Source organism: Alnus glutinosa, chromosome 1 (assembly GCF_958979055.1).
Source record: "Alnus glutinosa chromosome 1, dhAlnGlut1.1, whole genome shotgun sequence".
Lineage (NCBI taxonomy): Eukaryota > Viridiplantae > Streptophyta > Magnoliopsida > Fagales > Betulaceae > Alnus > Alnus glutinosa.
In genome coordinates, this window is record NC_084886.1 from 19,228,459 (window position 1) to 19,292,015 (window position 63,557).

The 63,557-nt window shown below is 39.3% G+C and overlaps 3 protein-coding genes across 4 annotated transcripts; 1 reads left to right on the forward strand and 2 right to left on the reverse strand.

The window, feature by feature from the left end:
- Positions 1–9,603: 9,603 nt before the first annotated feature.
- LOC133854283 (uncharacterized) lies at positions 9,604–16,888 on the reverse strand. Of its 2 annotated transcripts, none has more exons than XM_062290522.1 (2): positions 16,553–16,888; positions 9,604–10,496 (listed from the first exon to the last, which is right to left on the reverse strand). In XM_062290522.1, the coding sequence occupies exons 1-2, from the start codon at positions 16,579–16,581 to the stop codon at positions 10,004–10,006; spliced, it is 522 nt and encodes a 173-aa protein (XP_062146506.1). In that variant the 5' UTR covers positions 16,582–16,888; the 3' UTR covers positions 9,604–10,003. The 2 variants fall into 2 exon arrangements, with proteins under 2 accessions (XP_062146506.1, XP_062146425.1); XM_062290441.1 differs by having other exon boundaries at positions 9,604–10,511.
- A 12,869-nt stretch (positions 16,889–29,757) lies between these two features.
- Positions 29,758–30,357, reverse strand: LOC133882538 (uncharacterized). The gene has a single exon (XM_062321772.1). It carries the CDS (start codon positions 30,355–30,357, stop codon positions 29,758–29,760), a length of 600 nt encoding a protein of 199 aa, XP_062177756.1.
- Positions 30,358–36,442: 6,085 nt separating this feature from the next.
- LOC133876263 (UDP-glycosyltransferase 92A1-like) lies at positions 36,443–39,050 on the forward strand. The gene has a single exon (XM_062314546.1). The coding sequence runs from the start codon at positions 36,499–36,501 to the stop codon at positions 38,038–38,040; it is 1,542 nt and encodes a 513-aa protein (XP_062170530.1). The 5' UTR covers positions 36,443–36,498; the 3' UTR covers positions 38,041–39,050.
- Positions 39,051–63,557: the final 24,507 nt, after the last annotated feature.

A 63,557-nucleotide genomic window follows, 5' to 3' on the forward strand; every position in this document is an offset into this window, starting at 1 on the left:
TCGGAGCTGGGTTTCCGGCGTGAAGACGCCCATCTCTCAACCTCGATCTCTTCATTTCATTGCAAAGAAATTGGGTGTTTTGCATCTATTTGATTTTTTTGCTTCAAGCTTACATGTCAACTTCTCATTGACAGGCAAAAAAAGCTTAGTTTTTACCACGACCGAATTGAAGTTATCCCCTATATATATATATACAAATATACAAATTACATAGTGTGGCTGTTCAATTGTAAATCCAAATACATTGCAAATCTAGAGAACATAAAAAAAATAAAAATAAAAATTCAAAATTCAAAATGATGTCGTTTTGGTGAATTTATTATATATAAGGTATGCAGATACAATTAATAACCCCAACCGCATATGCGGAGAGTGAATAGTTGCGGTTAATATCTACTCACAAGTACAACCCTAGATACATGCACCACTTTGACTCACCATATGAGGATTTTCCATTTTAAATAGAAATAGTGTAAAATAAACTAAAGAAAAATATATGGAATTGACTCAATATTTCTGTAATGATTTAACTTCATACAAGTCAGGCCTCTTCATCGTTGAATGAGGCTCATCAGGCTAGGAAATACAATAAAGCTAGAAGATGTTAGGTTTTATCTTAGTGTTGAAAAATTCCAGTGTCAAAACATGGAATTTGGGTTGTAATATATGTTTAAGTTTGAGTTAAGGATCAAGTTGGGATTAAAGTTCGTCCAAGAAGACCAAGTCAGAGTAAAACAACCATATCTTTTGATTTCTACATCAGATGAAGCCAAATTTAGTGGCGTTGGAAAGCCAATTCAAAGGGATACAACTAATTTGTATTTCGTGAACATTTTTCAATTCTAATGTTTACTACATCAAAACATGACTTAAAATAGAAGTCTGAAATTCTGGTACAAAGAGCCTCGTTCCTAGTCTTGTTCGAATGATAGGACCTTAGAATGCCTCGATCACAATCTCGATTGAACCTCATTTTGTAACACGCAAATCTTGTGATTTACAATCTTTTGCCAATCTTTCGCAAATCTTGTGTTTTCTTGAGACTTTTTTCATATACTTTACTGCTTGTGATTTACAATCTTTTGTTAAACAACTGAGTTCACTGCAAGATAACCTATAGACCACGTGTATTATTACTCACTAAGTCGTGCACTTACGCTTGTATCTTTTCCACCTATGAAATATATATTGTTTTATAGTTTGATTACCTTTATATGTCAGATTTGAGATGGACCTCTAGGTTGATGCGGCTGTTTTGCGTCGTGATATCGATCTGGTTAATGTTTTAGGACTAAATGTAGGATTTTGAATGCCACTCATGGTAATTAGTACTTTTGGGTGATGTTGTGGGTTTAGCATTTGAGGCTTGATTGCATATTTAAGGTTTAGTTTGGATATTTTGTAACGTTGATGTGTATGGTAATTTCAGTTAATGTGATGGTTCTTAATAGATGCTCTAGTTGTAATTATTTATAATAGAATATTTTATGTTTCCAGTGCATAGTACTCATTTTTTAAGGAGTAGAGATTCCTGGGTCTTATTCCTTGTGGAATGAGACTGGGAGGCCATGCGAACCGTGAAGTTAATTACCAATTAATTAATTTATCGAGGTTACACTGAGTTTGTACTGATGATAAATTATGTTGTTAATATATATTTTAGGGGTTAAATATGTATTAAAAAAAAAAAAAAAGCCCCCTAAATTAACAGTCAATTTTTGAATAGCCCATTGAATTTTCAAGTGTGCTCAAATGACCCATCAAACTACCACCGTGTTCTAAAAATGTCACTTTTTCGATAATATCATTTTCCTCTAAAAAAAAATATAATAATAAAAATCTATTTTTTAAACAAAAAAAATGGGCTTTTTTATATTTAACTCATATTTTAGCTATCTCAGATAATTTATTTCTACTTTTCAATATAGTATAGTCTAATAGATTAGTGTTGTGTACATAGTGATTCTAGCTAATTATCAGTTAATTAGTTTGAAGGCACTACGAGTAACACTCCAAGTTAATTAAATTTAATTATTTAAGGAAAAAAATATAAAAAACTGTTTAAACAAACAACCGATTTTAAAATAGCCCCATGAATTTTCAAATGTGCTAAAGCCACCCATCAAACCGCCAAGGTGTGCCAAAAAATGCAACTTTTTTTTTTTCCCAATAATACCCTTATTCTCTTAAAAATTAAAATAAAAAATCAATAAAAAAAAAATTCTTTTTTAAAAAAAAAATCTTAACAGTTAAAGAAATTAAAAACTTTAAAATTTAATTTTTTTAATTAAAAAACAAAACAAAACAAAACAAAACAATAATAATAATAATAATAATAATAATAATAATAATAATAATAATAATAAAAAAATAATAATTAAAAAAAAAAAAAAGAGAAGAAGAAGAAGAAGAAAAAACCAATTAGTGGTGGCTCGGCAATTACCCCTTGGCTGGCGTGGCTTGTGAGCCACCCGAAGCAGGGAGTGGCCCGTGAGTCACCCCTAGTGGTGGATCTCGGGTGGCTTGAAGGCCACCCCAGAGGAAGTTGGGGGTGGCGCATTCAGCCACCCACATGGGCTAGCGACACTCATGGGTTGCGTGTACCACTCCTGGCTTCTTCTAGGGTGGCCTTCTGGCCACCCTAGAGCCACCACTGGTGTGGCTCAAAAGCCACTTCCCACCCTGGGTGGCCCATGAGCCACCCTAGAGGTGACTGGGAATGGCGCGCGACCACCTCGTGGGCTAGGGTCGATGGTAGCTCACCCCAGCCACCCCTTGGCCAACTCCTAGCCAAGGTCTTGTAATACAGAAAGGTGATATCCACAAATCCATTGTATAATTGATGCCAAACATGAACATTTTCGATGGTGAGGACATAAAGGCAAGCATCGACACATGGTTGACGACAGAAGATCAGGTAATTATATCAACAAGTGTCACGTACATCATATCGTATGTCTTTAAACTTTCAACAATGAATGATCTAATTTGTTAATAACAACAATTGTATAGGCGAGAGCCGAAAAGAACAGGCAATACCAAACAAATCACAAGTTTATTCACACATCTAAGTCGAAGAGCTACGACAGAGTTACGAAAGAGCTTGTATGTTGCTTTCATTCACAATAATATATATATTTATTCAGTTTCTAACATTTGTGACTAACTTTGTTTATATTGTTTGTTTTTGTAGGAGATACAAAAATGGGCACCACCAACCCGAGTTGAACATTTTGTGGCAACCCACACAAGAGGGGATGGGACGGGCAGCACTCCACAATCTTTGGAGACAATTGTATGTACTTAACTTAAGGATTTAACTTGTGTGTTGTTGTATTTACTATATTGAAATAATATAAGTATTTATTGAGGCAAATAGATGTTTAATTAACACATTTAATATTTTACAAGATAAGGTTAGGAAGTTCATGTAACACACTGAGAAATTAATTAACTGGTAATTAACTTTACGGTTCGTCTTCCAGTCCCATTCCAATAGGATCAAGACTCAAGGATCTACTACTCTTCAAGAAGAGAATACTACACAGCTGAAACATAAGATATTCTATCAACATTAATTACAACCAGAGTATCTACCAAGAGTCATTACATAAACTAAAATCACGCTATGCATGTTATTGATATAAAAGATCAAAGCTAAACCTTAATACACAATCGAACCTCAAATTCTAACCCTATAACATCACCCAAAAGTACTAATTACCATGAATGATCTTTAGAATCCTGCAAATCAGTCCTCAAGCGTAACCAGATCGATATCACTAAGTCAAATGGCCACATCTACCTCGAGGTCCATCTCGAATCCAATATCTAAAGGTAGCTCAACTATAAAACAACACATATTTTATAGGTTGAAAAGATACAAGCAAAATCATGTCGTAGTTCAATTCCATATTGAAAAGAAATATTGACTTCTAACAATTTGTGTGCAACAAAAATATCTTTAAATGTGGAAAATAAAAAGACAAGATATTTGTTGACGAAGTGAAAACTTTGTGAAGAGAAAAACCACTCCAGGGCAGCCAAACCCAGGAAATCCACTATCCAAAGACAAAGCAAGTTACAAAGCACTCATACTCACAAAACCCATTGTAGTAGTCATACCTTTAACTACAACACGCAGCCCATCGTGAACGCTTCCCAACCAAGTCTCCTACTTGAAGGGGTCTTTGATGGAATCATTTACCTTAGGGCTGACCCTTAAGATAGACTTCACACAAACTGTTGAGCACGTACCGACAATGGCTAGAGAGCTAGCGGATATTCGATTCTCCCTAAACACCCTCTCTAAGCACTATGGAATTCATTACAGAATTCATACAAATTATAAGCCTAGAGCCCTCTATTTATAGGCTTACAGAAATCTTAAATCTGCTCAAATTCGAACTCTGGCTATTGAGCGTCAGGACAGAAGTTAGCCTCGTCCGGACGGTCTTCTGTACCGCCTTCCAGAATAGCGCAAATCTTTCCATAACAGGTATATGTCCAGACGGCTTGGCCGAGCGTCCGGACGGTCTTCGCTAAAACTCATTTCTGCAATCGAACGGAAGTTCGGAATATTCTGAAAAGTTGGACAGCGTTTGAACGTGTTGCCACATTGTCCGGACGACTTGCATAAACTTCCCAAACAATGTCAACGACTGAAATCCAACTCCGTGTAGAAATTAGAAAAGCTTGACCTAGCGTCCGAATGGTGTTGCTCTGATGTCCGGGCGTCTTCAATGCTGAAGCTTCTGGACACTACAGAGCGTCCAGACGGTTGCATAGGAACCGGTTTTTCTGTCTTAGAATTTGCAAGGAGTCTTCATGGACATCTTCTAGAAACTTGTGATCCGTCACATGTTTTGAAATGAACACTGTCCATATACATGAAGACTCTGAATAAGAACCGATCATCCTGTTAATTTGGAACCATTACATAAAGTATTTTTGTCATCCAGAATGTAGCCAACATAAAATACTAACAAACTCCCCCTTTGGCCATTCTGGGACAAAAAATACTTGACCAATTTGAAAATACATTTCCAGTCCAAAAACAAAAAAAAAAAATATACTCCCCATTTTTGTCACAAAATGACTAAGGGTAAACAGAGTATTTAAGAAAAACCATAAGTGTTTAAGAAATACACAAAGTCTTATAACAAATTAAAATTGTTTTCAAAACACAACAAGAATAAAAAATGTCAATCCTCATCATCAGGCTTGGGGTGATGATATTGCAGGCACTCCTTTATGTCAATCTAACACTGTTCGACACACTCTCCGATAAGATTAACTTCCCGCTGGAGAGCTTCCATAGAAGACATAAGCTGAGTAAATGTAGCTTCAATGTCAAAGGAAGGAGGCATAGCCTATGATGATGATGATGCAGCTGTTGTGGGGGTAACTGGTGGAGGCTGAGGAACATCGCCTTGAGCCTCATGCCGCAACTGCGCATTGGACTTCATGAGTGTCTATATGCCAAGAGGATCTGGAATCTGTGATCTGGGTCAGAGTGTGAAATATCTGTCCCGACCTGAAGACAGATTTGAGTGATTGAACACCCAAAAGACAGACTGGTGTTCTTCTCATCACGGACCTCGAGCATAGTATGCAAGATGTGCTTGCACAAGCATAAAGGAGTCTTCATCACTATGGCATAAAGAAGGGTGGCCTTCTTGAGAGTAAGCTCACTCCGACGAGTTTGAGGCCAAAGGTTGGTTACAACAACCTTTGCTAAGAATCAGTGCATAGGAGCAAAAACACCAATATTGATATAAGAGTGTGACTTCTCCTCTCTCTGTGGTCTTGTGCCAAATAAATCATGCAAAAAGTCAATGCTGGGAGCCTCAACACTAGGAGAAAAGGGAACTCCTGAGACTGATAAGATAGGTACTCCGATCATAGGACTGATAAGCTGTGGATCAATCTGAATTGTCTGTCCTTTGACCATAGTTTGCATGATCAGTCCTCTCTCATCATCCTGGATGATGAATGTGATGACCCGTTTTTTTTTTTTTATTTATTTTTTTACAAATCATTTGCATAAACATTAATCTCATAAAATATAAACGGATCTTCACAGTGGTACGACGACGTGTCGCAAAGCCAACATATAGTACATGCCCCATCTCATGTACCTGATAATCAGAGTATAACATATATCTATTTATGCAGCGGAAGACATAAACCCGAATAGTGGACATCCCAACATACATATACATCTATCACAAATAACTACATCAAAGAGCCATTTAACATATATCTGTTTTTAAGTCTTATCAACACAATAATTACATAACAATAATGGCTTGACAATACAAGCGTCACAGGCGACACGAGCCGTAAACAAAGTCTACCAAAAGGCGGACAACCCTTGGTCCAACCATTATAACTGTCGCGTTGGGCTTCAGTCATAACATCCCAAGTACTATGCTACGACGTCATTCATTAGATCCACTGAACTTGCATTCAAAGCATCAAAGTCTGTATGGTTGTAGGGTTAACCACATCCGTATAGGTGAAAGTATGAGTTCACCACCTCAGTAGTATAAGACTCACTACAGAGTAAACAATGCACGCAAACGTACATACATACAAGATTCAACAATATTATTCTCAAATCATTAAGTCCACACAGCAACACACCATTAAGTACAAGTCACACCATTCATCACACACATATATTATTATGGTTTCTACTAACAATATTCCACGCATACCATAAACAATATTCCACACATCTCACGAGTTCTAGCACTTCAACGCTAGACTTACCGTCAACACCGCCCGTAAAGCTACGACCCGCAGGGCACACATCTCACGTGTGTTAGCACTTCAATGCTAGGCTTACCACACATCTCACAAGTGCTAGCATTTCAATGCTAGGCTTACTATCAACACTGCTCGTAAAGCTTCGACCCGCAGGGCTCACATCTCACGTGTGCTAGCACTTCAATGCTAGGCTTACCACACATCTCACAATTGTTAGCACTTCAATGCTAGGCTTACCGTCAACACTACTTGTAAAGCTTCGACCCGCAGGGCTCACATCTCACGTGTGCTAGCACTTCAATGCTAGGTTTACCACACATCTCACAAGTGCTGGCACTTCAATGCTAGGCTTACCATCAACACCGCCCGTAAAGCTTCGACCCGCAAGGCACACATCTCACGTGTGCTAGCACTTCAATGCTAGGCTTACCACACTTTTCACAAGTGCTAGCACTTCAATGCTAGACTTACCGTCAACACCGCCTGTAAAGCTACGACCCGCAGGGCACACATCTCATGTGTGCTAGCACTTCAATGCTAAGCTTACCACACATCTAACAAGTGCTAGCACTTCAATGCTAGACTTACAGTCAACACCGCCTGTAAAGCTACGACCCCCAGGGCACACATCTCACGTGTGCTAGCACTTTAATGCTAGGCTTACCACACATCTCAGCCAAGAGCTACTACCCTTTGACCTACCACTATGCCAGATACCACAACACTGGACTTACCATCTATCAACTAAAAGTTCTCATTAATCCAAATTACCACATCATATCCCTATTGTTACACACACACACACACACACACACACACACACACACATATATATATGCATTCAACATCATGTTATTCAATCCCTAATAATTCCCACATATCAATTTAAACCATCTTAACATAATTCTTAATTCAACAGTTCACAACTCATTCATCAATACATATCTCCATCAAAATTCCGCAACTATATACAACCAAGATTTATCCACATTCATTTATCCATACAATCTACAATCCAATATATCCCAACTCAATCACAAACAATTTTATCAACAAATTCCATAATCATAAATACGACCGAGATTCATCAACATCCATTTATCCATACAATTTACAATCCAATATATCTCAACTTAATCACAAACAATTTTATCAACAAATTCCATAATCATAAATACAACCATGGTTCATCAACATCCATTTATCCATACAATTTACAATCCAATATATCCCAACTCAATCACAAACAATTTTATCAACAAATTCTATAATCATAAACAACCAAGATTCATCAACATCCATTTATCCATACAATTTATAATCCAATATATCCCTACTCAATCACAAGCAATTTTATCAACAAATTCCATAATCATAAACAACCAAACACTATCAATATCAACTTATCATCACAATTCCCAATTCAAATTACATATATCTTCACCAACAAATTCTATAATCATAAATGCAATCAAACATAACAATACGTAAATCTAAGTTCCCAGGGTTTCTCAGTGAGTAGAATACTCACCTTGGCTACATTAGGCCCATGACTCGAATATCCCCACGTTCTAGTTACCTTGAACTCACCGTTGGAGAATGAAAAATAAAATTGAATTCTAAAAGTAATGGCAAGTGTGTGCTTAAAGTGTCAACAAAAATAACAATGCGGAAAATAAATGACACAAGGATTTTTGTTAACGAAGTGGAAACTCAGTTAAGAGAAAAACCACTCCGGGGCAGCCAAACCCAGGATATCCACTATTCAGAAGACAAAGCTAGATACAAGATAGTAACACTCACATATACCCGATGCAGTGGTCGTACCTTGCTCTCTAACGTGTAACCCAACACGAATGCTTCCCAACCAGGTCTCCTACCTGAAAGGGTCTTCAATGGAATCCTTTACCTTAGGACCAACCCCTAAGATAGACTTCAGTTGTAGCCCAACAACAACACACTTGCAATGGCTTCATAGGAAATTAAATCAGCTCAACAATCTCTCAAAATAACTTCTCTGAGCACTTGTGGAATTAAATACCAAATTCTTGTAGTTCTCAATGCCCAAGGGCCTCTATTTATAGGCTGAGGTACAGAATGGGCGACTCCAGTGATATATGCGGGTGCCGTCCAGACGGACAACTGTGCGACAGATTTTTTCGAAAAATTTCCCTGAGAAATCTTTCCTGTTTAAGAGCAGCGTCCGGACGGTCGCATGTCCGCTGCAAGTAATTTCCTTATAAGGCTTCGCGTGTCCGGACCAAGGGGGATGGCCATCCGGACGGTTGATCTTCAACACGCAATTTCCATATTTACTGTGTGCGCGTCCGGACCATGATAGGCAGTCGTCCGGACGGTTGAAGTCGAATCGGCAATTTCCTTAACTGTTGAACGCGCGTCCGGACCAAGGCTGACTGACGTCCGGACGGTGGTATTTGAATTGCAATTCTTGCCTTAAGGAGAAGTACGTCAGGATGGTGATGCAAGCTGGAATAGAAGCTTCTCGATGCAGTAGAGGGTCCAGACGGAATTCCACGTCGTCCGGATTGATGATACTGGTCTGTCGGGTGTCCGGACCGTATGGCACGTCGTCTGGGCGGCTGACAGGGAACTGGAAATCTTCTGAATAACGGGATCCTTTGTAAAACAGCATCTTTACAAACAAGTGATTTTGTCCAAACACAGAATGAGGCCAATAATACTAACAAACTCCCCCTTTGGCCATTCTGGGACAAAAATCACTTGACCAGTTTGGAAATACATTCTTGATCCAAAAATAAAAAGTACTCCCCCTTTTTGTCACAAAGGGACAAAGGGTAAACATAGTAATAAAAGAACACAACTTGAATAAAATTACTCCCCCTAACGGTCTCAGAAGGACCAGGGTAAACAGAGTAATATAAGTCAAAGAGTTTTAACATAGCAAAATATAAGTCAAATGTCTCAAACAAAAAAACACAACAACACAGTAAAATAAAAGGAGCTCAATCATCCTCTGCCATAGGTGTAGTCCTAGGCGCATCATCCTCATCATCACTACTGCCAGGATGATGATACTTGAGGCACTCCCTGAGATCCAGCTGGTTCTGCTCCACCCGCTTGTTGATGGAGTGCACCTCCTGCTGCATGGAGGTGATGGACTGCTGCATGGTGTTCATGCCTCCCTGAATAGCAGCTAAGCTTGCATGATTTGTGAAAAATTGATCTCCGGCTCTGAAGGCGGGATTGTCTAAGAGGATGAGGCCATGTCTGGAAAGCCGACAGGCATGGCAGCAGGAATGGGCACCTCATCATCGGAGTCATCTCTCTGCAGCTGTGCATTAGACTTCATCAAAGTTTGCTTGCCGATGGGCTGTTGAATCTTCATCTTCGGTTCTCCAGTAACGTTGATGCCTGACTGAAGAATGATCTGAGTGAGCAGGCAGCCAAAAGGGAGACCGGTATTACTCTCATCACGGGCCTCCAGCATGACGCTCATAATATGCTTGCATAAGCAGAAAGGCAAGCGGAGGTGGATAACATACACGAACTGGGCCTTCTTCAGAGTCAGGTCACTGCGCCTGACAACTGGCCATAGGTTGTGCTGCACTATCTTGGCCAACAAGCGATGAGTGGTCCGGACGACTAAGCTCCGCCCGTCCGGACTCCATAAAAAAAATATCGTCTGGACACCAAAAATCGACTCCCCCGGACGCCAAGAGAGATCGTCCGAACGCTTCACACTGAAAAATAGAAAACTGAGAAAAATTCACAGAAATCAATTTTTCTCAAGTCAATTTCAGAACACGCATGTATAATCCACTAATAACACAATCAGAGAGCATCTCCAAACTGAACAGAGATATAAAAGAGAGTTGAGATTTCGGTCGACACAAATATTTTCCTGGACAAAGAAAATTCAGATAGACAACTCAACTTATGCATTGCGTGTGTGTCTGAAGACTTAACCTGTAAGGTATGACTATCATAGATATGACAAAGAGCAACTAGATTTCTCAGACAAGAGAGAAAATCAATGCAAGATTAGTCAAAAGTCAAACCTTATAACTTACTAGGGCCTAGCCACCCTCATCTGATACACTCCCCCTGAGATGCAGCACCTAATAGTTTTACTTGTACCATGAAGGACAAAGTAAATGTTTTACTTGCACGTAGAGGGAAAGGCATAAATTCAGTGCATAAGCAGTGAATAATTAAAGCACATAATTCATATGATTTACTACTTGATTCTTATGATGCTGCAATCTAGAGGGAATGCCAGAGTTTTTAGGTTCTAGGTTCAACTAGCATGTGGTCAATTTGGCCATCTTAACAAAGACCTCTTCTCTTGTTCAAAATTTCTAGAAACACAAAGTCAGAAAAAGAAAGATGTACCTTTTAGGGGAATCGTAGATAGTGCTCATTTTTTTTGGCATGAGGAAAGAAGCTATCATACTTTTGCATATACAGGAAAACACTTGGTAGATATAGTCAAAAACTCTCAATTATATCTAAGCAAAGTAGATTAATGCTCAAAGAATTGAGATATCAGGTGAAAATACATGCCATATCTCTGATATGCCAAGAAAAATAGAAATCCTGCAAGTTCTCCCCAAATTTTTTTTTTTTATTATTATTAAAAAAAATGCAATATGGAAAAGAAACATCATATGCAAGGCAAGATCAAACCTGATGATACCAATACAGAAAAACAGTCACTCGACCTGCTTTTTCTGTCTTCCTCTAACAAATACCTACAAAGTTCTCTTAAGAGAAATAGGGGGTAAAAGCACTACTGGTTCCTAGATTGCATATAAAATGTAGCAAGAGAAATACGCAATCAAACCTGATGCCGTAGGATTAGGAACCAAATCCTAGACATGAACACCCGAACCTACTAGGTGCGTCTGTTCCCCCTCATGGGGTGACTGTCCTTCTTGACCCAAGCCTGCCTTCCTGTGGGTGGTTGCTGGCAGGACTGCATCATCCACTCCGTCATATTCTACATCCAGATAGGTGGCTCACTGAGGTACTGCTCTTCTTTCACCTTCTGAGGCCTCCTAAATTTCTTGGATTTGTTCTTGGAGTTGCCACTGTGATTGGCAGGTACAAATCGTTGCTGAGGCTGCTGATGTTGGGATGCCTGGTATCGTGGTTCATGAGACCAAGGAGCTTGATATCTTGGTGCTCGATGGTATGGGGCTTGATACCATGGAGTCTGGAACTGGGCCGCAGGTCTAGTGCCATAATTAGCCTGTCGGGGCTCTTCTTTCTTGGCCTTGGCTTTCTGAGCCTTCAGAAGGGAGCATTGAGGACGAACATGCCCACTTAGACCATAGTGATGGCATATGGGAGGTCTTCTGATGGAATGAGGCTTCTGAGTGCCTGGAACATCATCGTTGACCTTTTCCTTCCCTTTATCTTCAACAGTGGGAGGAGGCTCTGTGACTATAGCTTTCACAAATACAGTCTTTGAAGTAGAGGGAGCATCAGAAGAGAGAGCTACATACCTGAGACCAATCTTGTTAGTTGGGCTCTTCTGGATAGACAGCATACGAGTCAGCTTCTCATCAGTGACTCTTTCTAGCTGGAGCTGCGTCTCTAGTAGCTTCTCCTCGAGCTCTTGTATTCTGAACAGCAAAGAGCTCTTCTCAGTCTGCAAATTGTTCAGATCATAGAGGTGCTGCTTTTGGCCTTCCCTCAGCTTCCCATACTCTATGTAGAGTGTCTTGTAAGCCTCTTTGAGCTCTTCCCCATTATCACTATTCTCCAAATAATAAGAGTCTTCTTCTTCAACATGTGGGGCTACAAAGGCCAGAAATTTCTCAGACTCTGGAGCTTCTTCTTCTGACTCATCACCGAGAGTCACATTGTATGCCTTCCCTTTTCCCTTCTTCAGATTCCCACAATCGGCTCGGATATGCCTAAAACCTGAGCATTCAAAGCATCTGGGCCCTCTAGGATGCTTTTTTTCTTCTTCCTCTGGTTCAGCTTCTCTGGGAGCTTTCTTCACTTTTTCAGAAAACTTCTTTTTGAACCGGTCATCTCTCATAAGTCTTCTGAAATTTTTGGCTAGCATAGCCACAACTTTTTCTTCCTCCTCAGAGTCATCTTCAGATGAAACTTCTACCTTCTTCTTGGAAGCTTTCAAGGCAATGGTCTTCAACTTCTTGATCGGGGGCAGAGATAGCTCATACGTTTGAAGAGATCCCACCAACTCTTCAATCTTCATCTCTTCTAGATCTTTGCTTTCTTCAATGGTGGTTACCTTGATCCTGAAACGCTCAAGCAAAGATCTTAGAATTTTTCGGATGAGTTTTACATCCGAGATAGGCTTCCCAAGACTCACCATGGAGTTTCTCAGGTCACTCATCTTGGAGTAAAACTCTCCAAATGTCTCATCTTCCAACATCTTAATTTCTTCAAATTTTGAAATCAACATTTGAAGTTTGGCAGATTTTACAAGTTTTGTGCCTTCATATGTTGTTTCCAAAATTTGCCATGCTTCTTTGGCTGATTCGCAATTTGAAATTTTTGCGAATTCTGATGGAGAAAGTGCTTGGCACAGAGCATGGAGGGCTTTATCATTTGAAAGACGTGCATTTTTCTGAGGGACTAGTTCGAGTGCTGCATCCTCTGGTTTGGTCCAACCAGTTTCAACAATACTCCAACAGTCAATAGATTTAAGAAAGAAACGCATACGTGCCTTCCAATAGCCATAGTTCGTACCATCAAAGGCAGGAACAGAATTAAGAGTTTGAGACATTATAATAAATAGAAGTAAAAAATAACACTCAAGAAATTAATCTTCTCAGAGTGTACCAAACTTTGATACCAATTGAAAAATAAAATTGACTTCTAAAAGTAATGGCAAGTGTGTGCTTAACGTGTCAACAAAAATAACAATGCGGAAAATAAATGGCACAAGGATTTTTGTTAACGAAGTGGAAACTCAGTTAAGAGAAAAACCACTCCGAGGCAGCCAAACCCAGGATATCCAATATTCAGTAGACAAAGCTAGATACAAAATAGTAACACTCACATATACCCGATGCATTGGTCGTACCTTGCTCTCTAACGTGTAACCCAACACGAACGCTTTCTAACTAGGTCTCCTACCTGAAGGGGTCTTAATTGGAATCATTTACCTTAGGGCCAACCCCTAAGATAGATTTCAATTGTAGCGCAGCAATAGCACACTTGCAATGGCTTCAGAGGAAACTGAATCAACTCAACAATCTCTCAAAATAACTTCTCTGAGAACTTGTAGAATTCAATACCGAATTCTTGCAGTTCTCAATGCCTAGGGGCCTCTATTTATAGGCTGAGGTACAGAATGGGCGACTGCAGTGATATATGCGGGTGCTGTCCGGACGGTAAGACACCGTCGTCCGGACGGACAACTGTGCGACAGATTTTTTTGAAAATTTCGCTAAGGAATCTTTCCTTTTTAAGAGCTGCGTTCGGACGGTGAGACAACATCGTCCAAACGGTCGCATGTCCGCTGCAAGTAATTTCCTTATAAGACTTCGCGCGTCCGGACCAAAGGGGATGGCCGTCCGGACGGTTGATCTTTAACACGCAATTTCCATATTTGCTGTGCGCACGTCCGGACCATGATAGGCAGTCGTCCGGACGGTTGAAGTCGAATCGGCAATTTCCTTAATTGTTGGACGTGCGTTCGGACCAAGGCTGACTGACGTCCGGACGGTGATATTTGAATTGTGATTCTTTCCTTAAGGAGAAGTGTATCCGAACGGGAATCCACGTCGTCCGGACAGTTGCATCAATCTTCCCATAAATGAGTTTGGAAAGAATTTGAAGCTTGGTCGAGTACTGAGAGGCTTCCAGACGAGCTGCTGAGACATCCAGACGGATGCAAGCTGGAACAGAAGCTTCTCCATGCAGTAGAGGGTCCGGACGGAATTCCACGTCGTCCGGACTGATGATGCTGGTCTGTCGGGCGTCCGGACGGTATGGCACGTCGTCCAGACGGATGGAACAGTAGACAGATGGGCGTCCGGACGGGATGGCACGATCCTCCGGACGGCTGACAGGGAACTGGAAATCTTCTGAATAGCGAAATCCCTTGTAAAATAGCATCTTTACAAACAAGTGATTTTGTCCAAACACAGAATGAGGCCAATAATACTAACAGAGAACAATTGAAGTCACCACCTTACGTGCCTGCAAACATTTATGATATTAGACTAAGCTATTGAACTCTATACTCTATGAAACATAAACTACTCGCGTGCTCACACGTCACATCTCACGCTTCTAACTCTAGCTAGGTACCTTAAGCTATTATTAGGTATACCATTGGTTCTAGGTTTATACTTTACCTTGTTTATTAATTTCAGGATGTATTTACTATTTTTATTAGCTTATACATTATTGTTGTATCACATTATTATTGTTAACCCTTTTATAGTTTGTCATTTATTTACTAAGTTAACAATATACATGTATATGTATACATATATACATATACACATACAACACTTAAACCTAATCTATTGATACCCATAATTATCATGTGTGCATGGATAGGTGAATTTGTTACTAAGTTTTCACATAATGGACACATAAAACATTTATGTGTTTCTATTAGCCTATTAACTTATACATATTAAATTAGGGTTATTTGAGTAATTTACATCGTAACAGTTGTCTCATATGATATTAACCTTAGGCTTTAGGTTTATAACTTATTTCATTTCTTATCCATTAAATACAATTACTAACATATTCAACACTTTACTCTTATTAGCTACTAACCATCTAGGTAATTTAGATTATGGAACTTATCCTATTTAACATACTAATTTAATAGCTCCTTTATCATGAACTATAATGTCCATACTATAATCCTTACGTATTTCATTTTATTCTATTAGACTCTTCCTTTAGTTCACCTCAAACCATTAGCCATGAGCTACCATGATTAACCTTCAATTTACATAACCCAATCAACAATAACTTCTACCAACATCTCATAACAATTATCATCCTTAAATCACCATTCACTTTCAAGGTCCCACATGGCTCATAATCCAATTTCACCGAGGCCTAACACATACTCATTAATTTTCTATAAAAATCAATCTTCAACCAATCTACACAATTCAACCCATACATCACTTAGCCATAGAAATCAAGAGTTACTAAATCAACAACATAATACTAATCAATCAACCATAAAAATTAACTTCAATCCCCAACAAATATTCACTAACCATTTATCATTAAACTACCATTCCAAACCAGATTTAAATTCCCTAAAAACACTCGTCAACAATTTCATTCATCTCTCCATTTACAAACACAAAATCAGGTTTGAATTTACATCATTCAACCACTAGACCCAGATTTACTTCCATAATTACATAACAATATTCAATAGAGAAACAACAATATCATCTCAAAACTAACTCCCAAATCAGTAGCTATCTTACCCAACATAGGACCTACATCTTCCAATTCAAGAGACTCAAATCAAGCTTCCAAAACAATCAAAATATAACACCAATCCAGAATTTCCAGCACCGAAGTCAACAATAAATCTCTAAGATACAAATCCAAAACCTATTATAGAATCATCAAATACATCATAAAGTCACAAAACCGAAATCCCAAGAAAACACACCATTCGGCCATCACTTCCAAAAATCACCATAAACCCTAGATTTTCTTCTTAAACAAAACCCAAATCAAAGCTTTAACAATATCATACGATTTTCATGCTATTTAGGCAATGGGTAATCCAAAAATACAAGAAAAGGTTAAGGATTTTTACCTCAAAAACACCCCATGGCCGGAACCCATTTATTTCACTCTTCTTCTCTTCAATGGTCGGATCTCTCCTCTTAATCTCTGCATCACTGTGTGTGATGGGGTGAGATGAAAAGAAGAGGAAAGGGAAAGGGTTGCTGTGGATCTGAGAGAGAAAGAGGAGAAAGAAAGGAAAAGGAAAGAAAGGGAAGAGAAGAAAGGAAATGAAGAGGAAGGAGGTCGGGTTGCTGCTGGTTTGGGTGACTGAAGGAAAGGAAAGGAGAAGAAGAGAAAAGAAGGAAAAGGGTTACTATGGTGCGGCAACAGAGAAGGGAGAAAGAAGAAAAGAGAAAGAAAAGGAAAAGAGAAGAAAAGGAAAGGAAAGAAAAGAAAGAGGAAAAGGAAGAGGGAGAAAGAATGGGACACATGTCACCATGTAGATGGTTGGGAGAAGATGAGGTTATCTTCTCCAAGCCAATTCGATGATGACATGTGGCAGGGTGAGATTTCTTTTTTTATTCAAATGCCTAGCCTTCCATTAATTACATTAGGAACCCACTATATTAAAACTCTATCTTTTAACAATTAATTTATAACCCCAAATTTAATTTAACCACATTCTACCTATATAAATAATTATTTATTACTCCAGGACCTATAGTTATTATTATTTATTATTTTCTAAAGACCCATTAGTAGTATTTTATTATTTCAATTTTCATTATTTTATCTTAGACTCATTTTATTTACATAATATAAATATTATCACCTAGAATATAATTATTAGTCTCATCGATTTAATAAATATAATTTATTAAATGCTAAATCCCTTACTTATTTTATTGGTCTTTACAATAATTATGTTCCATAGAATTTTCGCACCAGTCTGGGAAAGGCCGGGCAAGCATAATTGTACAGGTACTCCCACTGGTTCTCTAGAAGCATCTGACCAATAGGGAGTAGGACTGGATCCCTCAGATTGACGCGGAGAAGATTCGGCTCCGATAGGACCTGCCGCTTTTGCATGCGGAGCTGCTTGTCAGCAACTGATTCTTCAATTCTTTGCCTGACTCGAGGTGGAGAGTCGTCTGAAGACATATTTCCTGGGCTAAAAAAATTCACAGAAAAATCCATGAAAACATTAAATCCTGTTAGTCCATAAAAAATTTGGGCATCATGACGGCAGTAAAAAGTATTATCCCAAAAATTACAAACACATAGAAAACCACAATAAAACATCACAACTCAGATAAAAACAGTCTCTCAACCCAACAACAGAGAATATGAGCATATAATCCACATGCTAAACCACAGTCTAAATATGTGAAAAACCTTAAAAATAATCATTATTTTAAGCATAAAAACTTAAAGAAAACAGTAAAAGGGTAGAGAAACATACCTGGGTTGGAGAGAAAATGAAAATAGGACAAGTGCACGTGAGAAGTACACATAAAAAGAGCAAAGAAAAACGCATAAACCGACAAAAAATCAAAGAGAAAGAAAATAATGTTAGGCGGCGCAGGGGGAATGCGATTTAACCCTAGAGGGTTCACTGTCCGGACGGAACATAATCGTCGTCCGGACGTAGTGCCACGTAAGTGATCACACTAACACGCCCGTTTGGACAAGGAGAAGGAACATTTGGACGAAACAACTGCACCGTCCAGACAACCAGAAATAATTTCCAGAACATGCATGTATAAAAAGCTGATAACACAGGTCAAAAGTATTTTAACACAAATGCTAAAATATAATAAAGAGTTAAGAAATTTATTGAGCAAAAATTTTCCTGCATAAGAATTTTTTAAACAGACTACTTAACTCATGCAATGCGTGTGTGTGTGAAGACTTTCACAGTAATGTATGATCTTTGCTGATATGATTTAAAGCAAATGAAATTACTTAAAGAGAGAATTTTCACAGTTGGATCAGTCAAAAGTCAAACCTTATTTTACTAGGGCCTAGCCACCCTCATCTGATACACTCCCCCTAAGCTGCAGCACTTTTCTTTTACTTCGCCCTTTAGTGACCATCTATTTTCGCAATGATTTGGTCACTGACTGTTTCTATAGGGACGAGTTCAAGAATAGATTTATAGCACAAAAGCAGTTGATCTTTTTAGCAGTGGATCTTTTTATTTATCCATATTTAATCAGTTTTGAATTTTTTTATCACTTGGTGCTGCAACCTAGAAAGAATGCCAGAATTTATGGGTTCTAGGTTCAACTAGCAAGTTGGTCAATTTGACAATCCTAGCACATAAAATCTCTCAAAAAGACTTGTCAGAAGCAAAAAAAATCAGAGGAGAAAAAAACGTACCTTAGGAGAGCCTTGGATAGTGCATAATTTCATTGCATGAGAAAAGTAACTATCTATCAAATAGATGCAGCAGGGAAACTTTGTAGATATCAAACAGGAACTCTTATTTATATAGAAGCAAAAAGAGTAATGCACCAGGAACTGAGACATCAGGTAAAATTACATAAGATATCTGAAAGGCTAAAACTAGGAATAAATGTCTGCATCTTTCTCCCCCCCTCCCCCCCCCCCCCCCTTTTTTTTTATAAAAAAGATATAAGCAGAAAAAAAAAAAAAAAAAACATGCTTCACAGTAAAGAAGATAGCATAGTCCAAGCATGTAAGGTAAAAGCAAACCTGAGATCAGAGAGAGAGGTTTGATAGTACCAAGATAGAAATGCAGCTGCTCGACGTGCTATTTCTATCATCCCTATTTTTTACCTGCAGAATTTTCTCAAGACAAACAAGAGGAAATATAGGGATAGAAAAAATGGTTCCAAAACAACATGCAAAGATTTCATAAGATGATATAAAAATGCTATGCAAGTGTACTTGTCATGCTCTCGGATTTAGGAACCAAAATTCTAGGCATGTGTGACCTCACCTACTAGGTAGGTCCGCTCCCCCTTGGGGGGTGGGTGTCCTCTTTCTTTTCTAGTCCTTCCTTCTTTAGCTGTAGTGTCAGATATTTGACCAGATCTTGCATGAAAGAACTAACAGAAGATGTTCCTTCATAGAAGATTTCTTTTTCTGCAGTCTTCTGTTTCTCCACATACAGCTTCTTGGGGACCCAAGTCCTTTTTGCTTGAGTAGGCTTCTGCAGCTGCTGATGCCTTGGAACATGATTTCTGGGCAGAGATCCATGATTCCTGGGTGGCTTAGGTGGAGGACACCTAGGCCGGACATGACTACTAACTCCACATTGGTGACACATGGGAGTTTTAGGAGCCTGCCAATTTATCTTCCTCTGAACTTGCCAATGTGGGCACTTAAGTCTGATGTTTCCTAGTTCGCCACAGTGATGGCACGTGGGAGGCTTTCTTCTGATTGGAAGCTTGGCCAGAGGCTAAAGGATGACTGGTACTTCCCCATCCATAATAGTTTTTTCCTTATCCACACTTGAGGGTGGAGACTCGGGAATAACCGGTTTCATAAAAAAGTCTGGGAGGTAGAAGGCGTATCAGAAGTAGAATGAGGAACATACCCGAGTCTGGTCTTGTCAGTTGGGCACTTCTGAATGGAGAGCATGTGAATTAGCTTCTCGTCTGAAACTCTCTCTAGTTGCAACTGTGTCTCCATAAGCCTCTCTTCTAAATCATTGATTTTTATTAGCATAGCGGTCTTCTCAGTCCTGAGGCTGTTTAGCTCTAGTACCTGCTGCTTGTATTTATCCCTCAGCTTTAAGAACTCTACATATTGAAGTTGATAAGCTAACTGCATATCTTCTTCTTCACTATTCTCATAGTAGTAGGACTGAGAATCCTCATTTTCTTCATGTGGGGCCACGAAGGCCAGAAATATTTCTTCCTCAGGAGTTTCTTCTTCCTTTTCAGACTCATTGCTGAGAGTTGTATTAAAGGTTTTCCCTTTTAGTTTCTTCAGATTTGCACATTCGGTCCTGATGTGCTCGAAGCCTAAACATTCGAAGCATTGGGGACCCCTTGTATCTTTCTTCCCTGTTTCTTCTGACTCAGCTGTGTGGGGAACCTTTCTTAGTCTGTCAGAGAACTTCTTGCATTTATTATTCTTCATGAACTGCTCAAAGTTCTTGGCTAACATTGCCACTGCATCTTCATCAATGTCAGAGTCTTCGTCAGATGAGACTCTGGATTTCTTCTTAGATGCCTTAGTTGCTTTGAAGGCAATTGTCTTTGCCTTTTTGACTAGAGGTAAGGAGTATTCATATGTCTGAAGAGATCCTACCAGCTCTTCAATCTTCATCTCCTTCAGATCTTTGCTTTCTTCTATAGTTGTCACCTTAATCCTGAAACGCTCAGGCAAAGATCTTAGTATCTTTCGGATGAGTTTTACATCCGAGATTTACTTCCCAAGACTCACCATCGAGTTTCTTAGGTCGCTAATCTTGGTGTAAAACTCTCTGAAGGTCTCTTCCTCTTGCATCTTAATTTCTTCAAATTTAGAAATCAATATTTGGAGCTTGGGAGATTTTACCAGTTTTGCGCCTTCATATGTTGTTTCTAAAATTTCCCATGCATCTTTAGCAACTTCACAATTTGAAATTCTTGCAAATTCAGATGGTGAAAGTGCTTGACATAGTGCATGGAGGGCTTTTTCATTGAAGAGTCGCGCGCTTGTTTGAGTAATAGTAATTTCATCTGTTTCTTCTGGATTAATCCAACCAGTTTCAACAATTTTCCAGACGTCAATTGATTTTAAAAAGAAGCGCATGCGGGCTTTCCAATAGCCATAGTTCGTCGCATCAAAGGGCAGAACTGAATTAAGATTTTGAGACATTATAAAAATAAACAAAACAGAAGTTAAGAGATTACACGCAAGAAATAAATCTAAAACAGAGTGTATCAAGCTCTTATACCAATTGAAAATAAATATTGACTTCTAAGAACCAAGTGTGTGTGTGTTTGTGTGCAACAAAAATATCTTTAAATGCGGAAAATAAAAAGACAAGATATTTGTTGATGAAGTGGAAACTCTGTGAAGAGAAAAACCACTCCGGGGCAGCCAAACCCAGGAAATCTACTATCCAAAGACAAAGCAAGTTACAAAGCACTCGTACTCACAAAACTCATTACAGTAGTCATACCTTTAACTATAACATGAAGCTCATTGTGAACGCTTCCCAACCAAGTCTCCTACTTAAAGGGGTCTTTGATAGAATCTTTACCTTAGGGCCGACTCCTAAGATAGACTTCACATGAACTGTTGAGCACACACCGGCAACGGCTAGAGAGCTAGCGGATCTTTGATTCTCCCTAAACACCCTCTCTAAGTACTATGGAATTCGTTACAGAATTCATACAAATTATAAGCCTAGAGCCCTCTATTTATAGGCTTACAGAAATCCTATATCTGCTTAAATTCGAACTCTGGCTATTGAGCGTTCGGATGGAAGTTAGCTCATCCGGACGGTCTTCTGCGACCGCCTTCCAGAATAGCGCAAATCTTTCCATAATAGGTATACGTCCGTACAGCTTGGCCAAGCGTCTGAACAGTCTTCGTTATAACTCCTTTCCACGTTCGAACGGAAGTCCGGAATATTCTGAAAAGCTGGACATCGTCCGGACTTGTTGCCACATCGTTCGGACGACTTGCCGAAACTTCCCAAACAGAGTCAACTATTGAAATCTGATTCCGTGTAGAAATTGGAGAAGCTTGACCTAGTGCCCGGACGGTGTTGCTTTGACGTCCGGACATCTTCAACGCTGAAGCTTCTGGAAACTGCGAAGTGTCTGGACGCCTTCAAGGCTCGTCCGGACGGTTGCACAAGAACCGGTTTTTCTATCTTGAAATTTGCAAGGAGTCTTCATGGACATCTTCTAGAAACTTGTGATCCGTCACATGTTTTGAAATGAACACTGTCCATATACATGAAGACTCTGAATAAGAACCTATCATCCTATTAATTTGCAACCCTTACATAAAGTGTTTTTGTCATCCAGAATATAGCCAACGTAAAATACAAACACATATGATCTACCCAAGATATTAACTCCTTCCCAGCAGGGTTGCCGCTGTTTTGAGGGACCTGTAATATAACACTGGTGCCCTAGATAAGTATTCTACTGTCCATCATTAGCAGCCTGACCGAGTCCGACCTCAGGTGGCCCACGCTACTAATAATGTCCATAACCGTGACCCCCATTCAAGCATGATGCGCGGGTCATAAAAAACCCATTAGATTTAAGGCCAAACATGAAAATAAATAAACCTTTGACCATAGAGAACAACCTGTATAATAATAAGCTCATGGCCGTTATCCCGCACGTATCGGTGTATCATCTCATACGATGCAATTTAATATTAACCGTCTTTTACACATATGTTTTTTTATAAATTCATCATTTTCATTAATCACACATTTTCACAAAATAGAGTTCGCAGTAAGAAAAATAACATTTGATGTGAGTTGTAAACATGCATGTTTTGATACACAAAATATTCATGCTATGCGAAAAAAATAATAATAAGTATCCATGTGAGTTTTACTCACTTTTATCGTGAGGCTCATCCAAAAAATCTTTTGAGGCTCCACAACCTCGAATTCTGATAAAAACATATCATCAATCTTAAACTCGAGCAAAACAAGTTTTTAAGTCCTAAACAACTCCAAATAGATTTTCTGCCCGTATGCCGATCGTTCATCCAGGAGGGTCGAGTGTTCGGCTTTGACATCGATTCTCCACAACCTCGAAATCTGATAAAAACATATCATCAATCTTAAACTCGAGCTAAAACAAGTTTTTAAGTCCTAAACAACTCCAAATAGATTTTATGCCCGTATGCCGATCGTTCGTCCAGGAGGGTCGAGCGTTCGACTTTGACATCGATCATTTGTCGAGTAAAGGGCGAAAATTTGGTGCTTGGACATAATCCAAAATGCGAACCTAAAAGCCACAAAGCAACTTCTAAGCCAGTCCTAAAGCCTTAACAACACTTCTAATACGGTCCTAAGCTATATGAATATATGATGCAATAATTACAATGTCTAATAGCATCAAAACGCTAAACCTAAACTAAACTATCATTTAGACCATAATAACGACTAGATAATTAAACCTATGATTAAGAGCTACAAAGATAAACTAACAACATAACGGCTAGAAAAGAATGGTTTAAGGTAAGGGCATTACCTCCTTAATGCGAAATGTCTCCCTCACACCGAAACAACCTCAACGCTTTCAACAGAGTAAGATCAGCTCCAAGGGTTGGAATATACGAAATAAAACGAAGGGGTGGGGGTATCTATAGGGGAAGGGTCGTAGGTGGATAAGGATCATCTGATCTGCCCTCTTGCGAACATTCTTTAAGCGATTGCGAACGTTCGTGTAATATCTATAGTTAGTCGATCGTTCGGTGTACAACTACGATTGTTCATGGTATGGCCTGACATACATGCTAAATGCGTGAGATGTACCTTCCGACATATAGTACAATACGTTAATGATTATTTGTGGTGGGGACCACAAATGTTGCTGGTGGGGGGGACCACGATCGTTCTCGGTGGGAATTATGATCGTTCGTGAGGGAAGAGCGAATGTTCGTGACTCTCAGCAAATGTTCGGTCGACATAGAAAATGAAAAAGTCTTAATTTCCAATTAAGACATACTTAATCCTATTAATAATCGGGGGGACTACAATTCATGACCGGTGACACTACAAAAACGAACCTGGTATCTCCACGGGATTTCAATACTGTGGACCGATAATGATGCATATGCAAGGCCAATGGGGAGCCCAGAATACTCGGGTGGTGTCTGCAAAACAGGGATTGGGCCACTAGTTGTCGCCCATCTATGTCAATGTCACGCATGTCACAAGACCCTACATTAGTCTCTGAAATTAGTACACTGAATTCATAGATGAATGAACTGCTGCAAGAGAAGAGACTCACTCATGAACGGATGGCATTACAGGATCAAATTATAGCGAACTTGCAAAGGATTACCGAAAGTGTTGTGGAGAGTACAGGAGTGGGCAACACTTTAGCTACACAAGACACAGAGTCACCTAGTTCCGTGAGGTCAAGATCTTCGGTAGCCAATCGTCTAGATTAGCTCAACATGATTAACTAACAAAGTGTATTTTTGTCTCATTATATGGTTGAAAATGTTACCTATATCGATACTAGATTCTCATAGTTATGTAATCTCAAACATTTTGTAACAGCATCTATAAGAGCACTCACATTGGATCATCTAAAACTCCCTCTAAATCTATTATAGATAACATACTCACAAAAAACACTCTCCATCCGATTATGCAATCTATCCTTTTTTTTTATTATTATTATTGTATCTTTCGGCGCGAAACTGGCGGATGGGTTCCTTTTCCTCTCCTCTCCCGCTGCTTCCTCTCGTCTGCGTCTCTGTCTCTCAAGGTCTGTTGTTTGTTTTTATTTTTCATTTTCCTCTCCTCTCCCCTTTTCCCTCTACCTTTTCCTTTTCCTCTCCTCTCCCGCTGCTTCATCTGCGTCTCTGTCTCTCAAGGTCTGCTCTTTCCCTCATCCTCTCTCTCTCTCTCTCTCTCTCTCTCTCTCTCTCTCTCTCTCTCTCTCGATTTACGGTCTCTCTTCTCTATTTTCATCTAGGACTCGTGACGAAATCGTCTAGTTTGTGAACTTAGTTCTTAGCCGCACAACCCATCCCCTTCCCGGCCCCTGCTTCCCATCGCACCAGAGAGAGAGAGAGAGGGGAGAGAGAGCCAAGAGTCTGGGAAGAAGAAGAAGAAGAAGAAGAAGAAGGTGAAAGGAGTGGGTGTCTTCAAAAAAGCACATGGCTTAGAGAAACGACAAAGCTAGCTAGGTAAGATTCTTCGTTTTTCTTCCCTTGTGAAATTTTTGTTATGATGGGTCCATACTCTTAATGTTAATTGATTTTAAATTTTAGTGGAATTTGGGTGTTGATTTCATTGGATGTATAAGCTGGTGGCCAAAATTTTAGAAGGGTTTTTGATTTGCTCTTTGATATTTGGATTGAGTTTGCTTGTTTTGATGGGTAAATGATTTGTTGGGTTTCTGTGATTTGTTCAACTAATAGAGATATGTGTGTTTGTGGAAGTGTTTGTTTAATTTTTTGGTTCTTAATATTTCTGAATTAGTAGGTTGTCCACTTTTCGTTGCTTTGTTCCAGAATTTTCCTCTGTTCATGCTTATTTAATCATTTCCTTCCATTTCCACACTCCAACGCTTAGGCAGAGATAATTTGAATAACTGCAACTGATTTGGCCCAGCCAATAAGCTCTTGAATAGATATGAATTACCATGAAATGTTTCTCAATTCATATTAGTTTGAGTAATGGGTTGAACCAATTAATGGATTGATTCTAGCAAGAGGTAAAGTTTTAATAGGCAGAGAGCTATAGAATACTGTGAGAGACTATCAATGCATGTGAGCCACTTCTAGTGGTCAAGCTGCTCCTTGTGCAGCCAATAAGTGAATCACGACATTTCTTTTATTTGAAGATAGCCTAGAAAGTGTGAGGAGTAAGTTGACAGTCCAACTTATCTTTGAAATCATTTCCTTTTTTCCTTAGGATTTTGCTTGGAAGCACGAAATCCAAGTGAGGCAGTATGTTTTCGATATCAAAACATCAATTGTTGTGTCTATGATTTCTGAAATCTCAAATCCAAAATTTCCAAATTTCCATAGATGTATTTAACATTTTTGCAGTAAGTTGCTAATATTCTCCTTTGCCGTATAAGGTTAAGAGATTAAAACACCATTTTGATTATCATTTATAACTTTGGAGGGTAAGATATAATGCAGGAAATACTAGGACAGCCAACAACTGCATTTTAAGCAATCCTTCTACACTTTATCAGTCAACCTCCATGATCCCTTTAAATTTTAGTAAAGCTTGATCCTAGACCCAACTTCTTTACTTAATAAAAGAGAAAACCAAAACCTTTCCACCCTTCTGTAATTCGAGAATCATAACACATAAATTTTGTTAAATCTGCGATTAATTTATATATAAAGAAACTAAAATTTACAAATTCATCGTGAGCCTCTGATTTGTTTTCAAAAAATCATCTTTTGTTTATTTTGTTTGAGCTCTTCCACCCTCTAATAGCCGCTTTTATTCACAACTAAAATCAATATAAAATACACAAATCCAGTTTATAGGCTCATAAAGCATAATCTAAATACACAAATTCAGACATGCAGAGGATACAATAAATAAATAAAACTACAGCTCGAGTTAAATGATTGTCATTTATTTATTCATCTATTCAAGAAACTTATACTTGGAGTGCTTTTATTTATTGTCATTTCATTACATCCTTGTAATAATTGATTGCCCTTTTATTGCCTTGTGTTGTATTTTTGAAGGATGGATTTGAATGATGATGTATTCTTCGCCCCTCTCATACATGAGGAAGATTATGGTTACAATGCATATACGCCAACTTCTTTTTCACGAGAACATTGATTCCCAAAACACTCAACTCCAACCTCAAACTGAATTCACTACTAAAAAAAGTTCGTGGAAAGGAAACTTTGGTGTAGAAGAAGACAACATACTAGTATCAGCTTGGCTCACTACTAGTATGGATGCAATTCATGGTATTGATCAAAAAGCCTCAAGGTTTTGGATGAGGGTTCGTGTAGAGTATGATGAACATAAGAAGCCTACATTTTGTGAACGTTCTGTGAACTCTTTAACGAATCGGTGGTCAACAATCCAAGTTGCCACCAATAAGTTTTGTGGATGCATAGCTCAAATTGAAGCAAGGCATCCGAGTGGAGTTACCGAACAAGACAAGGTATGAATGGATTCTTATACCTTAAAGTCAATGAGCCAATTATTAATTAGTATGAATATTTTAATTATCGAATATTTGTTAATTTTTCAGATTAAGGAAGTGAAGGTAATGTATCACAGCATTCACGTGGCTCATTTAATTTTGAACACTGTTGGAATACATTGAGATTTCATCCAAAATGGAAACGAACTATGTCCGGAGGAGTTAAAAAAAAAGAAAAGAAAATCACTTGTACAAGAACCTTCTTGTACTTCAGATTCAGTACATCTAGGGGATGACAATGGGTCTCCATCAATGGTTGTAAACTTGGAGAGGCCAATTGGCAACAAGGCCCAAAAAGAGAGAGAGAAGACACAAAAGAGGCAAGACCATATGTCTGCGAATCTCGCGGAGGTAGTTAATGATATCAAGGAAGAGAAGAAAAAATCTCGTGATCAAAGAATTGAAGAACGACAAGAGTATATTCGTCTTACAAAAGAAAGGCTTGTGTTTGAGCAATTGAGAGAGGAAATGGAAAAAGAGGCTAATCTTCTTAGGAAAAAAAGGCTTGAGATGGAGCAATTGAGAGAGGAAATAGAAAAAGAGGCTAATCTTATTAGTAAAAAAGGGCTTGAGATGGAGCAATCGAGAGAGGTAAGGGAACAAGAGGCTAATCTACTTCGTAAAAAAAAGCTTGAGATGGAGCAATCAAGAGAGGACAGGGAAATTATGGGTATGGATACAAGCAATATATCTCCAATGAAAAAAGCATATTTTCATTCACGTCAAATGGAAATCATTGAAAAATGTATGGTCATTCCCATTTGAGTTTGATTAAATGTTTTTACATGTGTTTTATGTATTTTGTGGGTTGTATTTTGTTGAAAGTCTATTTTGTGGACTAAATAGTTTGTGAACATGGTCCAATAGTTCGTTTGGTTAGTTAGTGAAAGATGTATTTTGTGGGTAGTAATTTGTTGAAAGTATATTTTGTGGACTAAGTAGTTAGTATATTTTGTGGACTAAATATTTTGTTGGAAGATGTATTTTGTGGGGCTTTCTTTTATCCCCATTTGAAGCTTGATAGGATGCTTTATTTAATAGAGATTGTTGTACTCCATAAGAGAAAGATGTGATTAAATTTTCATTTCTATGGGTCCCTTGTTTGGCTTCTTCTTTGTGGGTTTTTTGGGTGGGATGCAGGTGAAGGTTGTGCAAAAGGTTATGAATCAAATGTTGGAGGCATGTTTCATTTCGGTGATGATTAGTTTACTGAAGATTGGAGGCCAAGAAAATAGCACTAAGTAGTGGTATTTGTTTTGTTAAATTCTAGAAGCTTGTAGATGGTCCAGCACAAGGTTGCTTTAATAGAGAAGGGACTTGGCATTTTACTCTTTGTTGTGGTGTTGTCACGGATTGGCCGAACAGAATTTTGAATTGATTTTTTTCCGGACTAACATATTTGAGTTGCTGAAATGAGTTATTTACTGAGTATTGACTTGATCAATTGGTTTTGTTGGCAACTCATCATCTTCAACAAACTGCAGACTGTGTGCGTATTTCCTGACTACAATATGTACCTTTGTACCTAATCCAATTAAACAAGCAACCAAGACCTTTATTCCATCTTCAGTAAAGAAAATTGCAGTTTCTAGTATGAAGAGAGGTAAGCCCCACCCAATCACTGAAGCTACTACATAGGCAATAAATGAAAAAATAAAACTTGAGAAACAAAGGAGATGGGGATCGATCCCCTTGCAAATGAAGAGTAACATAACATAATGCGATAATATGAAATTTAAAATTACGATTGGCTATGTATTTGCCAGAAATGCTCGACGAGGTCTAATTGCAGCTGAGAATGAGTCACTCTGTCTCTAATGCGATGATGACGTTCAATGAAGTTCGTAAGTTGTTGATTCGCAGTGTGCGGCACTCGTTCATAGAGACTCTCATCGAGTTGATCATAAACAAAATCATCTGCTCCAAGGTATAGATGTCGCTAATCTTCAACAATCATGTTATGCAATATTATGCACGCTATCATGATGTTTTTAAGCATTTCGTGATCGAAAGAACGCACAGATCCTCGCACAATTGCAAATCGTGCTTGAAGCACCCCAAATGCACATTCTACATCTTTTCGTACTGACTCTTGAGTTTTTGAAAAATGTTTTCTCTTATTTCCTTGCGGAGCATGAATTGTTTTTACAAATGTTGACCATGAAGGATATATACCATCATCGAGATAATATCCCATTGTATAATCATTACCGTTGATTGAGTAGTTCACCGAAGGAGCACGCCTTCCAGCGAGCTCCGTAAATAAAAAAGAATGTTCTAGCACGTTGATATCGTTATGAGATCCTGGCAACCCAAAAAATGCTTGCCATATCCAAAGATCATATGATGCTACGGCTTCCAAAATTATTGTTGGTTCATGAATATGACCAGAACACATACATGCCCATGCTTTTGGACAATTGTTCTATTTCCAATGCATGCAATCGATACTCCCCAACATCCCTGGAAATCCACGTCTTGTGTTCACCTCTAGCAATCTAGTAATGTCATTGCTGTTTGATGACCTCAAGTACTTGTCAGAATAAATTGAAATAACTGATTTAACAAATTTTCGCAAACACTTTGTTGCAATGTTTTCTGCAATTCCCAAATATTCATTCATAAAGTCACCTGATACTCCATAAGCAAGCATCCTAAGTGCGGCAGTTATCTTTTGAAGGGAAGAATGTCCGAGCTTTTTAGCAGCATCTCTTCTTTGGACAAAATATGGTTCATGAGCTTCTATCTCAATTTGAATACGATTAAACAGAGAACGTTGCATTCGAAACCTCCTTCGACATTTATTAAGGGGATAGACTAGTGGTTCTGCAAAATAGTCCAAGAAAAGGCGTTGGTGCCCTTCCAAAGAATTTCGCTGGACGAACCTACGACGTTGAACAGGACCAAGGTGCGATGTTGAGCCTATTTCATTACATAACCATTCTTCTTCAGCAGCAAAAGCTAAAATGATATCCAACTCGTCATCAGAGGATGAAAAGTCAAAAATTGTAAAATAACGATCCATAAAGAGTGTAGAAAAAAAAGAAAAAAAAGAAGCTTCAAGTGTTTTTTTTGTGTGAATATTGTAGTCAATCAGAGAGAATGAGAAGAAGTGAACTTTGAAACCAATGCATGCAGGAACTTACATAACTCTTATTTGGATGTACAGAGACGCCTTCAAAAATCATAGTATTTCTCCTCATCCATATCTTCTTAGCAATAGCAGCAAAGAGAGCCATCTCAAACCTGTCAAAGCGATTTAAACCTTGCTGAAAAATATCCAAAAAAGATTGTTCAACAAAAGCACATTTATGAAAAATAGAATGGTCAGCATTCCACGCATCTTTTGCAGCTGGACAAAACCAAATTGCATGGGCTGTGGATTCCTCCTCTAAATTACACCAGGGACATCTTCCATCATCAATCACTCTCCGTTTGAGAAGATTCAATCTAGTAGGAAGGATGTCATTACACGCACGCCACATAAACACCTTAACAGAATTTGGGATTGGAAGATTCCAAAGAAAACTCCAAACCGCAGAGGCCTTCTCAGCCTTTGATGATTGACCTCTGTCCCTTTCCATAATTTTCAAACCTAAATGGTAAGCACTTCTAACAGAAAAAATTCCATTATTAGTACCTAACCAAATAAGGCGATCCGGAGGTAGGTTAGGGCTCAGAGGAATCGATGTTATCACCCTAGCTTCTTCAGGATTGAAAGTTGCCTGAATCAAAGGCACATTCCACCACTTTGAATCCTTATCAATAAGTGCTTCCACTCGGCTACTTGCAAGCTGCGGCACTGGGATAGATTGGACTGAAAAAGAAATGGGTGTGGGGATCCATCTATCCCCCCCAAATTTTAACAGTAGCACCATTTCCAATTCTCCAAAGATGACCATGTTTCAAAAGATTTCGAGCTACAAAAATACTTCTCCAGGCATATGAAGGACGTTTCCCTAGGGAAGCTTCCAAAAAAGAGGAATTAGGAAAATATTTGGCCTTTAAGATGCTACCCAATAAGGAAGAAGGATTTTGACAAAGCCTCCAACCTTGCTTAGCTAAAAGAGCCTTATTGAAACAATTTAGGTCTCTAAAACCCATAACTCCAATCCTTTTAGATCTACCCATCTTTTCCCAAGACATCCAATGAATCCCTGATGAGTTAGACATAAATTTCCACCAAAATTGTTGCATCATTTTGTTAAGATCCTTACAAAGATTGGCTGGCAACAAAAAAATACTCATACAATAAGTGGGGATCGCCTGAACTATTGCCTTCAACAAGATTTCTTTACCAGCTTGTGTAAGAAACTTAAACTTCCAATTTGCAAGTTTTTTCCCTACTTTCTCCTTAATACTGTTGAAAGCTTGCATCTTGGACCTTCCAACCAAGGTAGGTAAACCCAAATAAGAATCAAAATGACTAGACTCAGTCAGGCCCGAGAGTTTTAAAATCTCATCTCTTCTCTCTTTACTAGTATTTCTACTAAAAAAGATAGAAGTTTTCATCAAATTAACCTTATGACCAGACCCAGATTCATAAGTCCCCAAAATCCTCAAAACTCTCCTCCATTCCACCAAATTAGCCTTACAGAAGATCATCCTATCATCAGCAAAAAAGAGATGACTAATTCTAGGACCTTTAGGAGAGGTAGGAACACCAAAAATAACACCCTTCCTTTCAGCCTGAAAAAGTAAAGAACTCAACACTTCTACACAAATCAAAAACAAGTAAGGCGACATAGGATCACCCTGGCGAAGCCCTCTAGAAGGTTGAAAAAATTTTCCTAGGTTGCCATTCACAATAATAGCATACTGGACAGAGGTCACACAGGCCATTGTAAGCCTAACCCACTTAGCATCAAATCCCATTTTCAACATCACAGCCTCTAAAAAACTCCACTTTACCCGATCATATGCTTTAGACATATCCAATTTAAATCCCATGAAACCAATCTTACTCCACATACATGTTTGCATAGAATACATAGTCTCATATGCAGCTAAAACATTATCAGAAATTAATCTACCTGGGATGAAAGCACTTTGGGAAGAAGAAATAATATAAGGCATCACAGATTTAAGCCTATTAGCCAAAACCTTTGAAATAATTTTGTAAATGACATTGCAAAGACTAATAGGTCTAAAATCAGTAACTTTTACAGGAGAAGGAGTCTTAGGGATAAGAGCCATATAAGTCTTGTTAATGGTAACATCAAGAGTACCAGTATTAAAAAATTGCAAAATAGCTGCACTGACCTCTTTTTGAACAACAGTCCAGTTCTGCTAAAAAAATCAGCTGGGAAGCCATCTGGTCCAGGAGCTTTAAGAGGGGCCATTTGACTCAAAGCTTTAGAGATTTCTTCCAGACTCAGATCAGCCATTAAACTCTCATTCATTTGGGGAGAGACCTTTCTTTCAATAGCTTCCACACATTGTTCAATCTCCAAATTAGCTCCAACCGTAAAAGGATCCTTAAAATAAGCATTGAAAGCTTCCTCAATCTCATCTTGGGTAGAACAGAGTCTGCCACCTTATCCACGATTTTAGAGATTTGCTTCTTTCAATTTTTATGATTTGCACATGCTTGAAAAAACTTCGTATTACGGTCCCCAAACTTAAGCCAATCCTCCCTCGCCCTTTGCTTCCATTTAAATTCCTCTTGCTCCAACAGAGAATAAAGCTCATATTGTAGATTGTTCTCCTCCTCAACATTAACCTCAGCCTCTGCCATTTGTAAAAGATGTATCTTCTGAGAGACCTCTCGAATTTTACTTTCCACATGATTATCCTCTTTTCTCACCCACTGCTGCAAGTATTTTTTACATTTCTTTAGTCCACCCTGCACCTTGCACCATTGACTCCCCTGCTGAGGTCTATCCCGCCAAGCTTTCTTGATTAACTCCCCAAAATCTTTTCTTTTAGCCCAACTCGCCTCATATCTAAAGGACTTATTTTTCTTCCATTTCACATCTCGATTATTGCGGCAGGACAGTAAAATCGGGTGATGGTCTGAGCTGGATCTAGCAAGAACGCTGACTTCAGAGACGTTATAATAATTTCTCCATTCATCATTAGCCACTACTCGATCTAATCTTTCTCGAATCATCTCGCCACCACTTCGACCATTTGTCCAAGTATATTTAAGGCCATTGAACCCTAAATCTACCAAACGACAATCTGCAAGTACCTGCTGAAAGTCAAAAACATGAGCTGGGGTTCGAATAAAAGAGCTTGATTTTTCTTTCGATGAAGTAATAGCATTCAAGTCCCCAATACACATCCACGGCTTTGGGGTAAAATCTGCCAGTCGTCTTAAAAGAGACCACGATTCAGAACGTTTGTTGACATCTGGGTGTCCATAAAACCCAGTAAATTTCCAAAACAAATTGAGTTAGGGTCTTTGATGAACTCATTTATATGTCTCTTGATATAATTCTGAATTTCAACCTCAACGTCCACCTTCCATATCAAAATTAAACCCCCACTACGGCCTACACAATCCACTGTAAAAATGTTATCAAACCCCAGTTTTGTCTTCAAAAAAGAACTTTTGTTCTGCCTAAGCTTGGTTTCCATTAAGAAAACCAAAACGGGTTTCTTTTCCCTCACTAATCTCCTGAGGGTTTGAACTGTCCGGGGGTTCCCAAGCCCCCGGCAGTTCCAACTTAGGCAATTCATGGCTGAAGGCGGGGCTGCATGGCAGCCACCGCCTCTTCAATATGCTCCAATTCAGTAAAGAAACTAACCTGCCGACCTCTTTTCTTTGGCTGGCCATCTTCTTGATTTTCTTCTTCAACATTTAGAAACGACCCCACCTCGTAATCTTCTGAGTCACACTGCTTATCCTTTGAACAGCCCTTTCTTGATCTTTTCTTCACAGACGAACCCAGATTCACTCTGTTATAAGTACTATGTTCTACTCCCTGTGTGATTTTAGAAACATCTGGAGACAACTCCACACGTGGAGGATTCTCGACTTGTAAAGAAGTGTTGAGATTTGAGGGCTGAATACATGAATAGAGAGATTGGGTTTGGTGAACTAGATCCAAATGACCTTCCAAGTTTTTTCCCCATATACCCTTGAGTTTTTTGGGCAAATTCTCTAAATTGCCCTCATTAGAAGACTCATTTTTTCCAGCCAACTTAACCAAGTTCTTACCAGAGGAAGGCTCCTTATAAGATTCCTTTTTTGACCCTATATCTAAGGATCTATTCACTTCCTCTTTTTTAAACAACTCACTCTTACTGCATGATTCAACGTTACTCACTCCATCCCCCCCAACATAATTTTCCTCGAGAAGCAAAAAGATTCCGGCAAATCTTCCCCTTTTCCTTCCATGCAGTTTGAAAAGACTCCTTTCTGATTACCCAGTCCAGCCATACCAGCTGGCCACCTTCTCTCTTGCTCATTAGTCACTTCCATCAAGCAAGGTTCCGCCAAGTTGTCATTTTTCTCAGCTAAGCGCCGCTCTAGCTGCACTGCCTTAGGACTTTTCGAAAAATGTGTATCTTCAACTTTCTCTCCTGCATTTTCTGCCTTATGAGCTCTGCTCAACGAAATCCTAATCAAAGATTGATCAGGCGAGGCCCCTTCATCACTATGATGTTTTGGAACTCCTGCAGCCCCATCATTTATTCCGTGTTCCGCCGCTACTGGTCCATTGTTCCATCGACGGATAACTCACTCTTAACCAATTTCCATAAGGAAGTTCTTCATTATTACCAACTTGCTTGAGGCCCAGTCGAGTACACCCTTTCTTTCCATGGCGTATAACACCACACCAGAAGCAAAACTTTGGCAGACGTTCATACTTAAAGACAATCCAATGAGAATTTCCTGGAAGATGTAACGTCCTTCCTCTAGGCAGAGGTTTAGATAAATCAAGAAGAATCTTGACTCTCAAGAACTCTCCCCACCCAGCCTCATCTTCAAAAATGTCGATATCTTCAACCTTCCCCACCGAACTCCCTATCTTATGACCAACCTCTCTACTCATGCAAGCTAAAGGAAGGTTATACATTCTCATCCAAAAGGATTCCTTATCAAAGTTCATTTTGGAAGGGGGCGTTGTACCATCAAAATCCACCAGTGAGACAAGATTCCCATCAAGAGACCAAGGACGCCCCTCCAAAACTCGAGCTTTTTCCCAAGCAAACTCAAATTCCGCTAAAAACAGATTGTCACCTATCACCCGAAATGAGACCATTCCTTCCGGTTTCCAAGCACGCAATAGAGGACCCCTAAAGAAATCTTTGGGAATTATACGATCTGCTACAATTTTTCCTATTAGACAATCCTTTCCTCGATTCACCAAAGGAGTTAGTTCAGAAGATTCCAAACAAACCCTTGTATCTTCATCTTCCAAGAGTGAGAATTTTCCCCACTTTTCGGACAAATCTTCCTCCATAACAGATTCCTATGCTCCAGCTTACTGAAAGACTCCGGACAAACTACTTCTAAAAGACAAACGAGTACCCAAAGCCACAGCTCTCAGTCCTATAGGACGAGAGAAAAACAGCTTCACCCCTGTATCTCTGAGGGAAGAAATTTACCATCTCTGATAATTAAGTTTGAATGACAAAAAGCAGAATTAATTGAATAATGCAACAAATGATCCATCAATAATTTTATGAACATAAAAATAAAGGTTTGAAAGGTTGGTAGAATAAAATGACAAAAAGTAGGAAAGAAAAAAAAAATAAGAATATAGAGTTAAGAATAAATAATCGAATGGAGTATGCCTTTTAAAATTTATTAGCTAAACTAGATAAAGTAAATTTTGATTAGCTATTTTAGATTAAAATATATACGATCCAATATGAGTGCTCTAAGATAATGTAAACTACCACATACAAGCTGGATCTCATTTTTTTTAATCATAAAAAGGCCAAGCTCTTTGGCATCATTTGGGTTCCCCGCGTGCTTGGATTCATTATTATTCGACAAGCAGGCAATCAGGCAACTGTCAGCATCAAGCATCGGGCATCAAGCATCAAGCATCATTTCAAAATTTCACACTAGTGGCGCCTACTGCTCCACGTAGCCCAAGTTTCGTTTGGAATCATGCCACTCACTGGTAGCAACCATAAAAGCTGACGCCATTTCCGATTCTTCTTTACAGAAGGAGAAGAGCCTTCGCATTTCACATCATTCTTCCGGATGGGGTCTCGTGAGCATATTGTAATGCTACCATACATGGCCCATGGCCATCTCATACCATTCCTAGCGCTCGCAAGGCAGATCCAACGAAGAACTGGCTTCACCGTCACCATTGCCAACACCAAGCTCAATATCCAGTACCTCCGAAGTTCTACTATTTCTACCGATTCAATTTCGGACGTCCGTTTCGCTGAGCTCCCCTTCTGCTGCTCCGACCACGACTTACCACCCAACACAGAGAACACCGAGAACTTGCCTCTCAACAAAATAGTGAACCTCTTACACGCGTCGTTGAGTCTCAAAGATCCTCTCCTCCGCCTTGTCCGTAATATCATTGACCAAGAAGGCCGGCCTCCGCTTTGTATAATTTCCGACGTTTTCTTTGGATGGGCTGCTGACGTTGCAAACAGTGTAGGCACTGCGAATGTTACATTCGCCACAGGCGGTGCCTATGGCACTATGGCCTACATCTCTTTGTGGCTGAACCTCCCACATCGCTCTACAGATTCCGACGAGTTCGCGCTGCCGGGGTTTCCTGAGAGTTACCGTTTCCACCGATCTCAACTTCATCAGTTTCTAAGAGCTGCGGATGGCACTGACATCTGGTCTAGATTTATGCAGCCGCAGATTTCGCGTTGTTTGGAGTCTTGTGGGTGGTTGTGTAACTCGGTCGACGAAATTGAGCCTTTGGGGCTTCAACTTCTCAGAAAATTTCTCAAGCTTCCTGTTTGGACTATTGGTCCTCTACTTCCCATCTCAGGAAACCCGTCCTCTTCACAGTCAAGTATTTCCAGACAACGAGCCGGGAAAGAACCCGGGTTGGCTCCTGAAAAATGCCTTGAGTGGCTTGATTTACAGAGTCCTGATTCGGTGCTCTACATTTCTTTCGGCTCGCAGAACACCATCGGCTCCTCCCAAATGAGGGAATTAGCGATTGGCTTGGAGGAGAGTGGAAAAGCTTTCATTTGGGTCATAAGGCCACCCCTTGGATTTGACCTGAAGGGTGAATTCAGAGCGGAATGGTTTCCGGAAGGATTTGAAGAACGAACGACGAGGGAAAGCAAACGAGGCTTGTTGGTGCGCAACTGGGCGCCCCAGTTGGACATTCTGTCACACAGATCGACCGGAGCTTTTCTGAGTCATTGCGGGTGGAACTCGGTATTGGAGAGCTTAAGCCAGGGCGTGCCGATTATAGGGTGGCCGATGGCGGCCGAGCAGGCGTACAATTCAAAGATGCTGATGGAGGAGATGGGTTTGAGTGTGGAGTTGAGTAGAGGGATTCAGAGTGTTATTGTGGGGAAGGAAGTGAAGAGGGTCATTGAATTGGTTATGGACGAAGAGGGCAAAGGCGAGGATATGAGGAAGAAGGCTGCTCAGGTTAAAGAGCAGATATGGTCAGCAATAAGAAACGAGGGAGAAGAGAGGGGCTCTTCGGTCAAAGCTTTGGATGACTTTGTGACGTCCATTCTTTCCAAGAGGCAAGAAGAACAAAAAACCGTGCCTGAATTCGGGTACAACAATTTAAGGGAAATTATAGATTAGCTTTTGTCTTTTACTCCAACTAAATTGGAGAATAAAACGCTTAGGCGATCGTCTCTCCCAAACCTCAACTCCCTCTTAACCGCCTCAAAGCACTAACTCCGATCCATGAGAGGACTGTGCTTCCCTCCCCCTTTTCACCCTCTTCTCCCTCTTCTCCTCCCTCCTTTTCCCCTCTGCTGCCGCTTCTTTTTAAGCCCCTACCTTGCATGAGATTACTTTAACATTACTTGCCACAATGGAGGCCTTATCTTTGCTTTCTCTACCAACATCACAGTCCACACCGGCCACCTCCTTCATCCACCGCATTTGGTTAGGAACTTGGGTTGAGTTTTTCGAAGCTAGATCTATGCTCTTTAGCCAGATTCAACATGACATGCGTCTCTCCATCATGTTTCCCGCTGTCTTCCGCCTTCATCGACACCAGCCGCAATCCACCCAGACCTCCCCTCATCGGAGCGTAGATTATAGGGCCCAGCGAGTGAATTTCACTCGCCGACGTGTGGAGGCCATGCACGTTCCTCCCCATATCATTCCCCCGCCTCTGCTATTAGCCGACGGTGGTAGTCCGCGGCGTCCTTGGCAGGAGAAAGGTTGTTCAAGGCTGGTGCGTGAAGGTCACGCGCCTGCACCTCCGACTCCCAACATACCAACTAGTGTTGTGTTGTGTTGTTTGTTTTATCACTTTTGTATTTATGGGCTATCTATTTTATGTATCTTCTTTGTGTTCTCTGTAATGGTTACGCACCCGGTATTTGGGTCCTTTGAACCCTATGTACACCTTTAACCACCATTACCGGTGGTGGCTTGGTTTCTAAACATCCGTACCAAGAATCAATAGGCCTGAGTTCTAGGATGCATTACCTCCGCGTACTTACATTCTTAATGTTTATTTTTGGTTGTCCAGCCCTAGTTTGATGTAATTTCCTTTTCTAGTACCTAAAAAAAAAAAAAAAAATTGCTTTTGTGGATTGCGAATTATGGACAATTGTCGTAAAAGTCTTTCTTGTGTTTATTCGTTTTTTTTTCTTCGTCTTAATATTAATGTTATTTTTAAAATTATTATTAAATTTTAATTGAATAATAATTTTAATTTGTTATCAAGCCACTCATTTTGTGTGGCCTGTTTGATAACTTTTTTTTGACAAATGCCACGTTATATCCAAAAGTAGTACTACATGCAAAACGTATAGTACTTTTTAAGGATTCAATATTCATAAAATGAACCAACCATGTTAGTTTGTGATTGACTGCATTCTATTTGACAAATTCACTTTTATGTAGTGTTGCTACATAATCAGGGATGTCGTTCAAAGAAGATTCTGTGCAGATTCCTAATCAGAAAAGTCGGATCCCAAGCTTCAGTCCGAACAGCCATGCCCATATATGCGTCCGGACACCTATCAGTGTCCAAAAGTTTCGAACTGTTCAAGATTGCATCCGTCCGAACGTCTCAGCAACACGTCTGGATGCTTATTAGAGTTCGACAAGAAATCAGATTTCTTTCTCAGTCACAGATATGGGAAGACAGCTGCATCCATCCGGACATCAAGTCTACACCATCTGGACGATGTCCTTGATAAGGCAACATGTAGAGAAGAATTGCAACCGTCCGAACGTCAGGGTAACATCGTCCGGACGAAAGTCCTTATTATGGGAATTGCGTGCAGTAGAAGTGCAACCGTCCGGACGCGGCCCTGATATGGTATTGCCTGAAGCGCGTTATGAAAAATTGGTTGCACAGTTGTCCATCCGGACGGCCTTAGCTTGCTTCCGGACGCCGTCTAGAGAAATCAGAGACAGACTCGATTTAGGTCTTCTTTGCCTATAAATAAAGGCCTCTAAGCATGTACAATTTACAGAATTCAGTATTTAAATCTTTAGAGCTTAGAGAGTATATTTTAGAAAAATATTGTGCTAATCCATTCGCTCTCAAGCCGCTGTCATTGTGTTCTTGCTGTGCTCGTTTATCGAAGTTTATTGTAGGGAGGAGCCCTAAGATAAAGGAATCCATAGAAGACTCATTCAAGTAGGAGACTTGGTTGGGAGGCATTTATGTTGGGTTACGTGTCAGAGTGCTAAATACGATTGCTGCATCGGATATGTGGGTGTTACTGTCTATGTACTAGCTTTGTCTTCTGATAGTGGATTTCCTGGGTTTGACTACCCCGGAGTGGTTTTTTTCTTAATTGAGTTTTCACTTCGTTAAGAAAATAATTGTGTTATTTAAATTCCGCATTTACTTTATTTTGTTACACGTTGCACACGCACACGGTTAAATTAGAAGTCGTCTATTTTTCATTTAGTATCAGAGCTTGGCACACTCTGTTTAGATTTAATTCTTGAGTGTTTTCCTTTTTAACTTCTATTTTATCTTGCTATGTCTCAAAATCTTTATATTGTTCCTGCCTTTGATGGTACGAACTATGGCTATTAGAAAGCCCACATGCGTTTCTTTTTAAAATCCATTGATTGTTGGCTTATTGTTGAATCTGGTTGGACTAAGCCAGAGGATACAACTCTCGCACTAGTTCCTATAAGAAACGCACGACTTTCCAATGATAAAGCCCTCCATGCTCTATGTCAAATCCTTTTACCGTCTGAATTCGCAAGAATCTTAAACTGTGAATCCGCTCAAGCAGCATGACAAATCTTAGAAACAACATATGAGGGCACAAAACTTGTAAAATCTGTCAAGCTCCAGATGTTGATTTCTAGATTTGAAGAGACTAAAATGCTTGAAGATGAGACATTCGGAGAGTTTTATACTAAGATGAGCGACCTGAGAAACTCGATGGTGAATCTTGGGAAGTTCGTCTCAGATGTAAAGCTCTTCTGAAAAATTCTAAGATCTTTGCCTGAGTGTTTCAGAATAAAGGTGACTACCATAGAAGAAATCAAGGATCTTGAAGAGATGAAGATTGAAGAGTTGGTGGGATCTCTTCAAACTTATTTGCTTTCCCTGCCTCCAGTCAAGAAGGTCAAGGCTATTGCCCTCAAGGCATCCAAGAAAAAGGACAGAGTCTCATCTGAAGAAGACTCTGATAATGAAGAAGATGTTGTGGCAATGCTGGCCAAAATTTTTGAGAGATTAATGAAGAATGATAAATTCAAGAAGAAATTCTCTAAAAGACTGAAGAAGTCCCCCAAAGAATCTAAGCCTGAAGAAGATGAGAAGAAAGACCCAAGAGGCCCTAAATGTTTTGAATGCTCGGGCTTTAGGCATATACGGGCTAATTGTGGGAATTTCAAGCAGGGTAAAGGGAAGGCTTACAATGCAACTCTTAGTAATGAGTCCGGAGAAGAAGAAAGTCCTGTACAAGATCAATTTCTCGCCTTTGTGGCTCCATATGAAGACGATGAGGATTCTTATTCCTACTACTCTGAGCATAGTGATGAAGATGGGGAAGAACTCAAGAAGGCTTATAAAGTCCTCTATGTAGAGTTCATAAAGTTGAGGGAGACTCGCAAGCAACACATCCATGAGCTGAACAATCTGCAGACAGACAAGAGTTCATTGCTGCTCAAAATTCAAGACCTAGAGGAGAAGCTATTAGAGACATAGCTACAATTGGAGAAGGTCATTGATGAGAAACTAACCCATATGCTGTCAATCCAAAAGAACACAAACAGACAAGATCAGACACAGGTATGTCGCTTCTCCCTCTGATATCTCCTCTACTTCTAGGACTATATTTGTCAAACCAACAGTCCTTGAGTCTCCATCAGTCGGCCTAGATAAAGGGAAGGAAGTAATTGAAGGGGATATTCCGGTTAGTGCTAAGGCTACTCAAAAGCCTCCTATCATTATAAGGCCTCCTATATGCCGCCACTGTGGTTTAAGTGGGCACATCCGACCCCAGTGCTCTCTTCTTAAAGCTCAAAGATCAAAGGTTAAGAAAGAGGTGCCAAGACAAGCTACATACGACACTGGCACAACATCAAGCTCCACGACATCAAGCTCCCCAGTATCAGGCTCCATGGCATCAGGCTCCTCGGCATCAGGCCCCATGGCATCAAGCTCCTCAGCATCAACCGCATCAGTAGCGATTTGTTCCTGCCAATTACAATGGCAAACTCAAGAAAAACAAATCAAGGCACTACATGAATACGCCACAGAAGCTTGAGGATGATCAATTCTATAGGGAGTTGCCTATATGGATACAGAGTATGATACAGTGTATTGATCAACAGATGAAGGCATGTCCACAACCACCACCAGGAAGGTAGACATGGGTCAGAAAGGATGAAGTCGTTCACCCCTTAAGGGGGACTGGTCACACCTAGATGGTAAGGGTACACATGCCTAGGATTTTGTTCCTGATTCTAGAGCATCAGGTTTGATTGCATTGCAAAGTTTTCTGACATATTTTTGCTTGCTTTGTAATTTAGGAACCATTATATTTTTTTCCCCTATTTTCTTGTTGTTCTTGAGAAAATATTGCATATACTATTTGGGGATGACAGAAAAAGCATGTCAGGCGGTTGCTTTTCTGTATTGGTAATTTTGATCATTTCTCCTTGAGGACATGTTTGATCTTGCTACACATGCTAGGTTTAGTTTTATTTTCTTTACCGTTGAAGCATGCTTTTGTTGTTTTCCATTAAAAAAAATAAAAAAAAATTGGGGAGAAGATGCAGATTTTTATTTTTTCATTTCAATAGCTTTGTAGATATTGTGTAACGTCTAGAAAATTCAAGCTCTTAAGAAATCATTGATATTGTTGAGGAGACAATATCCATAGGTTTTTATAAGCAAATCTAAAGTTGTTTTGAAAACTTAAAGATCAAACCTGAAAACCTTAAAAACCTAAAAATAAAATTTAAGTTTTAAACTTTGACTGAACCGAAAACAAGTCAAACGAACTCAGATGTAGTTGGTTTAAAAACCATTATACTTACAAAAGAAAGATCTGTCATATGGCAAAAGTTAGTAAAAAAGTCCATCAATTGACTTTTTGACCCAAGCTTAAATAACTTAACTGTCGAATTAAACAAAAAACTGTCAGAGAGAAATATCACCATGTTTCTAGAACATTTTTGTATAGAAGTCAAGAGTAATGATAAAGGAATAAAATATCTCAATAATATCACAAGAGTAATCATGAAAATAAATAAAAATCAGTAAAGCAAATGTGAACGCAGAAAGTAGTTTAAAGATATTTTGGCTTAATAGACAAAAACTTGACCAGAACTGAGTCAAAACGAACTCAAAATGAGTCAAATCAAAAAGAGAAAGTGTTTTTCTTGAAGTCCTCTATCTACCCGAAAAATTTCACGTCAATCGGAGTAGGTTTGACTATCGAAAAGTAAGTTGGAGTAAGCAGCCCTCCATTTGGCCGAAAATCCTAAAATTCAAATAGATAATAAAGTCAGGACTAGTTTGCAAGAAATTATCCAATAAGTTAATACTTTTATTACATTTTTCACCTTATACCCCTACTTGCCTTCTATAAATAAACATGAAAGGGTCTTTGTTTTTTCACACAAATCATAGACAACTTTCGTGAAAGCTTGTACTTTTGTTTTCTCTCCTTCTACCACAAGGCCACTTTGGTGTTCTTGAAGGTTTTTCTCTCCAAATCAACTTGGTAAGTGATCTTGATGCATGGAGTGACTTCTTAGTTATTACTAAGAAAGTGTTTAATTCACTTCCACTATATCGAGTCCGAAAACTCAAAAGATATAGTTTGAACGTGAAACTTTCAAATGAATATCTTATGAACCACTTGGCATCTTCTTCTTACTATTTGATTTCATTACTTTTTTTATAAGTTGTTTAACGACGCAATAAGCTTAAGAGATAAAAGAATTAAGCTAAAGAGTAATATAAACTGCTTTTACATTCCATTGTTCTCATGACTGATTTTATGACTTTCATGAGTTGATCGTATTTATAATTCGTATTTATATTTCCTTTTTCATTTCATTGTCCTCATGACTGATCTTATGACTTTCATGAGTTGATTGTATTTATATTTCCTTTTACATTTTATTGTCCTCATGACTGATCTTATGACTTTCATGAGTTGATCGTATTTATATTCCCTTTTACATTTCATTGTCCTCATGACTTCCATGAGTTAATCGTATTTATATTTCATATTTATATTTTCTTCTACATTTCATTGTCTTCATGACTGATCTTATAACTTTCATGAGTTGATCGTATTTACTCTTATTGTCCTTATGATATATTTTAAAACCTTCAAGTTTACATTTGGTGGTATTGGTCATATAGCCTCATCATCAAATCATGAACCCAAGTTTTAAGATTGTTATAAGTGATCGTCTCAAACATAATGAAGTGATAAATAATAATAAATTTAAAGAGATGAGGGTCTATAAACAATGATTTGTTTGATAGATAATTGATATATATATATATATAGATATATATATATATATATATATATATATATATATATATATATAAGTCTAAGGAACTACGTGGAGAAAAGGGTAAGTATGGATGTTCTTACTGAGGACGATTCTATGTTTCATTAGGATTGTGTGGTGTCTGTTCATTGCATGGGTGTTTGTTCATGCATTTCATGTTGTGTCCAATTAATAAAATGGCTGAGAAGATAGCCACCAACAAGCTAGACCCAGGGGGTCTAAGGTCCAAAGTTGATGTAGTAGTAAGTGGAAGGAAGGCTAATCAGTGGACCCAGGGGTGTCCAAAGTCCTAAAATACAACTAATGCAGGGACCGGTAGGATTCTAGTAAAAACATGTAAGACTTCAAAGTGTGAGGCAAAGGACGTGAACGGGTTCGGATACCTAAAAACGAGAGGTATGAAGAAAAATGATCATAAAACACAAACTAAATTGTTACTACAATGCATATTCATACAACCTTTGCATTTGTATTCTTTATGAACTGTAATTATTTTGATGGTAACTTAGTTATGAAAATGGATGACTCACTTGTTTGTTTATGTAAATATGATGACGTCATATTTGCATAGTTACTGATTCAGAACAGGAGGTTGAAGGCATGGACCCATATGCCAGTTTTGATGGTTTTTAAAACCATTATCGGAATATTATGTACTAGCCTTGAAATAGCTACCTGTATTTAAATATGTTCTATTTTGTGGCATGTAAATACTTATAACAATGTTACACTTGGCATGTTTTATGTTGTAAGAATATGTGCAGTCTATGGCACTAATTTTGATGCACTTAGTGTGCATATGGCATGTAAAGATAAACCTAAATAACATTTAGTAAATGTATCAAGGTATTTCAGTCAGCTCCAATGTGTTATGCTATCAATTCCTAAGACTTTAGAAAAAATATATTCCGCTGCGAGAGTTTATCTCTGATGTAGTAATGTCACGTGGAAACCAAAGGTTTATGCTTATGAATTTGCAGGCTCAAACTCGGGGCGTTATATATTGTATGTATTTTTGCTAGATATCTCAGTTCATTGTGCATTGATTGACTATCCTTAGATATGATTGAGAGTTTTTGTCTGATATCTGCTAAGTTTTCATGTGCATCTTAATGCTGGATAGTTACTTTTCTCATGCGATGATTTTGTGCACTATTAAAGGCTCCTCTAAGGTACATTTTTTTTTTCCTAAGAAAGTCAAATTGACCAACTCGCTAGTTGAACCTAAGACCTAAAAATTATGGCATTCTTTTTAGGTTGTAGCACCAAGTGATAAAAAGCACTTTAAAAATCAATAAAAATGGATAAGTAAAAAGATCCACCGCTTATTGTGTTATAAATATGTTCTTATAGTTGTCCCTAAAGAAACAGTCAATTACCAAATCATTGCGGAAATAGAAGGTCACTAAAGGACTAAGTAAAAGAAAAGTGTTGTATCTTAGGAGGAGTGTATCAGATGAGGGTGGCTAGGCCCTAATAAAATAAGATTTGACTTTTGACTGATCTATCATTGATTTTCTCTCTTGTTTAGAAAATTCAGTTGCTTTAAGTGAAAAATGAAATTTGACTTCTAAAATAAATACAAGTGTGTGTGTGTGCACAAAGTGTCAACAAAAATTAACAAAGCGGAAAATAAATGACATAAGAATTTTTGTTAACGAAGTGGAAACTCTAGATGAGAAAAACCACTCCAGGGCAGCCAAACCCAGGATATCCACTATTCAGAAGACAAGACTAGATACAAGATAGTAACACTCACATAACCCTGATGCAGTGGTCGTACCTTGCTCTCTAACGTGTAACCAATCACGAACGCCTCCCAACCAAGTCTCCTACCTGAAGGGGTCTTCAATGGAATCCTTTACCTTAGGGCCAAGCCCTAAGATAAACTTCAAGTTAAGTGCAGCAACAGCACACACAACAATGGCTCTAGAGAGAACAAATCAGCTTAATACATCACAAATAATTCTCTAAGCTCTAGTGGAATTCAATACCGAATTCTTGCAGTTCTCAATGCCCAGAGGCCTCTATTTATAGGCTGAGGGTTCAAATGGGCCACTGCCTTGATAAAGCTGGGCGCCGTCCGGATGGTGGTCATGGGTCGTCCGGTCGGACAACTGTGCAACAGGACGGTAAGGCACTGTCGTCCGGACAGTCGCAAGTCCTCTGCAAGTAATTTTCATATAAGGCTTCGCGCTTCTGGACCATGGGGATGAACGTCCAGACGGTTGATCTTCTACACGCAATTTCCATATCTGTTGGACAAGCGTCCGGACGATGGCAGACTAGCGTCCGGACGGTTGAGTTTGAATTGCGATTCTTGCCTTATGGATGAGCGCGTCCGAACGGGAATCCACGTCGTCCAGACGGTTGCAGCAATCTTCCCTTATTTGAACTTGGAAAGAAATCTGAAGCTAGTCGATCACTGAGAGTCGTCCGAACAGGCTGCTGAGACGTCTGGACGGATGCAAGCTGGAACAGAAGCTTCTCGATGCAGAGGAAGGTTCGGACGGGAATCCACGTTGTCCAGACGATGCTTTGTCTGTCATGCGTCCGGACGGTATGGCATGTCATCCGAACGGCTGGAACTATGAACAGATGAGCGTCCGGACGGGATGGCATGTCGTCCGGACAGCTGGCAGGGAACCGATTTTTCTTGACTTGCAAACAGTGCAGAATCTCTGTAACACTTCTGAATAGCGGAATCCCTGTTAAAAAGCATCTTTACATACAAGTGATTTTGTCCAATCACAATGAGGCCAATTATGAACTAACAAACTGCCCCTTTGGCCATTCTAGGACAAAAATCACTTGACCAGTTTGAAAATACATTCTCAGTCCAAAAATAAAAATTACTCCCCCTTTTTGTCACAAAGGGACAAAGGGTAAAATAGAGTAATGAAAACCAACCGTAACAAAAATTACTCCCCCTAACGGTCTCAGAAGGACTGGGGTAAACAGAGTAAGATTAGTCCAAGAGTTTAACAAACATAGCTGAATATAAACCAAATGTCTCAAACATAACAAAAAAGACAACTAAACAAAAAGGAAACTCAAGCATCCTCTGCCATAGGTGCAGTCCTAGGCGCATCATCCTCATCATCACTGCTGGCGGAATGATGGAACCTGAGGCACTCCCGGAGGTCCAGCTGGTTCTACTCGACATGCAGATTGATGGAGTGCACCTCCTGCTGGATGGTGGAGATGGACTGCTGCATGGATGACATGGAGAGCTGCATGGTACTCATACCTCCCTGAAATGGCAGCTAGGGCCTCCATTATCTGAGAATAATTGACGTCCGGCTCAGAAGGCAGGACGGTCTGAGAGGAGGAGGCCATGTCTGGAAAGCCAACAGGCCTGATAACAGGTGCATCATCATCAGAATCATCTCTCCACAACTGTGCATTGGACTTCATCAAAGTCTGCTTGCCAATAGGATTCTGAATCTTCATCTTCGGCTCCCCAACAATACTGATGCCTGACTGTAGGATGATCTGGGTGAGTAGGCAGCCGAAAGGAAGACCGCTATTGCTCTCATCACGGGCCTCCAGAATAACGCCCAAAATATGCTTGCACAGGCAAAAAGGCAAGCGGAGATGAATGGCATAGATGAATTGGGCCCTCTTCAAAATCAGGTCACTACGCCTGACGGTCAGCCTGAGATTGTGCTGAACAATCTTCGCCAACATGTGATGAGGAGCAGATAGGGCACCGATCCTGATGGTGGTGGCGCACTCCGCTCTCTGGGGAACAGTGTGGAAGAACTCGCTGAGATCGTCCATAGAGGGAGGAATAACTACCTCATTATAAGGACTACCAGGTAACTCAAGGACATGCACTCTGATGAAGTGACTGATGATCTGGGGATCAACAGTGATGATATGGCTACCAATGGTGGATTGAAGTACCAACTCGTGGTCATCGTCCTGCACCACCTCCAAGTTGGCATAGAAGAGTCTGACAAGCCTGGTGTAGACAACACAGGCACAGGAGTGAAGATACCCCCATTGATAAGTCTGGATAGTGTCATGAATACTATCCAGAGGTGCCACCATAATGTCAGAGCGGACCACATTCCGCTCGGTAATGACTGGGCGATCCATGATCTTGACTCTAATGGCTGCCCTGTCTCCCTCAGTCCTCTGGCGAACTCTACGCGGTGGACTGCCTGCAGACATGATTCTGCAAAAAGACACCAACAAGATAACAAAAAAAAATCCAAAAATATTCTTGTTAGGTTACAACAAAAATTTGGCATTATAACGGCAGTAAAAAGGACTTTTTCCAAAAATATGGACATAAATTATCACAGTGTAGTCCCTAAAAATATCACCACAGCAGATATATGCATCTCACAATCTCAACAACATTCCAAAAATAATAATATTCTAATAGTTAAAAATAAACTAAAGAGAAAAAGACAAGAAAAATACCTAGAATGTGAGATTAATGCACAAAAAGACAAAAGGGAGCAAGATGAATCCAAAAGCTCAAAAGTAATAACTCACAAGATGCCAAAAGGAAACTTTTTGGTGGGGTAAGGAGGAAATGCGGCGACCACACTATATATAGGGCCTGTGGGGTCCCTGTCCAGACGGTGTATTAATGTCGTCTAAACGCGCGCTGCATTGGGAACAAGCGGATAGGTCGTGCACATCCAGACAGGTAACCTCATCGTTCGGTCGTTGGTGCCGCATGCGTCTAGACGAAAGTTGAACCGTCCGGACGACTAAGCTCCACCCGTCTGGACGCCAAGAGTGACCGTCTTGACGCTTCACTCTGAAAAACAGAAAACTGAAGAAAAATTTGCAGAATTTAATTTTTCTCAAGTTAGTTTCAGAACACGTATGTATAATCTATTGATAACACAATTAGAGAGCATCTCAAAACTAGGCAGAGATATAAAAGAGAGTTGAGAGTACAATCAGCACAAATATTTTCCTAGACATAGAAAATTCAAATAGACAACTCAACTCATGCAATTCGTGTGTGTGTGAAGACTTAACCCACAAGGTATGACTTTCAATGACATGACAAATAGCAACTAGATTTTCTAGACAAGAGAAAAAATCAGTGATAGATAAGTCAAAAGTCAAACCTTATAACTTACTAGGGCCTAGCCACCCTCATCTGATACACTCCCCCTGAGATGCAGTACCAAACTGTTTTACTTGGACCATGAAGGACAAAGTAAAATTTTTACTTGCACGTAGAGGGCAAGGCATATAGCAAATTCAGCACATAAGCAGTGAAAATACAATTTAAAGCGCATAATTCATATGATTTACTGCTTGATTCTTATGGTGCTGCAACCTAGAGAGAATGCCAGAGTTTTTAGGTTCTGGGTTCAACTAGCATGTGGTCAATTTGGCCATCTTATCAAAGACCTCTTCTCTTATCCAAAATTTCTAGAAACAAAAAGTCAGAAAAGGAAAGATGTACCTTTAGGGGAGTCGTGGATAGTGCACATTTTTCATCGCATGAGAAAAAAAGCTATCCGACTTTTGCATATACAGGAAAACACTTAGGCAGATATAGTCATAAACTCTCAATTATATCTAAGCAGAGTAGATTAATGCACAAAGAATTGAGATATCAGGTGAAAACACATGCAATATCTGATATGCCAAGAAAAAATAATCCTGCAAATTCTCCCAAATTTTTTTTTTTTTTTTAGGAAAAAAAAAAAAAAAACTTATGCAATATGGAAATGACATCATATGCAAAGCAAGATCAAACCTGATGATGTCAATACAGAAAAATAGTCGCTCGACCTGCTTTTTCTGTCTTCCCCAAAGAGTACCTGCAAAATTCTCTCAAGAGAAATAGGGGGCAAAAATACAACTGGTTCTTAGATTGCATACAAAATATAGCAAGTGAAATGAGCACCTGATCCTCCTAGGTGCGTCTGTTCCCCCTCATGGGGTGACTGTCTTTCTTGACCCAAGCCTGCCTTCATGTGGATGGTTGCTGGCAGGACTTCATCATTCACTCCATCATGCTCTGCATCCAGATAGGTGGCTCACTGTGGTAATGATCTTCTTCCACCTTCTGAAGCCTTCTAAACTGCTTGGATTTGTTCTTGGAGTTGCCACTGTGATTGGCTGGTACAAATCGCTGCTGATGCCGCTGATGCTGAAATGCCTGGTATCGTGGTGCTTGAGACCAAGGAGCTTGATATCTTGGTGCTTGATGATAAGGAGCCTGATACCATGGAGTCTGAAACTGGGCCATAGGTCTAGTGCCATGATTAACCTGTCTGGGCACTTCTTTCTTGGCCTTGGCTTTCTGTGCTTTCAAGAGGGAGCACTGAGGACGGACATGCCCACTTAGACCGCAGTGATGGCATCATGTGGTCTTTTGTTTACCAAAATATATCAATAATAAAATTACCACTCGCAATAGTACGAATCCTTATAGGTTAGGGCTATATTGAGGGTGTCGAACCTCAAGGACTGCAAGGGTATTACTATCAAGTTTTTCGAAATTAAATATAACTTAATTAAAAAAAATATTTGATTTTTGTTTTCTAAAAATAAATGCATAAAAGTAAAAGACATAAATGTAAATAGAATGGATGAGATAAAGAATAAGGGATTGATTTCACCACTCACCGCATAACAATGTTCAATAATAAATTTACAAGGAAAATTCATACTATGCTTGATATAGGGCTCGTCTCACTCGAGTAGTCAAGAAATTACCTCTAAAGAATAAATATATTCCATCTTGGGTTGGCACGAACCGTCCACCTAACCACTAAGATGCGGTACGACCCGTCTTTCCTAGGTATGGATTAGCTATGTCTTTAATAGGATACACATAATCAATGGAATAGTATAACCCATCTTCGGTTGGTACAGACTGTCTACCTAAATTACACTAAACTAGGGTGTAGTACAATCCGTCTTCCCTAGGCATAGCCTATCTAATCCTCTTGATCATATATAAATTAAAACCGTTATATAACAATCATTCACATAATCATAGAAAATATGAAGTATTGAGTTCAATCAATATAAAAGACTTTCTAAGACAAGATAAGAAATTCATAATGATTGAATATAAACATTAAGATCAATTCTCACAGTTATACAACCATCATGTATAGAGAAAATTCCAAACTAAAATACAATCAAACCATCGTTACTTGGAAAGGGCTACATCAATGCCCTATTAGGAAATTAGCCGCTCATCGTGGTGCTAGGATGGCCTCCTGCCAGGTTCTTCTCCTCTTCAACTTGTCAAGCCTCCAAGAAGAATTTTATGTCTAAATCTAAGCACAAGCACAAGCACATGCACACCTTCTCTTGAAGCTTAATGGTCTATTTATAGAGACTAGGAGAGGCCTAGAAGCTCTTGGAATTCCATAAAATTCGTCTATTGAGTCTTCTTGTCCAAGTAGGAAAAGGATTCCAAATTCGTCCAAAATTATGGTCTACCATTGTGGGGAGATTTTAGCATAGTAAAGGTTCGAATTAGGGAAAAGCTATTTCTTACATATTTATTTCATTTTTTATTAGCTTTCCAACACCACTAATTTCATTGAAATCAGATATCTGAGGAAAAAGTTATGATCAAAACACTAAGATATGTTCAAAATCCAAATTTGAATCTAATCCGATTTTGACTCTTAGTGGAGAAATTCCGATTTAATCCTTCCATTGGTTTGATTAAGCTTAACCACATCATATAAGTCTTCTATTATGATTGGTTAAGCTTACCAATATCTTTTAGGTCTTCTCAAAGTGTGTTTTAAGCCTAAAATCAATAGAATTAATTGTATTTTTATTTAAAACCTGAAAACATTAAAACAACACAAAATCAAACAAATAACAATGCTAAGGAATTAACATATATAAGTTATGGGGCTTGAATGTGCAACATTCAACGCTTATCATGGCATATAGGAGATCTTCTGATGGAATGAGGCTTTTGAGTGCCTGGAACATCATCATTGATCTTGTCATTTCCTTTATCTTCAGCAGTGGGAGGAGGCTCTAGGACTGTAGGTGTCACAAATGTAGTCTTTGAAGTAGAGGGAGCATTAGAAGAGGGAGTTACATACCTGAGACCGGTCTTGTCAGTTGAGCTCTTCTGGATAGACAGCATACGAGTCAGCTTCTCATCAGTGACTCTTTCTAACTGGAGCTGCGTTTCTAGTAGCTTTTCCTCGAGCTCTTGTATTTATGCAGCAATGTACTCTTCTCAGTTTGCAAGCTGTTCAATTCATGAAGGTGCTTCTTACAACCTTCCCTCAGCTTCTCATACTCTATGTAGAGTGTCTTGTAAGCCTCTTTGACTCTTCCCCATTATCACTATGCTCCGAATAATAATAGTCTTCCTCCTCAATGTGTGGAGCTACAAAGGCCAGAAATTTCTCAGACTCTGGAGCTTCTTCTTCTGACTCATCACTTACAGTCACATTGTAAGCTTTCCCCTTGCCCTTCTTAAGATTCCCACAATCGGCTCGGATATGTCCAAAACCTGAGCATTCAAAACAACTGGGCCCTCTAGGATCCTTCTTTTCTTCTTCCTCGGGTTCGACTTCTCTGGGAGCTTTCTTCATCTTTTCAGAAAACTTCTTTTTGAATCGGTCATCTCTCATTAGTCTTCTGAAATTTTTGGCTAGCATAGCCACAGCTTTTTCTTCCTCCTCAGAGTCATCTCCAGATGATGCTTCTACCCTTTTCTTGGAAGCCTTCAGAGCAATGGTCTTCAGCTTCTTGACCGGGGTCAAGGACAGCTCATACGTTTGAAGAGATCCCACTAACTCTTCAATTTTCATTTCTTCAAGATCTTTGCTTTCCTCAATTGTCGTCACCTTGATCCTGGAACACTTAGGCAAAGATCTTAGAATCTTTCGGATGAGTTTTACATCCGAGATAGGCTTCTTAAGACTCACCATGGAGTTTCTCAGGTCACTCATCTTGGAGTAAAACTCTTCAAATGTCTCATCTTCCAACATCTTAATCTCTTCAAATTTTGAAATCAACATTTGAGGTTTGGCAGATTTTACAAGTTTTGTGCCTTCATATGTTGTTTCCAAAATTTGCCAAGCTTCTTTGGATGATTCGCAATTTGAAATTTTTGCAAATTCAGATGGTGAAAGTGCTTGGCACAGAGCATGGAGGGCTTTATCATTTGAAAGACGTGCATTTTTCTTAGGGACTAGTTCGAGTGTTGCATCCTTTGGTTTAGTCCAACCAGTTTCAACATTACTCCAACAGTCAATAGATTTCAGAATGAACCGCATACATGCCTTCCAATAGCCATAGTTCGTACCATCAAATGCAGGAACAAAATTAAGAGTTTGAGACATTTTAATAGAAAGAAGTCAAAATAATAACACTCAAGAATTGAATCTAAGCAGAGTGTACCAAGCTCTGATACCAATTGAAAAATGAAATTTGACTTCTAAAATAAATACAAGTGTGTGTGTGTGCACAAAGTGTCAACAAAAATTAACAAAGCGGAAAATAAATGACACAAGAATTTTTGTTAATGAAGTGGAAACTCAAGATAAGAAAACCACTCTGGGGCAGCCAAACCCAGGATATCCACTATTCAGAAGACAAGACTAATTACAAAGAACTAGCACTCACATACCCCTGATGCAGTGGTTGTACCTTGCTCTCTAACGTGTAACCCAACACGAACGCCTCCCAACCAAGTCTCCTACTTGAAGGGGTCTTCAATGGAATCCTTTACCTTAGAGCCAACCCTTAAGATAGACTTCAAGTTAAGCACATAAAACACACACACAGCAATGGCTCTAGAGAGAACAAATCAGCTTAATACCTCACAAATAACTCTCTAAGCTCTAGTGGAATTCAATACCGAATTCTTGCAGTTCTCAATGCCGAGAGGCCTCTATTTATAGGCTGAGGGTTCAAATGGGTGACTGTCTTGATAAAGCTGGGAGCTGTCTGGACGGTGGTCATGGGTCGTCCAGACGGACAACTGTGCGACAGAAATTTTGAGATTTTCCCCGAAAATCTTTCCTATTTGAGAGCCGCGTCCGGACGGTGAGGCACTGTTATCCGAACGGTCGCACGTCTGCTGCAAGTAATTTCCATATAAGGCTTCGCGCATTCGGACGATGGCAGACTGGCTTCTGGATGGTTGAGTTTGAATTGCGATTCTTGCCTTATGGATAAGTGCGTCCGGACGGTTGCAGCAATCTTCCCTTATTTGAAGTTGGAAAGAAATCTGAAGCTAGTCGATCATTGAGAGTCGTCCGGACGGGCTGCTAAGACGTTCGGACGGATGCAAGCTGGAACTGAAGCTTCTCGATGCAGAGGAAGGTCCGGATGGGAATCCACGTCGTCCAGACGAATGATGCTTTGTCTGTCGGGCGTCCGGACGGTATGGCACGTCGTCCGGACGGCTGGAACTATGAACAAATGAGCGTCCGGTCGGGATGGCACGTCGTCCGGACGGCTGGCAGTGAATCGATTTTTCTTGACTTGCAAACAGTGCAGAATCTTTGGAACACTTCTAAATAACGGAATCCCTGTTAAAAAGCATCTTTACATACAAGTGATTTTGTCCAATCAGAATGAGGCCAATTACAAACTAACATTAAGTCATATCAGTGAACTTCATACCTTATTGAGAAAGTCTCCATACACACACGCATTGCATGAGTTGAGTAATCTATTTAAAATTTCTATCTGCAAGGAAATTTGTGTTAATTAAACTCTTAACTCTCAATTATGTCTTTGCATATTTTTGAAATGCTATTTAACTGTTTTATCAGTTGATTATACATGCGTGTTCTGAAGCAATTTTTAAGGAAATATATTTTTCTGCAAATTTTCCTCAAGTTCTAGATTTTTAGTGTGAAGTGTCCGGACGGTATTCTCTTTCGTCCGGACGGGTGCGGTTCAAACGGCCGGACTGTCAAGTGACATATCCGGACGCACACGGTTCTATCGAAGGATGACATGGCAGCTCGCGTCCGGACAGGTTAAGTGATGTGTCCGGACGGTTACCCTACATGTTTAAAATCGCATCTCTTTCTCTAGTCGCAGCACATTCCTCTTTTTCTCTTGATTTTGTCTTGAGTTTTTACTGTTTCTTGATGCTTTTTCTCGTGCTTTCTCACGAGTTCTCATCCCTTTTTGTCTTTTTGTGATCTTTCTCTACATTTCCAGGTATTTTGCTTTATCTTTTGTATTCTTTTTGGTTCCTTTTAATTATTAGATGTTTAAGATATACTTTGGGATATTGTTGAGATAAAAATTGCTTGAGGATGATTATTGGCTGCTACTGAGAGTGGGATATTTGTTCTATAATTTATTTATATTTTTTAGGGATATTTTTGTGTATTATTTTTTTTGGGAAAGTCCAAATTACTGTCGTTATAATGCTGAAATTTTTTAGGGGACTAATGACATTTATTTGGTATTATTTTTGGCAAACTTTTGGGTTATTTTTGCAGCACTATGTTTGCAAAAAGTTCTCAATGCAGGGTCTGACAGAGGACCGAAGAAGCTTGAATTGCCTCCTTAGCAAAAGTAGAGAAGAGGCAGGCTATTCCATAGAGGAATGTCCTCAGAGCGAATGTGATGCTAGCTCCTCTGGATTACATTGCTGAGATCATCCTTGACAATCATTGGGGATATCTTTACAATTGTGCATGCATAGTATATCCCAGAATGGTGCTGGAGTTTTATGGGTACCTAGAGATGATTCAGGATGAGGACCATGGGATCAGTCTTCAGACTTCCGTTCAAGGCCACATACTTCAAATTGATCCTTAGGTCATTAGTGCCATCATTGATGTTCCAGTCCTACCTGTTTCTGCCAGTCCCTTCATAGAGGACATGGATCCCCCTACATTGGAGCAGCTCAGGGATTACTTTCATGCCCATCCACAGGGCCATGAACGAGCTCATGCGTTTATAAAGATCGATGCCTTTTCTCCCCCACACTGACTACTTGAAAAGATTGTTCTGCACAATCTATGGCCCATAGCTCATACAAGTGAGCTGGTTCTGAAGATGGCCTAGTTTTTATATGCTTTATGTATGAGGATGCCATTTTGCTTCTGTAAGCACATCCTCAATCTCATCCTGGAGATGAGGGATGGACACTCTATAGGGCTTCCTTTTGCTTACTTGATCACCAAGCTTATTATTCAATCTGGGATAGACGTCTCTGCAGATCCTGTGATGAGGATACATGACTCCCTTGGCAGTCAGACTCTCATGAAGTCTAATTCCCAGCTACGATTTGAAGGTCAAGGTTCGGCTCATCAGCCTCCTCCAGCTCAAGATGATCATCATGCATCAGCTTCCTCCTCTCAGACTGCTCATCCGCTTACACTTTATGATGCTGGATATGCTTAGTTACTGGCTACATTGAGTTCTGAAAATAAACTATGAATTCTAATTTAATGTGCGTGTGTGTATCGTGTAACAAAATATTATAAGAGTAGAATTTAAATGACACAAATATTTTGTTAATGAAGTGAAAACTCAATTAAGAGAAAAACAACTCCGGGGCAGCCAAACCCAGGATATCCACTATTCAGAAGACAAAACTAATTACAAAGAACTAGCACTCACATACCCATATGCAGTGGTCGTACCTTGAACTCTGACATGTAACCCAACACGAACGCCTCCCAATCAAGTCACCTCCTTGAAGGGGTCTTCAATAGAATCCTTTACCTTAGGGCTCCTCCCTAAGATAGACTTCACACAAACACAGCAACGGCACTTGGCAACGGCTAGAGAGTAAGCGGATTAGCACAACAACTCCTAAAATATTCTCTCTAAGCATTACAGAATTCACTACTGAGTTCGTACAAATTAGATGCCTAGAGGCCTCTATTTATAGGCTACAGAAGACCTAAATCGACATTGATTCAGTTTTCTCTAGGTGGCATTCGGACGGTAGCTGAAGGCATCCGGATGGACAACTGTGCATCTGGCTTTCCAAATTCGCTGATATTCTTTCTTGAATAAGGCCACGTCCGGACGGTGTTTCCCTAGCATCCGGACGGTTGCACTTCTGCTGCACGCAATTTCCATAATAAGGTCTGAGCACCCGGACAGTGTAGACTGACGTCCGGACAGTTGAACATCTTCTGCGTGACTTGCCTTATCAAGGATAGTGTCCGGACGGAACAACCACGTCGTCTGGACGGCTGCAGTTGTCTTCCCATATCTGTGTTTAGAAAGAAAATCCTTTTACTTGTCAAACACTGAAGAGTGTCTGGACGTGTTGCTAAGACGTCCGAACGGATGTAACCGGGAAAAATTCGAAGCTTCTGGACACAGATAGGAGTCCGGACTGAAAGTATTCGTCGTCCGGACTGCTGATGCTTGACAGATGAGCGTCCGGATGGAATATCACGTCCTCCTGACGGATGCAAGGGACTTGACCTACACTATCTTCAATTTTGCACAGAGTTTTCTTGAAGTACATAACAGAAGTGTAGACTCTGGATATAACAACATCCTTGTTTAATAAGCATCATTATATAGAAGTGATTTTGTCTAACAGAATGTAGCCAACCACAAACTAACAAGTTCTATGTAGGGAGATATCAGCTCTATTTAGCGGGAGGTTCACTCTATCAACACTCGAGTTGAGCAGTGCCAGCTCGATATCCAGGAGTGTCTTAAGCATCATCATCCTGATGAGAATTGATTGTGTTTTGTTTTGGTGTTTTTGATTTATTTTGAGACAATTTTTTTTTTCTTTTGTCTTGGATTATTGTAAAACTTTTATAACTCTGGATTTTATTTATACTCTGTTTACCCTTGTCCTGTTGAGACTTTAAAGGGGAGTATTTGTGGTTGTTTTAATACTCTGTTTACCCTTTTGTCCTTTTTAGAAAAAAATGGAGAGTATTTTTTGTTTTGGACCGGGAATGTATTTTTAAACCAGTCAAATGATTTTTGTCCCATAATGGCCAAAGGGAGAGTTTGTTAGTTTGTGATTGGCTGCATTCTACTAGATAAAATCACTTTTATGTAATGTTACTACATAATCAAGGATGCCGTTTATTTTAGAGTCTTCATTTCAGAAATGTGCTTCAAAAAATTCAAAGAAGATTCTGTGCAGATTCCTAGTAAAATAAGCCATATCCCAAGCTTCCGTCCGGAGGGCCCATATATACATCCGGACACCCATCAGTGTCCAGAAGTTTCAAACTGTTCAAGGTTGCATCTGTCCGAACGTCTCAGCAACACTTCCGGACACTCATTATAGTTCGACAAGAAATCAGATTTCCTTCTCAGTCACAAATATGGGAAGACAACTGCATCCGTTCGGACGTCAGGTCTACACCATTAAGATGTTATCCTTGATAAGGCAACACGTAGAGAAGAATTACAACCGTTCGGATGACAGTCCTTATTATGAGAATTGCATGCAGCAGAAGTGCAACCGTCCGGACGGTAGGGCAACACCGTCTATACATGGCCTTGATATGATATTGTGTCAAGCGCGTTACGGAAAGCTGGTTGCACAGTTGTCCGTCCAGACGGCCTCAGCTTGTGTCCGGACGCCGCCTAGAGAAATCAGAGACAGCCTTGATTTAGGTCTTCTTTGCCTATAAATAGAGGCCTCTAGGCATGTACAATTTACAGAATTCGGTATTAAATTCTTTAAAGCTTAGAAAGTATATTTTAGGGAGATATTGTGCTGATTTGTTAGCTCTCAAGCCGTTGCCATTGTGCTGTTGTTGTGCTCGTTTATTGAAGTCTATCTTAGGGATGAGACCTAAGGTAAAGGAATTGATAAGCGTTAAATGTTTACATTCAAATCCCTTTAATTTGCATATGTTAAACCCTAAAATGTGTTGTTAAATAATGTGTTATTATGTTTTAGTGTTTCATCTCTTTTTTAGGTCCTAATTGGAAACAAGAGCAAAAATTAGTAAGTTAAGCCTAATGAAGACATTTGAGGTTCAAGTGCTCCTGCTAGGAAGAGGAAAATTGATCAAGTACATTCGATCGATCTAAATTTCCTTGCATAAAAAGTAGATCAATCGATTCTTCAGTTGAACTTAAAGTGATCGATCTACTTTCGATCGATCAAAATTTCCAAGGCAAAATAAGTCGATCGATCGACTTCGGATATTTCAGAAAGATCTTCAGATGTCGGCAGATTTTTGTGTGGCTCAAATTCATTCTCAAGTTGTGCGGTTCTAATCAGATTTTGTCACCATCATTTTGTGCGGCTAAGAGTGATTGATTAGGCTAGATTTGTTGTACCAAATCCTCTATAAATAGAGGATGGACGTGACAGTTAAAGGAGAGAGAGTTTTTAGTTATTTTTCTTAATCTTAGTTTTGTGCATCTATGTGATGCACCATTTCCTTTTTATTTTCCAGAGAGCTTAGATTTAGGGTATTTCAATTCTGTGACCTACTTTAAATCCGTTTTTAGTAAAGTAAAGTTTGATTCTAGTTTATGCAAGTGATCCTTACAACTTTCTAGCAACTTCTTTCTTCCTTTTCTTGTTTGCTTTTCATCGTGTTAGTTGATTTATAGTTCTTAGATCTCTTAGAGAAATGAGTTCTTCTTCTCCTATAAGAGAATCTCATATCTCCATGAGTAGCTAATTTAGTGGTAGGGTATTGATGAACTTTTTCTAAGTGCCATGGTTTGATTGTATTAGTCTTGGAATTCCATGCAAGTGTAATGATTACTTAGCCTAGAGATGGTTAGGTAATGGTGCTTATGACATAATTTATGTGAACTTGATAATTCATGCTAGAGAACATATATACTCCACACTCTTTTAGTTTCATTATTGCTTAGATGCTTTTTCAATTATAGTATAATTTTATATGGAGGTTATGTGCTATCTTAAGATGATTTATACTTTTTCCATAGATGTGTATGCTCATTAAAAGGTCTTATAGTCCATACTAGGGAGCATGAATCATTCAACCCTAGATTTTAGTTGAATGACTATTGTATAAGTAGATGGATTATTATTGCCTTTAAATTAAAGTAATTTCATGTTGAGATCGTCGTGTGGTTGACAATCATTACGCGCTCATATTACACTTGTGAAGGGAATCCGGGAGGAATATAGTATGCCATGTGTATGAGGATTGAGTGAAATCAATACCATATACTTTTCTTTTTCTTAAAATCTCTCCAATTTAATTGCTTTAGTTCATATTAGCTTAGTGATAAAAATAAACAAACTTCTTTTTCAAAATTAAATTAGGAAACGTCTTAAGTATTTCATAGCAAAACAACCTCCAATCCTTGTGGTACGATACCCTCCTTAGTCCTATTCTGCAAAATCTCGTACTATTACGAGTGGTTATAAATATTAAAATCCACGTAGTTGTGAAAACTGATTAAGTTGCAAAACCAAAATTCCTTATTTTTAATAATCGGTTTGATAGCTACCAGGAATCCATAAAAGACCCATTCAAGCAAGAGACCCTTACGTGTCAGAGTGCTAGATATGATCGCTGCATTGGGTATGTGAGTGTTACTATCTATGTACTAACTTTGTCTTATGATAGTGGATTTCCTGTGTTTGGCTGCCCCGGAGTAGTTTTTCTCTTAATTGAGTTTCCACTTCGTTAACAAAATAATTGTGTTATTTAAATTTCGCATTTACTTTATTTTGTTACACGTTCCACATGCACATGGTTAAATTAGAAGTCGTCTATTTTTCAAACCTTAATATGACATAAATGCAAACCTACAAGTTGAATCAGCACCCATTATTTTCAGCTAAGGTTTACGACAGTGAAAGGATTTCATTCATTCTCACGTTAGTTGTATTAAGAATTGCTCTATAATTTATTTTCTTTATATTAAGACCCTTTTTTTTTTTTTTTCTTTTTTTCATTCATTCTCACGTGGTCGAAATATTTAGTGGCCTAGAAGCACGTTTTTTTTTTTGCTAAATGAAGCATTGAACATTGCTAATTTGCTATGATCCAAAAATAAGAAAATGGTCCCAAGCTCATGCTTCCTTTCACGCATTCCTTAATTCCACATTTTTTTCCCGTGTGATTTGGACCACTGTTGTGTGAGCCATTTTCATGTTATAATGGATCGATACCTACCTCAATGACATTTATAAAATGTCACATCAATAAAAAAAATTAAACAAAAAAGGCCATTTTGTTGTGGAAGGGGGCATATGTGGCCACCCTCGTCTATTGTGCGAGGGGTGGTCGCGTGGCCACCTCATAAGTTGTTGAAAGGCAGATCGTGCAAGGACTCATCTGTTGTGAGAGAGGGTGGTCGTATGACTTATCTTTTTATAATAAATAGGGTGGTTGTGCAATCATACCATGCCTTATTTTATTTTTTATTTTTTTACAACAAATTTAGTAATTTGCTAGTAGGGAACTTTTTAATGAAGGGACATTTTTAATGACGTATCATTGACGTAGCAATTTCTAATGGCATGTGACTATCATGATGAAGTTGATTGTGTAATGTACACATGTATGAATACTATATATTGGGTATGACGTGGCATTATTTTAGAAAGTTAACGAAAGTCAAACTCTAACGGCAATATAGTATTTTCTCTTTTTTTAATGGTCTAATTGTGAGAGTGGAAATAAATTATACAAACAGTGGTTCTTTGGAGATGTTAGTATTTTGGCCTCATTCTGTGTTTGGACAAAATCACTTATGTGTAAAAATGCTATAAACAGGGATTCCACTTGTCAGACATTTTCAAAAGACTTTGCACTGCGAAAAAGATAGAAGATTTCAGATTCCCTGTCAGCCATCCGGACGACGTGTTATCTCGTCCGGACGCCCATCTGTCCACTGCTTAATCCGTCCGGACGACGTGTCATCTCGTCCGGACGCCATACAGACAAGCATCATCTGTCCGGACGACGTATCTTTCCGTCCAGACCCTACACTATATCAAGAAGCTTCTGTTCCAGCTTGCATCCGTCCGGACATCTCAGCAGCCCGACCGGACGTTCATCAGTGATTGATCAGCTTCAGATTCTTTCCAAGTTCAGAATATGGGAAGATTGATACACCGTCCGGATGATGTGGTTTCCCGCCCGAACGCACTCATACATAAGGCAAGAATCGCAATTCAAATATCACCGTCCGGATGTTAGTCAGCTTTGGTACGGACGCGTGCTCATCAGTTAAGGAAATTGCCGATTCGACTTCAACCGTCCAGACAACTAGCTCTCATGGTCCGGACGCACACATAGCAGATATGGAAATTGTGTGTTGAAAAATTGCCGTTCGGACTTTCATCCCCCTTGGTCCGGACGCGCTAAGCCTTATATGAAAATTACTTGCAGCGGACGTGAGACCGTCCAGACGTCAGTGTCTCACTGTCCGGACGCAGTTCTTAAACATGAAAGATTTTCAGCGAAATTTTCGGAAAAACCTGTCGAACAGTTGTCTGTCCGGACGGCTCAGGTTCACCGTCCGGACGGCGTCCGTACATATTACTGCAGTTGCCCATTTTGCACCTCAGCCTATAAATAGAAGCCCCTGGGCATTGAGAACTGCAAGAATTCGGTATTGAATTCCACAAGAGCTCAAAAAAGTTCATGATCCCTCTGAAGCCGTTACAAGTGTGTTGCGCTACATCTGAAGTCTATCTTAGGGGTTGGCCCTAAAGTAAAGGATTCCATTGAAGACCCCTTCAGGTAGGAGACCTGGTTGGGAAGCGTTCGTGTTGGGTTACACGTCAGAGCGCAAGGTACGACCACAGCATCGGGTTAATGTGAGTGTTACTATCTTGTATCTAGCTTTGTTCTTTGAATAGTAAAATTCCTGGGTTTGGCTGCCCTGGAGTGGTTTTTCTCTTGATTGAGTTTCCACTTTGTCAACAAAAATCTGTGTGTTGTTTACTTTCCGCATTGTTATTTTTGTTGCACACTTTACACACACTTGTCTTATTTTAGAAGTCAATTTCAATTTTCAATTGGTATCAGAGCTTGGTACACTCTGAGAAGATTAAATTCTTGAGTGTCATTTATTTTTTACTTCTATTTGCTACTATGTCTCAAACTCTTAATTCTGTTCCTACCTTCGATGGTACGAACTATGGCTATCGGAAAGCTCAAATGTGGTTCTTTTTAAAATCTATTGACTGTTGGAATATTGGTGAAACTGGTTGGACTAAACCA

What these genes read in the sequence shown, in the direction of transcription:
- LOC133854283 (XM_062290441.1), bottom strand. Translation starts at nt 16,581, where the DNA reads ATGGGTTCCGGCCATGGGGTGTTTTTGAG. An exon ending in GGCCATGGGGTGTTTTTGAG is followed by an intron (nt 10,512 to 16,552) that starts GTAAAAATCCTT and finishes AATTTTTCTCAG; the next exon opens with TTTTCTATTTTTCAGTGTGA.
- LOC133882538 (XM_062321772.1), bottom strand. Translation starts at nt 30,357, where the DNA reads ATGGATCGTTATTTTACAATTTTTGACTTTTCATCCTCTGATGACGAG.
- LOC133876263 (XM_062314546.1), top strand. Translation starts at nt 36,499, where the DNA reads ATGGGGTCTCGTGAGCATATTGTAATGCTACCATACATGGCCCATGGC.